Source organism: Convolutriloba macropyga, chromosome 3 (assembly GCF_964194025.1).
Source record: "Convolutriloba macropyga chromosome 3, txConMacr16.3, whole genome shotgun sequence".
NCBI classification, from domain to species: Eukaryota; Metazoa; Xenacoelomorpha; order Acoela; family Convolutidae; genus Convolutriloba; species Convolutriloba macropyga.
In genome coordinates, this window is record NC_134470.1 from 71,924,870 (window position 1) to 71,989,132 (window position 64,263).

At 36.1% G+C, this 64,263-nt stretch overlaps 1 protein-coding gene across 2 annotated transcripts; it reads left to right on the plus strand.

Moving 5' to 3' along the window:
- The first annotated feature begins 17,984 nt into the window (after window positions 1-17,984).
- On the plus strand, window positions 17,985-60,681 carry LOC142336429 (uncharacterized). 2 transcript variants are annotated; one of them, XM_075385260.1, is made up of 17 exons: window positions 17,985-18,268; window positions 33,160-33,681; window positions 34,110-34,181; window positions 35,683-35,754; window positions 41,136-41,488; window positions 44,627-44,922; window positions 45,358-45,499; window positions 45,842-46,029; window positions 46,413-46,643; window positions 46,983-47,208; window positions 47,695-47,871; window positions 48,177-48,362; window positions 51,033-51,071; window positions 52,038-52,338; window positions 52,573-52,773; window positions 57,269-57,765; window positions 58,075-60,681. In XM_075385260.1, the coding sequence occupies exons 2-17, from the start codon at window positions 33,401-33,403 to the stop codon at window positions 60,078-60,080; spliced, it is 5,268 nt and encodes a 1,755-aa protein (XP_075241375.1). In that variant the 5' UTR covers window positions 17,985-18,268; window positions 33,160-33,400; the 3' UTR covers window positions 60,081-60,681. The 2 variants fall into 2 exon arrangements, with proteins under 2 accessions (XP_075241375.1, XP_075241376.1); XM_075385261.1 differs by lacking the exon at window positions 51,033-51,071.
- Window positions 60,682-64,263: the final 3,582 nt, after the last annotated feature.

The window sequence follows — 64,263 nt, forward strand, 5'->3', positions numbered from 1 at the left end:
ACTGAAAACAAAAAAGGAATGCTAATGGGAAACATCTTCTATAATCAAAATTTTTTGTTCGCACATGTATGTTTGGTACTAAACTATTGATCGATTATTAGTTTTTTCCAGAGGACTCAAATTGATTACAAACAATGAGAAAAATGTTATCACAAAAATTTAGGTTTCAAAGTGACCATATTTATGAGCAGTTATAGTACCAAAAATCAAATTTGATCCTTCTCAGTTTTAAATGAATTGACTGTAATCGCCAAGAATTTTAAATTCCCCATTTTCTAAGACGCCAACGCCGGAAGCACTTACTGAGAAAAATCTAGATATAAATCTTTCAAAAAGAAGTTGTTATTTCAACCCCACTTTAATCCTCTAAAATTTGATAATGACTCTACCAATTTTTTAGTTTACATTCATTGAATTATCGAAAAAAAATGCGTTTAAATCGTAAATCAAACTGTTAGTCTCTAGGCGCAGCTTCAAATTGTTGACGTTTTACAAAACTTATAACGTTTAAAACCTTCTCTATAGCAAAAAACGTCACAAATAATATCAGCCTCAATTAAGCAGTTAGTACAATTGCAGTCTGTGAGACAAATAATTGCACTGCGTAATAATCCGAAAATTTGCTGACAGCAAACATGTTATTGCGTATGATTACAACCAATCTTTTCGTTCTATTTTTTTCTGATAGTTGTTTCATAGTGCTTGATGCAGACGTCCCTTTGCCTGCGATGCAGAAGAAACGTATCGTTGTCCACTTTGTCAACCTCCTCATGACTCACTTAATGCTCAGTTATAACAGTTCCAAACCAGGTAATGCGCTCTCCAACGTGTCTCAGTAAAAAAAAATTGCGTCGAAGAAACCAACACGGAATCCCTCAGGGAGCCAAATCCTATCCAGAAATATTTGGAAATTCATATCCAACACTGAAAAACAGATAGAACATATTGATAAAGACATTTGTCGTTGGAGAGCAAACCTTTTTTTGCTGAACAAAAACAAGGCAGTACAAATTTTATAGACTGTTTGGACAAAACCTCTATAACCTCTGCTGAAAAACTTCAGGCTTAATATTAAAAGTTGCTGCAGTTATTCCGTACTTAGTTCTCCCTTGAGTAAAAATGATAGTGATGGGCATATGACAAAAACGTTAACCAGGTGGCTTCAACAGATGTGTTAAGTTCAATTTGGATAGGTCAACTGAAATCAAAATAGGAACAGTTATGAAAAAACTCTACAATAAACGAAACTTAATGTCAAATTTTTCTGTTCCTACTTGTATATTCTCAGGAATTGATCGAAGGTTAGTTTTTTGCAAAGGATTCAGACTGGTGGCCTACAATGATTAAGGAAGTGGCGCAAAAAAGATTTCAGATTGTGAAGTCCCAAAATCAATTTGTTCCTGTTTAGTTTTAAATCAGTCGACTGTAACTGCAAAGAAAATTAACTTCCCAATTTTGTAAGAAGACACCAGAAGTACTTACTGCAAAAAGTCTGGATATGAATATTTAAAAAATAAGTTGTTATTTCCAACCCAATTTAATCCTCTTCAACTTGATCATGACTGTACTATTTTTAAATTTAAATTTATTGAACTACCTTAAAAACAAATACGATTGAAACTTTCATCAACCGTGATGCTCTAAGAGCAGCTCCTAATCGTTTATCTTTTACTACACTTAAAATGTTTTAAACCTTCTATAAAGCAATAAAAACGTAACTGGTTTTATCAGCCTCAGTTAAGCATTTTGTACAACGGCAGAGTGTAGGACAAATAATTGCACTGCGTTTTAGTCTAAAATTTTTTTGACAGAAAATATGTTATTACCTTCGATTACAGCCCTTGTTTTTGTTCCAATTTTTTCTGTCAGTTGCTTCATAGTGCTTGTTGCAGACGTCCGTACGTCTCCGATGCAGGAGAATAACACCGTTATCTACTTTGTAAAACTCCTCATCACTCATTGATACTCAAGCAGAAGAGTTCCATACCCAGCTTATTTGCTGTCCAACGTCTCAGGAAAAAAATGCCTTGTAGAACCGACACGGTCCCTAAGAACGCCAAACTCTATCAAACGATATCTTAAAAATCATTTCTAACGTCGAAGAATAGACTGAGCAAAATTATAAAGAAGTTTGTTGTTGAAGAGCAAATCATATTTGTGCTGAACAAAAACATAACGGGATGAAATTTTTGGAATAATTTGTCAAAATTTTTTAAATTTTCTGCTGAAAAATTTTTGGTTCATCATTAAAAGTTGCTGCACTTATTCCATAAATAACTCTCAACAGTTGTGTTGATTTCCATTCGGATAGAAGAATTGAAACCCAAATTGGAATGGTAGTGAAAAAGCACTTCAAAATAAGCTGATTTTAATATCAAAATTTTCCATTCCCATGGGTATATTTGGTATTAAGTGATTAACCGAAAGTTAGTTTTTTGCAAAGTATTCAGACTGACTACATACAATGAGAAAAATTATGGCACAAAAATGATTTAGATTGTAACGTGACAGTATTGATGAGCAGTTTTAGCACAAAAATCAACTTTGTTCTTTTCGAAATTTAAATAATCAACTGCAATGTCAACGAAACTTAATTTTCCTAAATTTGTAAGACCACGCCAGAAGTACTTAATAAGCAAATCTAGATATAAATCTTACAAAAATGAAAGGTTTTTTACATCCCAATTTAATCAATTTGAATTTGATCAGAATTCTACTAACTTTATAATTTACGTATATAGAATTACCGAAACAAGTTTTTGTGTTTTAAACATACATCAACCTGTTAGACTCTAGAAGCAGCTTCAATGCTTTGAAATTATACTACACTTAAAACGTCTAAAACCATCTCTATAACGAAAAAAATGACACAGTTTATACCAGTGTCAGTTAAATGGTTAGAACGACGACAGATTATGAGACAAATATTTGCCTTGCGCAATAATTCAAAATCTTGATGGAATATAAGTTATTGCGTAACCCTCCTTTTGGTTCCATTTTCTTCCGATAGTTGCTTCATAGTGCTTGTTGCAGATTTCCCTTTGTCTCCGATGCAGCAAAATGATACAGTTTTTCACCTCGTCAACCTGCTCATCATTCAATTAAACTCAAGCAGAACAGTTCCATACCCAGTTTATTTGCTCTCTAATGTCTTATGTAAAAAAAACTCCTTGAAGAAACCGACACGTTTCCTCAGAACGCCAAATCATATCCATAAATAATTGTAGTTTCATACCCAACATCGAAGAACAGATTGAGCAGTTTGAAAAAGAAAAATGGTTGCTCTAGAGCAATTCTAATTGTGCTAATAAAAAAAAAGCAGGACAAAGATTTCTCGACTGCTTTGACAAAATTTTTGGAACTCGGCTGAAAAATATTAGACTCATCATTAAAGGTAGTTGCAATTATTCTGTACTTAATTCTCCCAGTCGTCAGAAAATTTAGCAAAAAATCTATGGAGAAAACGCCAACTAGAGGGTTTCCACAGTGATTTTTAGCCCAATTCGACTAACTATTCCTTGACGCTAAGGCCCTGCAAGGAAAACTTCGTCGAAGAAATTTTAGTTGAAAACATGATGACCTAAAACAATTTAACAAATTCTAAGAGTCAGCAATAATGTAGGCCGCATTTGAAGGCCAAGCTGGAGGGCGCTCATCAGGCATCGTCGCAGCAAAGGATACAATCAATTGCAAATCTGTTCTTGAACTGCCACATGAAAACCACCAAAAACCATCCCAAGGCTCGAACGAAATTTTTTTGACCCCCAAGAGTTCAATAATGCATACCAATTTTTTATCCAGGTAGACATCAAAACAACGGAAAAACGAAAACGGTCATGAAAACCCAGGAAAAGCTGCAAACCGTTTTAGACGCAAAAGAATGGAGACAAAATCTGACTTGCTTTTATAAGAATAAAGTAGAAATAGCAAAAATATTAACCAAAATGTTATCAAGATAGCAACAGAAAAAATTCCTGTTAAGTTTTGGCAGCATACAATTCTTTTAGACACATAAAACACAACAAAAACCTTGATATTGGACCAATTGACGTTGGAGAAGTCTTTTGCTAAAACTGAGAAGTCTTTTTGTAATACTAGGAAGTGTATCAAAAAGTGAACAGAAAATGAATTAGAGATTCTTGAAGGCAATAAAAAGCTCTGCCTAGCTCAATATGAGGGAATAAATGTGCTATCAATTCCATGCAATCTGCTTATGACGTCCCCTAAAAAGAAACAGTACTCTAATGGACGTCAAATGTTCACTTCATTGCCTCAATCGATAATCAGTTCCTGAAAGTATAAAAAGCACATGTTCAGCTCCAATCTGTGTTGTTTAAAACTCAAAACAAGGCCCATCCGCCTGGCATTTTACTGCAGTCACAACCAGGCACCCCCAGGTTGATCATACTGCCAAGGCAATGAGTGATATAGCCAAGCTCTTATTGATTGCCCTCATGTACAACTGGAACATAACTTAAAAATGGTGCGTGGACGATGGCTTTCCGTTTGAAAGTTTGCAGAAGCTGCTGAAGTTCTGCACCATTTCATCCAATCATGGTAAGCATTTTTGACATTTTAAACGATCCAGATTTACAAGGTTTGATTGTCAAGACGAACTCGAACTCCAGTGCTTATGAAACATTCAGAGGAACTGATATCAACCTTTTGGACAGTTGTCGTTTTATAGGACCAGTCCATGGCAAAGAAGATTCATGCAAATCCTTCCTAGCAACTACATGGCAATAAGTTTTTGATCTGATTCACATCACTGGTAAAATTGCGAAAACATCCGCCAAAGGCTTACTTAAGTTTCACGAGAAGTGCTCAGCAAAAACTTTTTTTGCCTTGCTCGAACAGTTCCTAACACTCAAAACGTTTTCGTGGACACAGAGAAAAGCATTCAAAAGATTTTGTTGGCATAATTCTTCGACGCGCCCTTCACCGTCGACGAAAGTCAATGGCTCTCTCTGTCGGTTCGGCAGGGTGCAGTTGACATCAGCAATCCAGCGTATTGCAACACAGATTACCTTGTCTTACTTGCTACTGTCGAGCCTCATGAAATTGGAGATCTTATGAATAATTCTCTCGTGCATAATAGGATTTCTCCAGGCAAGTGCAAGGCTCAACTTAAGAGGATGAAAGATTGCAAACAAGATATTCCCCGCGCTTTACTTGTAGTCAAATGACAGGTTGTCGGCTGGGCATCTGAAGAAGGAATCTTGATCAGCCTCATAAACTTGCGACTTAAACGTTACATTTTACTTTGAAAAAATTGAAATTCAGCAGCCGTTTATGCATTTGGTATATTCTGACTTGCCAAAATTACACCTATTGACTGACCTTGTTGGTAAAATTTCACTCTAACCTTTGTTCTCCATTGTACAAATATTTGGCACATCCACATAGAGCACAAAGAAATGAGAAACACGTTCCTGCAAATAGTGCGTGACGTTTGCTATGACGCCGAGAATAAGCCACTGCTTCAGCTATCAGATAGGAAAGCTTTTACATCAAATCTCCGAGCACTGATGACCACGCTCGACTTAAAATCAAAGCAAGTGGTTTATGGGGAGTCAAGACTCCGCCAAACGTTATTGGACACTAAAGCTCTGATTTCGCCGGTCAAGTCGTGTACAAAGAGAGCTTAAGAGCATACAAGTATTTTGAGACCAAAGGAAACCTTAAAATAAACAGCAATTTTGGAAACCAAAAATAACATAGTGTTGTTGCTTTAAGTGCATGGCAACATCATATAATATTAAGTTCATGGCAACTCAAATCTACAATAGAAGACAACACATGCTCGGACACAATAATATATATTCGAATGAACACAAGCTTCGCACTCCTACGCAACGCAAATATCTGCCTCAGCCTGCCATGTTACTAAAGGTTTAACACAGGCCGATAATACTATTTCTGTTGTAAGCGAGGGCAAGCTAGGCATCTAGTTGGTATATTGGTATTTCAATTTTTTTATGCTGCTCATAGAGTCTACCTCATTGCTCTATGTTTGAAAAACAAAGCGGAAAATTTTGTGTTGCTGTGATATATCATAGTGGTTGTTCACTGTTCCGTCCAATAGAGGGATCATACCCCATTTCCTCTTTTTGCTGTAATAAAAAGATCCCACCAGTTTTCCAGTTTTCTGACAAACCTTGCAAGCTGAAATTTGCCCCGCAAAAATGCTAAATGCGAAGAACCAATCGAGATTTCCTATCTAACAAAATGATTTGCTGTTTGGATCTTATATTTTTAACCACCTCAGTGTTTTTAAGCCCAGAGTTACAGTTTATATGTTGTTTATACGTGCGACTGAATTGCTTGAAACTTTTATGTCCACTAAGCTGGTTAGGGGGCAGAATAGATCAGCGGTTTTTCCACAATTTTAGATGTCAACATTAGACAACTTTTGTTAGCTTTAGTGCATTAGTAATCAGTTGCCCTTGGCAACGGGACGTGCTTTTGCGTTTTTTTCTGGACCTAGCTGAGCTTTCCGACTGTTTCTCAACCTTGATTCTTTAAATTATTGCAGATCCCGGGTTTCCCTTAGAGTCCCCATGAAATTAAAGACCCGCAACATGTTTTGGGGAGTGGGCTACAGGTTTTTTGACCAAAACACCAGGGTGATTTACGAGAATGGAGTCTATATCTATGCGATGAAGTTTATAACTATATTTCTCAAATGCGTCTGTCTTGTAGCTCAATGGGCTCGTTTTCGAAAAAAAACAATATAGGCGCTTGCCATCATTACGATAGGAGGCCAAATTTGGTTTACAGCTCCTCTTTAGGAATTGAAATCAAAGTTATCTTTTCATCGCTTCTGAATTAGATTTTTAGGGGAGTTATCTGGATTTGTTTCATCACTGCGACAAACAAAATTTAGATTGATTGGCATCTGAAAATTGAACACAGGAGTTTCTAAACGGTGAAGCTGGAACTAATAATAATGCAAATTTTTTAACGCAGAACTTTAATCGAAGCGAAAACTCTTATTGTGTTGTCTGACGTCCCTGAAAGTTACGTCATATCATTAAGGCAGTAATCTTGTTATATAAAATATGTTAACCATAAAAATCTTGTTATATAATAATTTTTCACCATAAAATTGCATTAGTTGAAGTATGAAAATTGATACCCTTTATAAAGTGTGAAGGAACTCTAACCTTTAAATAATATAGATCAAAGCAAAGAAACTGTTGCTATTTTTCTAGACCTTGCAAAAGCTTTTAATTATTTTTCGCATAACATTTTCCTTAAAAAAAGTTGAAATGTATGGTTTTTCCCTGGAAGCGAAAGAATTACTGTTTTCATTTCTTAACAACCGCAGACAAAAGTAAAACTTAATGGCATATTCTCTGATTGTGAAATTTTGAATCACGGTGTGCCACAAGGAAATGTTTTAGGACCACTCGTTTTTCTTTTATATGTGAACAATTTCTCATCTAAAATTTATAACTATATTTCTCAAATGCGTCTGTCTTGTAGCTCAATGGGCTCATTTTCGAAAAAAAACATAGGCGCATGCCATCATTACGACAGGAGGCCAAATATGGTTTACAGCTCCTCTTTAGGAAATGAAATCAAAGTTATCTTTTCGTCGACTCTGAATTAGATTTTTAAGGGAGTTATCTGGATTGGTTTCATCACTGCGACAAATAAAATTTAGATTGATTTGCATCTGAAAATTGAATACAGGAGTTTCTAAACGTTGAAGCTGGAACTAATAATAACGCAAATTTTTCCTGCTCCTCAATACCTCTTCATGCTGTGAATGGAGAAATACCATTGGTTGTTGTGTTTTTGCTTGTTGTGGTTCTTTTTGGTTCATGGTTCTTTTTCGTTTTATTAGATGTACAATTGTTGAATTTAAAGATCTTTCTACTTTGATTAATGTCTCACTCCAGCTTGAAGGGCATACACAAGTGTATTAAGTGATTACACCAAGTGGCTCACTTGTTATTATGGCCAGTTTACACTGGAATCTGCTCTCCGCAGTTTAAGGGCCAATTTATCATTTAGCCGATTCCTTGTAGAAGCTCGAACGGGCTCAGTGACTTGCCACTGAAACGGTACGGTTTCAGTTTTGCAAATTTGATATTCAGAAACTGTTTCTGTAGTCGGTTTTTTCTGAACGCAAAAAAAAGACCTATTGACTGATCTTGGTGGTAAAATTTTACTGTAACCATTGCTCTCTACTGTAAAAAGATTTGTTACAACTACATGCAGCACAATAAAATAAGACACGCGTTCCAGCAAGTGCGTGGCGATTGCTATGACGCTGAAATTGAACCACTACTTCAGTTGCCAGAACTTGAAGGCTTTTACAACGAATCTACGAGCACAGATGGCCACCCTCTTTTTTACATCAAAGGAAGTGGTTTATTGGCGATCAAAACTCCGCAGAACTTTAATCGAAGCGAAAACTCTTAGTCCGTTGCACAGAAGCATGCTAAATTTGGCGAGGCAAAAAAATCCTCTATATCTATTTCTGCACATAAGGCACAGGGGTTCTGCAACACGCATTATGGAGTACCAGGCCGCGGAAATCTCCAAACGAAAAGAGAACAAATGCTAGGACGCAATTACACAATCGAATGAGGTTTATTTAGTTCTACGCAACGCAATTATCTATCCCAGCCTGCCGTGTTACTAAACGTGTAACATGCCGATAATACTTTTTGTGTTGTGTGACGTCCCTGAAAATTACGTCATATCATTAACACAATAATCTAATTATTTAACATTTGTTAACCATAAATTTTGTTATATAATAATTGTTCACCATAAATTTGCATTAGTTGAAGTATGAAAATTGTTACCCTTTATATAGTGTGAAGGAATTCTAACCTTTACATAATTTAGATCAAAGCTAAGGAACTGTTGCTAATTTTCTAGACCTTGCAAAAGCGTTTATTTCCGTTTCGCATAACATTTTCCTTAAAAAAGTTGAAATGTATGGTTTTTCCCTGGAAGCGAAAGAATTACTGTTTTCATTTCTTAACAACCGCAGACAAAAGGTAAAACTCAATGGCATATTCTCTGATTGTGAGGAATTGAAATCAAAGTTATCTTTTTATCGACTCTGAATTAGATTTTTAGGGGAGTTATCTGGATTTGTTTCATCACTGCGACAAAGAAAATTTAGATTGATTGGCATCTACAAATTGAACACAGGAGTTTCTAAACGTTGAAGCTGGAACTAATAATAATGCAAATTTTTTAACGCAGAACTTTAATCGAAGCGAAAACTCTTAGTGTGTAACAGGCCGATAATACTTATTGTGTTGTCTGACGTCCCTGAAAGTTACGTCATATCATTAAGGCAGTAATCTTGTTATATAAAATATGTTAACCATAAAAATCTTGTTATATAATAATTGTTCACCATAAATTTGCATTAGTTGAAGTAAGAAAATTGTTACCCTTTATAAAGTGTGAAATTAATTTCGAAGAACCAATCATGATTTCCTAGCTCACAAATTGATTTGCTGTTTGGATCTTCTGTTTTGGACACCCTCAGTGTTTTTATGCCCACAATTACAATTTAAATGTTATTACGTAGAAAATTACACGTGCGACTGAATGGCTTAAACGTTATACGCCCACTAAGCTGGTTGGGGGGGGGGGACAGAATAGATGCACAGTTTTTCCCCAATTTTTAGTTGTCCGAAATCCGACAAATTTTGTTATTTTCGCGCGTTAGTAATTAGTTGCCTTTGGTAACGGAACACGCTTTTGCGTTTCTTTCTTAACTGTCTGACTGCTTTATAACCTTGATTCGTAGCTGTCTGACTGCTTTTTAACCTTGATTCTTTAATTCATTGCAAATCTCGAGTCTTTCACCATGAAATTATAGCCCCTCATATTGTTTTGAGGAGGAGGCTATACGTTCTTTGACCACAACGCTGGGAGGAATGATGAGAATCAATGTTGTTATATTTCTCGGATCTTTTCCGTTTGTGCCCCCCCAGCTTAGTAAGTGCATATTATTTGCGCTCCCCAGACGCAGGTGCCATATTTTTATATACTGATGCACTATGTAGTGGCACGTGCTCTGTAACTGGGGGGAGCATAACGTACTCGGGGGCACAAGCGGAAAAGATCCTATTTTTCATATACGTCTGTCTTGTAGCTCAATTGGCTCGTTTCGAAAATGAAAAACTACAGCGGCAGTTCTCATCATTACGTCAGGCGGCGAAAAGTGGTTTACAGCTGCTCTTTTGGAATTGAATTATAACTTATCTTTTCATCGACTCTGACTTAGATTTTTTAGGGAGTTTGCTGGATTTGTTTCATCACTGCGACAATGCAAATTTAGATTGATTTGCATCTGAAAATTGAACACAGGAGTTTCTAAACGGTGAATCTGGAACTAATAATAATGCAAATGTTTTATATGTGAACGATTTCTCATCTTTTTATAAGCACAACGGAAAATATAAGTCAATTCGCAGATGTCACAAGTATTGTCTGTTGTGGACAGAAAGGTTGTTTACATGGAAAAGTCACGGAAACTTTACAAAAAACAGAAGAATTTGCAGAGATGAACAAACTAACGTTGAATACAAAAAAAAACAAATTAATCTTTTTCTCGCGCGATAATTTTGATTTCGGATCTATTTTCTACAAAAACGAAGTTCTCACAACACAAAAAAAATTACAGATATCTTGGTATTCAAATTGCCAGGAATCTTAGTTTCGAGGAGCAGCTGAATAGATCTGTGAAAAAGATGGCTCATGCTATAAGATCAATTTACCGTATAAGACATCAAGTTCACCTGAACGCGCGCTTTCTTCTTCTAAATTCTCTTTTGCTTACACACTTATCATTTTCGGCAATCTTTTTTCAAAATTTATCTGCAAAAAACCTAAAACGCCGTAGCCGATAGATTAGCTGGGGTATAAAGGTGTGCTTTCTACGCAAAAAGTATGACAAAGCGAGAGATCTGCTAATCCAGACAAAGACTCTACCAGCTCAGCTAAAAATAGCAAAAATGTCGCTAGTCAAATTTCTTTATGATATCGCTACGCCAGAAAATTCTGAAAATTTTTACGGGTATCTGAATATTCATCAAAATACTCGAACCAAACATTTCAAAATTAGACAAAAAGCCAAAACCAGCTTTGGAATGAATTCGATTGTTCGTCAATGTGTACAAAAATGGAATAAGTTACCACATTAACTTCGGTTGACAAAAATTGAAAACGTTTTTAAGAAAACGTTGATTGCTTTCTTGCTCTCACAACATGAAAAAATTCCTTTCAATACTAACGTAGGAGCTTTTAAAAGTTATTTTCATTTTTAGGAAGAAAACAATCGAAAGAAAATTTTATAATGTGATTCTTTAAGAAATTTGTTGATGTTATATATATTATTTTGTTTGAATGATTTGAAATATTTTTTGTTTCAGGTATATTTAACCGTATGGTTATAATTTTAATTTACTTGTTGCAAAAAAAAAATATGAAGGATTTCTACCATATATATTGTGAAGGAATTCTTTTATTGACATTAATTATGTAAACATTGGTTATTCTACCATTCAGAACAATGGAAATCGCTTGTTCCCAAGAGGCTTTGTTAAAGAGAGAAATCATATTGTTATTAAAGTAAATAACTAAAGATTGCAAACTCACTATACCAAGTTTTAGGATCAAGAAGTAGATAGTCATCCCAAGCATCCCTCTGTACGAGGATACTAAAAAACAAGGTTTTGTATACGAACAAGCTAGCAGCTGAAAAGCACCCACAAGTTTTCGAGTGTTCCCGTGATACCGGCTGTCGGTGCAGTTTTTTCAATTAGATTAGAGTACCATAGACCCCCGTACGGCGGTCACGGGCTCTTGTCTATCCTTCCTTCAGCAGCTCCTCGTAATTCCAGTAAAACCATAGATCCCCGCATGGAGATCACGGTTTCCTACTATCATTTGACACGAACGTCGATTTAATAAAGATTGTAACAATCTTATAAAACAATAGAAATATTTTTGAAACTAAAGTAAATCAACAGAAACAACAAAATGAGTCAAGAGCAAAAAGAAAAAACAAAACACAACCGATGCAAAAGTTGCTCAACGAGCATTGAAAATAAATCTGACATTTTTCTATGTGTAGCATGCGGAGAATGCATGCATCTTAACCCTAAGTGTACTGGACTATCAAATGAAATTATTATGTGTATAAGTGGTATTCTAAACAACATTCTCTTAATATGCCAAAGTTGTGTTGACCTAAAACAAAAAGATGCTTTGCTGGACCAAATCATAAATATTCGAAAAAATAATGAAACAGAAAAACTCTTACAAGAAGTTGAGGAATTAAGAGCCGAAAAAAAAGTTAATAACCTAGCAGTCAATACCCAACTAAATTCAATCCAGCAGGAGCTCGGGGAAAAGCCAAAAACATCACCCCCTCCAACAGAACCAAAGCCAAAATCAATAAAACTTCCCCAACAAAAAACCCCGAAAAACCATGAAAACTATGAAGGCATAAGATTCCGAGGCATTCCTGAACTGAAATCAAACAACAGTCGTGAACGATACGAGCATGATCTAAAACAAGTCAAAGCGGTCACTACGCACCTGCAAATTACATGCAATGTCACTGACTTAAAACGAGTTGGAAAATTCAGTGAAGGTAAAAGTCGAACCCTCATAGTCAAAATAGATAGTGATTATGCTAAACGCCTAATACTGCTATCACTCAGCAAATTGAAAAACTACAAAATGCCCATCTTTATAAGTAAAGAACTGAACCCTGAAGAACAGGATGTTGAAAATGACCTTTTGCAAAAAAGAGGACAAATGCTTGAAAGCGGCACAAAATCAAACGAAATACGAATCCGAAATTTAAAGTTACAGCAACAAATTGATAAGAAATGGGTAGACATAAATGTTGATCAAACAGAAAATGAAAACGTAAATAATCCATGACTACAAACACAAATGAAAATACTAACTTTCAATGCCAGAAGCCTACTAGATCTAAAAAGACGCTATTCATTCTCTAACTGCGTAAAAACTGAAAATGACTTGGACATTCTATGCATAACTGAAACATGGTTAACTGATGACGTACCTGATGAAAGCCTCTTCCTAAAAGAATATGCAATTCACAGGAAAGATAGACTCACAGACAATCATAAATCGAAGCATGGAGGGGTTCTCATAGCTGTCAAGAACTTACCGCATGAAAGGTGATCCTGGCTAATAATAATCTTGACGAGTACGTTGCTATCAAAGTTACCCCAAAAGATGTCCCAATGATAATTTGCTGCATTTACAACCCCCCTAAGCAAAGTAATTACAGATGGCCTGTCGAAAAAATGATAAACCTCATAAAAGACCTGAAAATGTTTGCTGAAGAAGAAAATTGTGAATCAATAATCGTAACAGGAGACATAAATTTCGAACACACTTGTTGGAAAACCTTAAGCTCCCAAAATGAATATGAAATCCAAATTCTTGAAAAACTATCACATCTCAATTTCCAGGAAGTCCTAAATCAGAAAACACAAAACCAGCTAGATGTGTTACTAACCAATAACCCAAACATTGTCATTGCGAAGACCAGGAACAATGAATTCAATAAGAGTTTTAAATCTGACCACGACGCTTTTATAACTACCCTACAAATTGAGAAAACGACAACGATTGACACGAAACAAAAAAATACGCATTTAACAAAGTTGACTGGAAAGACCTGAACTCATACATAGAGAAGAACCCATTTAATCCCTACTGCTACAGCAGCGTAGATCAATTAGTAATTCAATGGTACAAATGGCTAGACAAAGTTCTTAGCGAAAATGTCCCAAAAACAACAACCCACAGATCAAACTTAGCTCCTTGGGTAAGCAAAGATTCGTCCCACCTTATTAAAATAATATCAACCTTAAAACGAAAAACATCAAAGAAATCCACCTTGGCGAGATTAATAAAACTGAAGAAAAAGGAAAAACGATTAAGAAATTCCTTGAATGAGGACCAAGCAGAATTTGAAAGTAAAGTCTTTCAAGGTAGACGTTTTTCGGATCTTCAAAAATATCTCAAGTCAAGTCATAAAAGTAGTAGATACCCGGAAACAATGAAATACAAGGATGCACAAACTAACGAAGATAAGAAAAAGTGTGTGTTTTTCAGTGAATTCTTTTCTAAAGTTTTCCTTAAAATCAATCAAATCAAGAAAAACTCCTTCGATAAACATTAGCACAATAAAATTGAAATAGACGAGAACAAGATCAAAGAAATCCTGTCAAAATTTCAAACAAACAAAGCCTGCGGCCCAGACAGGATAGGAAACACGGTACTAAAAAGTCTGCCAGCCTTGTCTAAATCCCTTTTTCTGATTTTCAAAACTGCCTTGAACAAAGGCTTTTTTCCATCCTACTGGAAAATCAGTGAAGTTGTACCAATATTTAAGGATGAGAATCGGGCAATGATTGAACAATACCGCCCTATTAGTCTCTTATGTAGCTTCTCAAAAGTATTAGAAAAACTAATTTTCGACGAACTATATGAAATTGTCAAGACAAAGCTAGAAGAATCACAACACGGAATTAGAAGGCATAGATCAGTAGTAACCCAGATGTTGCTTTTCCTAGACCTGTTGTATAATGAATTCGACGAAAAAGACAACGAAATTTTTGTACTTTACCTTGACTTCTAAAAAGCGTTCGATACAGTTCCTCACGATCTTCTGCTTAACAAAGTGGAGAACCTGGGTGTAGGGGGAAATTTCTTAAAGATTGTAGGCATTTACCTATCAAATAGAAGACAATACGTGAAAGTAAATGACTCGGAATCTGAAACTGTACAAGTAACCAGTGGTGTCCCCCAAGGATCTCTCCTAGGTCCCCTACTTTTCATAATAAATATAAACGATCTTCCACAACAAACATCAAAATGCTCTGCGTTTGGATACGCAGATGATTTCAAGCTTGTATCAACAAATCCGGCAAATCTACAAAGTGACCTGGAAAAAAATCGAAAAATAGTGCCATAACAACAAAATGCAACTCAATGAAAGCAAATGTCACATCCTGCCGATTAAAGTAAACGAAAAAAACTGGAACTCCTTTATACTTAACTCTAAAACTCTCTCAAATAAAAGCGAGCAAAAAGATCTAGGTATAATTATGGCTACTAAGTTATCATGGAAAGCGAATATAAAGAAACGTTGTAGCAAAGCCTGGAAAGCGTTTTATTTCCTAAAACGAAACATATCAAACCTTGCATCGCAAACAACAAAACTCAATGCATATGTCGGCTACGTTATACGAGTCATAAGTTATGCCTCACAAGCATGGTTCGCGAATAAGACCGAAAGCAAAGACATCGAGCGCATACAAAGAAAAGCAACGTCGTGGATAATCAGTAACTGGGAAATTAGTTACAAGCAAAGACTGACCACACTGAAGTTGCTGCCTTTGTCATATTACTTTGAATTGCATGATCTATTAATGCTCATCTCACTGCTTAAAGGATCTTACAATATAAAAATACCCATTAAAACAAACAATAATGAAGGGTTGTTAAGCACACGTCAAAACGAGCTAATAACAAGAATTAATAAAACAAGAAATATATTAAAACATTAATATAATTAATAAAACAAGAACAAGGAAGGCTGATGAAAACTTCTGGAAAAGAACCAGTTATTTACTAAATATAATACGAAAAGTAGGGAACGTCGATCTCGATCAAATTGATAAGAAATATTTAACAAAAATATACTGGAACTACTTCTTCAAAAGTTATTCGGAAGTCAACTTATGTTCCTGGGCTTTCAACTGCAGCTGTGGACATAGTAACCCGGTGCAGAAGCTCAGCTCAGTCGTTATATGAAGGGTGCAAACCCATGTGGAAAGACCCACAGAAGCCTAAACTCTCTCTCTCATACTGCAGAGAAAATCCTTTGACAATAAACAACCCAGCTTCAAAATACACCACACCAATGGTTTATTACCTGGCGACAGGAGTATATTACATGTTGTGATCGTGGGTCGGGCAGGCTAGACATCTAGTTGGTATATTGATATTTCATTTTTTGATGCGGCTCATAAAGTAGCATATCACTGCAAGTTTAAAACACAACGAGGAAAAATTTAATGAGCTGCTCTGATGTATCATAGTGATGGTTCACTGTTCCGTCCAATGAAGGGATCATAACCCCTTTTTTCCCCTTGTTGTAAAAATAAATAAAAAGATCGGACCGATTTTCTGTCAAAACTTGCTGAAATTAATTTCGAAGAACCAATCATGATTTCCTAGCTCACAAATTGATTTGCTGTTTGGATCTTCTGTTTTGGACACCCTCAGTGTTTTTATGCCCACAATTACAATTTAAATGTTATTACGTAGAAAATTACACGTGCGACTGAATGGCTTAAACGTTATACGCCCACTAAGCTGGTTGGGGGGGGGGACAGAATAGATGCACAGTTTTTCCCCAATTTTTAGTTGTCCGAAATCGGACAAATATTGTTATTTTTGCGCGTTAGTAATTAGTTGCCTTTGGTAACGGAACACGCTTTTGCGTTTCTTTCTTAACTGTCTGACTGCTTTATAACCTTGATTCTTAGCTGTCTGACTGCTTTTTAACCTTGATTCTTTAATTCATTGCAAATCTCGAGTCTTTCACCATGAAATTATAGCCCCTCATATTGTTTTGGGGAGGAGGCTATACGTTCTTTGACCACAACGCTGGGAGGAGTGATGAGAATCAATGTTGTTATATTTCTCGGATCTTTTCCGTTTGTGCCCCCCCCCCCCAGCTTAGTAAGTGCATATTATTTGCGCTCCCCAGACGCAGGTGCCATATTTTTACATACTGATGCACTATGTAGTGGCACGTGCTCTGTAACTGGGGGGAGCATAACGTACTCGGGGGCACAAACGGAAAAGATCCTATTTTTCATATACGTCTGTCTTGTAGCTCAATTGGCTCGTTTCGAAAATGAAAAACTACAGCGGCAGTTCTCATCATTACGTCAGGCGGCGAAAATTGGTTTACAGCTGCTCTTTTGGAATTGAATTATAACTTATCTTTTCATCGAGTCTGACTTAGGGTTAATTTTGGAGTAATCTGGATTTGTTTTATCGCCGCGACTAAGAAAGTCTTGAGTGACACGCATTTGAAAATTGAAAAGAGGAGTTTGTCAACAGTGAAGCTGGAACTAATAATAGTGCAAAGCTTTTTTCTGCTCTTCATTACCTCCATGCGTTGAATGGAGAAGTAGTATTGGCTGTTGTGTTTTGGCATGTTGTGAATCGTGGAGTAGAACAAACAAAAGAGACCTAGTGTCTGTCTCTTGCTCTCTCTCGTTTTATAAGCTGTAGACTTGTCCACTACAATAAGCAGTCTACTTTGATTGACGTCTCACAACAGGTTGAATGGCATACACAAATGTACTAAGTGATTACACCAAGTGGCTCACTTGTTACTGTTGCCAGTTTTACACTCGAATCTGCTCTATACAATGCATGGGCCATTTTATCATTTAGCCGACTCCATTGAAAAGCAGAACGGAAGCAATTAAAAATTTAAACCCAATGTGCTTGTTTTATAGCAGGTGATCAATTTTCTCGCACGAATTAGAGTAGAGATGGGGTGTGAAGCTAATTAGCCCCTGTTTAAATTCTTAAATCGTAATGAGATCCATTTAAATAGCTCCCATCGCGGAGATCATTAGTTATATAGTCAGGGCTGTTGTAAATAAAGATACTGAAAGCTGCATAGTACCATATGTGGAGTCGTAGAACATACAAACGTTGGTGAGAGTGAGCTTTCGACTGAGTGAGTTTTCGTCGAAAATGGTTTCTGCTATCTTGTCGTGAGAGAGCAGATTTGGTATGTAGATTTGGATTGTATAATTTGTGTTCTCTAGTTGCCCCATGCCGTTCATCACAATCGCAAGGCCTGGCTTGTTATGCTGACTGGTGGTTAGTTGAACTGGCAAGACGTGCCACCACCACCACCGTCACTTTCATTACCTGTCATTCTAGATCAACCGCAGTTTGCGTTCTCTCGCTTCGCTGCAGTAAGTCTCTCCGACTCTCTCGCCTCGCACGTCGCCTCTCTTCAGGCCTGAACACTTTCTTAACGAGACTCTTCTTAGCTTGTTTATTAAGCCACCGTCCAGACATTGCTTCCTACAGCTCTACCGCTACACCTCCACCGCCCACTCAAATTTATTCCAGCTTGACCCTAGGAATACGAGATTTTCTCAAGGTACTTAAGCTCAAACAACTCTCATTTGCTGAGGTAAGTGATTTATCTTGTTTTAGTTTGCAAAACTTTTTATTTTTGCGTCAAAATTTAAATGAAATTAAAATAAATGAAAGTTTTAACCGATTTGATGACCTCGTCGTCAATTTCTAGATAATTTAGAATTTTTTGCTTCCTAGTGCTTTTTCAAAATTTTTTACTCAGGTTTTGAATTGGAGAGTGTTTGTTTTGCATTATCGAGATTACGCAACTGAGCCGAAATTTTTCACTAAGTTTATTTCAATTGTGACAAGATAACAAATAATAAATGCTGACTATCTGTCATGATTTATGGCCTAAAATTAGCACAGAGGTAGAATTTACTCGAGATTGGAAGGAACATTTACGTGGTGATAATTATGAATAAGTCAAGGGGAGAGAGAGTTAGTAAATGTTGAATAAATTTTCATCTGTCATGCCTGCATAGTGGGATGCTTGTCGGGTAGTGATGAACAAATAATTCTATTTGGAGTTTCCATCGCGTCTCCTCTAATTGAATTAGTTTGTCACTTCTCTCATTCATTCACTTGCCCAATTTCCTCCTCTTTTTTCCATTTTTGTTAGAAACATTATCCTAGTGCGTGGTGTCTGCCCATTACATTTTCCAACTTGATTTGTATGACTATCTTTTCCTCTCTTTTGCTCCTGTCTTGCTTATCTGTTCCTGCTTTCCCCCAACTGCCAAAATAGCACGGACAGATGTCTCGGCATTGAGCCTGGCCTCTTTTGTTTCCTTATTTTGTTCCCCTTTCTTCTCTTTCTACGAGTGAAAGGAGCTCTTTGGTTGTAATTGAAAGCCAATTTAGATCTGACTCAGTCAATCTTCATTTGCGCCATCTTGCTTCCTCCTTGTTTTATCCTTCTTTCATAAATTCCCTGTTTGACTGACTTTCTTGACAAACTCAAGGCCAGTTTTTCCCCATATTATTTTGGTCGAGATTTCTCTTCCTTCCATGTTTACATTTTCATATTTTGTCATTCTGCAACAGAGAAAATGAAAATTAAGAATTTTGTGTATTTTTGTAAAATCAATTCAGCGCTTTGTGAGCTTAAATTTTACTCGCTAACGTTTGTCGCTTTTCTAGGTTCTTATGGAAGTGTTTTTGGATTTGACTTAACTGTCAATCATTTCTTGAGAATGATATATTCATGATTACTGCGGGTTTCATAAATTCAATTTGTTATCGTTATACAGGAGTGTTCGATTATATCATTGACTTTGTGTTATGCACACATTTTGAAACTTTTGCTTCGAGTTGCGAGAAAAAACTTTGTTTTTATAAATTTTTATACCAGATCAGGGACAATAAAGCTCGAAATTTTAAGTACAACGTTAATAGGTTTGCTAACCTTTTTTTACTGAAAATTTTTGATGAATTTGGAGTGTTTCGGGTCTGAAGATGCAACATTTTTTGTTCGGTTTTGATCACAGCGGAGCTATTTGTGTTAAATCATATCATTCCTTATTAAGATAGTTCTCAGGAAGGTCATAATGGTTTCTAAGCTTTTTGAAATAATTGGAATAAATTTAAGCGGTAATTATTGCCTATTTTCAATCAAGAAGACCTTATTTTGTGTTACTTTTAAGTAGAGATGAAAGATATCCGATTGTGGGCTATTGTACACTTTCTGATAATGGTTTGCAATTGCTGTTGAAATATTTTGGTGATTTGGTGGGCTGTTTTGAAACATAATTTTTTACTACTCCGAAACCTAAAAACGGTGGGTCTCTTTCAATTCTCAACTGGATTTACGAAAGAATAATCTTGCTAAAGTTTTCTTGCCTTCCATTATCACTTTATCTTATTGCTCGTGAGCAAAAAATGATAAAAAAATAAGATAGTTGAAAATGGAAGGCAAAAAAACTACAGCAAGTTGATTCTTTCGTAAATCGAGAAACATGATTCTTTCAAAGCGCTTTTATGGGTGCCGTGTCAAAGCAGATTTCCCACAGTATAGACTATTAAAAAATAGATCCTATTTGCCGAGAGTTTAGCCGGTCATTTAGCTGACAGACACTGTTATAATTTTCTGAATCACTATGTTATAATAGATTGACTTTGGCCATTCATCGTGAACCACCGCAACGCGTCAGCGTGCCTTTGACTTTATATGAATATATCGAATCCGAGCACGCTTACCAACTATCGGGTTGGCGTGATTGCCACACATATTCGATAAAACTTGCAATTTGCATCTTAGAAAAAATGAAAATTTTATGAGCAGGCAATTCAGAAGTTAGCCAATCAAAAATATCTAATGATTGATTGCCTTATCTGAAAAGTCTCCAATTATGGTACGCCGTTTTCACTAGCGCCATTGAAGTGCAGTGGTTTGCTTTCCTGTTTTGTCGATATATATATTTTGTTATTTTCTCAAGTTTTGACGGATATGTTATAATTTTAACTACGACCAATATTTAACGTGAATAGTTTTTATAATGAGGCCGGGCATGCCAGTTCTTACACGCTAAAATTTACCGCCGTTTCAACGCCTTTATTTTCGAGAAATATGTTTATGAGCTTTTCAACCAATTGAATTTAGTATATCTGCAAAGGGGTGATGGGATATTAGGCGAAGCCAAGTTTTGTAGCCATTAGTCAACAATTTTTAACCAAAGTTTTGTGGAAATTCAATTACACAACAAAATTCAATTTTCAACGAAAGTCAATTACACAACAACTTAAAGGCCGTATCTCAGAATCCACTTGACGCTATAGAGCACTCTTTTATTCCCAAAACAGTGTGTACATGATAATAGTTTACAAAAACAGAATTAAAGGTTTTATTAATTGCTCTTGAACGAAGTTCATAACACTTATTGTAAACGTTTTGGTTTTTTATGCAAATTTTTTGCTCGACAATTTTGTGTTTTTGTTCTAGAACATTCTTTGACTTCTGAAGTGACTTTTCACGCTTTCGTTCTTCATTTTTGAGTGATCTGTGTTGCTCTCACTCTTGTTGCTAATATAAAGTTGATTGCAGTGGAGCAATAGTAAGGGCCAAATAGCACAGACGGTAGTGCTTATGGTTAAAAAGTGGGAGGTCAATGGTTCGAATCCCGGTGGGGTATTATGATTTGGCACCCGCCTGTCGTCCGAGAGCAATTCTTCCGACATTTGTCGGTGTATGTTTAATATTGAGCATTTGCAGCATTGTGGTTTAATTACATCCCCCAATTAAGCCAACATCTTTTCTTGAGATTTTTTCCCCAATCGTTAAGTTATTCTGAATAATTTTTTTCATGTTATCCACTCTTTCCTTTGTTACATTTGCTAAGTATGTAGGATTTTTCTGAGGGTTGTAGAAATTATGCAATGGTTTGTATAAATGGTACATTTTATAAGCTCTTTAATTACTCGGTTTTATGTATAGACAATTAGCAGGTACAGTTGGGTACCTTATAGCGTCGATTAGACCCTGAAGTAAATTCTATAATTGGCTTAATTGCTTTTCGCCTATTTTCCACAAAATAGTAGTTGAAAATTTTTGACTAAAAAATTGGCTTCGTTTAGTCGAGCTTTTGCCTGATATCATACGCTTTCTGCTAAGCTATAAGCTGAGCGACGATGTTTGGTGTTTTTGGTTTTGTGCGCCCCTAAGCAGCAAGTTGTTTGTCGTATCATTCCTCTTTCATTTTTTGCTTACTTCACTCTCGAGGTGACTTTTATACTAATATTAATATAAGGTCATTAACGTTTTCTCTAAAACTTTTACAAGGTCAGTAAAGGACTTCTAGTACTGAAGACTAGTAACAGCAGGTTTTGCAAGTGAAAAAGTGAAGAAAACAACGGGAGACTGTGAATAATTTTTAATAAAGAAAAACTTTGGAATAGTATATGGAATGCAACGGCCACTCCAAATAAGCGTTTCATCTGTTCCTATCCTGTTTTTTGTGGTAACCATGTCTCATGTCTGTTTCGCTGCTATTTCAGTAAGCTGGGGCTATGTTTATACATTGTTTGCGTAACGTGACTATTTTGTCAACTTGCAGAACTGCGTTAATTTATCTTTATTTTTTATAATACATTATGGTACCAAGATTTGCGCTAAGGCGTGAAAAAGGTGTAAAATTTCAGAAGTTTTAAGAAATATCGTTATAATTTTCTCCGCTTAAACATAAAGAGGGTTAAACCGTTTTGTTCTTTCACTGTTTGCCAAGTTGTTACGCTACGCGATGTCGGATTCTCAAGTACGAAAATACAAAAACAACTGAACTTGAAATCAAGATCGAGTGCACAGTATGCATACAAACGGTACCTGGAAATCACCAGTTCCGAGGACAAAAAATTGAGAGGAATACCCACAAAATTGTCAAAAAAAGTCAGAAAAAAGTTGATTAAGGAGGTTGGAAAACTTCACCGGAGCTTATAAGAGTGCATCATAACGCTTTCTCTTGCTACGATGCAATTCGAGAATTGCTGCAAAAAGTCAGTTGGCAAGCAAAAAGTGTCTTCTTTCAAAATGGTGTATTAATATGCTCAAGAAGCCTTTTTCGTTCTGATGTTTTTTTAATGATGAAACTAGAGTGCGCATCTTTAGTGACACAGTTGTTCAAGTTTTAGCAAAGAAATTTTACGAGATTTTTTGGGAAAAAAATATAAAATTTGTTTCGGACAAGCGATCACTTGTGTTGGGGTGCAATACAATCAGATTGACGGAAAATGACTAGTTATGTGTCCAAACGAGCTAGATGTTGGATGTTTAGAAGTTTTGGATAATTACAAAGAAAAAATGCATTTTCAGGACATTATTATTCAACATAATGCACCTTTGCATAAATCAAAGATTATCGGAAATTTTCTCAATGCGTTTTAAAAGTCTCCAGGTGTAGGTAGCTTTTTGGTACCATAGTGTAGTTAGATAGTATTTAAGTTTCATTTAAATTGCTCTTTATGGGCCTGGTAGGTCTTCTGCAAACATTTTTGTTTTATAATTTAGTCTTCCTTTTCAATGATTGTTTTCATGAGCTGGACATTCAGAATTTAAAACAGCTGCTTTTATGCCATTATTTGGAACTTTGAAGTTATAACCACTAGCCTTCAGTCATTACTAGCTACAGCTGGTACCTTTAGAGCGCTTGGAATCAATCCTCATAATGCTGGTAATAAAAATCTACGACGGCAATTAAGAACCCAAGTATTGAGGTCTGAAACCATCTGCGTTCAAAATTGAGCGAGTATTTAATATCACAAACTTAATACCTGACGTATTGCTATAACGATAAGGTTAAATAAATTTGACCCCACCACTAAGCTCGAGCGTTTTTTTTACAGTGTAAATTAAAACAGGACTATGTAAAGAAAATTTGGGTTTTTAAGGTTTTATCCCAAACAAATTATCCTTTTGGCTATTTTTTTAGTGCCTCAATATTAAAAAGGACCTGAGGTGTATTTTGAAACATTAAATTTAGCGCATTTTTGAGTAAAATATTAATTGTGTAATTCGAGCTGCTTAACAAGGTGCGCCGAATTCGTCTTCGCCTGTATAAATAATTGTTCTTTAATAAATTGCAAAGTACTTCAAATACATGCTGTAGAGATATGGTAATGCATTTTCATCGATCAATTCTCCTTGACGTGCGTACCTCGTTCTAGTCTGCCTCAGACTGTTTCTCTTAGAGTCCCCTAATCGAGCTAAGCTTTATCTGCTGTCAGTTGATTTCTACGTACACGTGCGCATGCTGTGCCCAATTTGAGACCTGCTTAGATTGGAGATCAAGCTAACTATGTTTAGGTTGTGTATAATTTGCGGCGGAGCTCTTTGGTGATTTGCTGTAACATTCAATCAGTTTAGACATTCATTGGAATTTCTCAGAGCACTAATGCTAGTCTTATTTGTAAACAGCTCATGACTTGTCTCAAATTTAGCTAATAAATTGCTGCGCTTTGTTCCAGCTCCACTTTTAGATAACTGCTTGTCTGTGTTGCGGTCTTATTAATGCCATCAAAACATAACTTGTTATATTTTTTATTATAACTTATTTTAGTGTGAGTGCTTAGAATGGCAGGTTTGTGGCCCGCTTTGAATTTGCGATCAGTGGTTGAGAAGTTTTGCAAAATTAATATTTGTCCGATTTATGTTTTGAAACATTCGAATGCTTTTTATGGTGTTATATTCCTTCAAAACGCGAGAAATTTTATTATGGACATTCAGTTCAATACTTTGGGGGATTGCTCCTTTCCTTTCTCTGCATATGAACAAGGTCCTTGTTCATGCGCGTTGTGTTGTGTATGTTTATGTACGTTATAGCAGTTGTTTCAGACCTTGGTCTTTATGAAGAAATACGTGTTCATAAGTATCGTAGTTGTTGAGTATTGGCAACATGTTGTTTGGAAAGTTGTGGGGAAAAGAAAACAGCCCAGCCCAATGTGTGATTAGGCTTTGAGGATCTGTTCCGGCCGGCCTCGTTCCCAATAACCGGGAAAAGGTAGCTGGAAAAGAGAAACAGGATCTATAGAACCTTTCCTTCCTTGCTTCCTTCTGTTGTCTAATTGTGAATCTAGCAGTTGTCTCTGAAGACCGCCCGAAGTAATGGCTATTGCTTACCCTCTGTTTGAAGCGCTCGTTAGTTAGGTGATATTGTTCCCGCTAGTATAAATCCACTATTTTATAACGAACGCTTAACATTAGATTGATATGTTCAATAAAACGAAGATTCAATGGCACTACAAAATCAGTTCGAAATCTTTGATTTGAACAGAATTCGTTGATCGTTATTTTGAAAGCAATTAGAAATTTTCAGTCTTTGTGTAATTTTGCAAGCCGTTCCTCGAGGTACATGTCAATGTTTTGCATGTCAATACTGCAAATAGCTTTATTTCACGGAGAAATCGTTAGTTAATTGTTATCAACCGCCATTGTTAATCGCTAATGACAAAATTGTCGGTTGTTTTCCTTAAAATTACATCTTTTCATTAAAAGCATAATTTGTTTTACATGTAATACCAATTTCTAAGTATACATCTTGATATTGCGGGATTTCTGCTATTTTTAGTTGAAGATACTGAATAGTAATGTACAGATTGAGATTAACTCTCCCTCATTTCAGGTCAAGCTTGTAATTCTCTTCGCATAGTATTAGCTCCGCTTTTTAAAAATTCTAAGTGTGTCTTTATGCGTATATTGGAAAACTAAATTGACGTGACCGAAAGTGCTTTAAGTGCTACATATTTTATCTGTATCATTTAGACTGCTGCATGTACTCTTTGAAGTTTGACAACGATCGAAACGCCAAAGCAGAAATAGTCGGTTTTTGTTGAAAAAGTATTTGCTTTTCCAAGTCTGTTCTGTTAGTATACACAATTCACACTTGGGTAACTGTTTGCGGACAGGTTGTCTAAATTTCCTCAAATAGGTCACTGCATTAAAGGAAAGGAATCGTTCCAATAGTCTACCCGAGGATTTACAGTCGAAATTATAGCTTTCAAGGAGGAAACGTCTCAAATGCTGAAATATTCATCCTGATTTTGATTTTGAATTTGTTGGTTTTGCATAGGCCATGTGAGTGATAAGTTTGATCAATTCGGGTGTCTTCTGGTTAATTTACCCGGATATAGTAGTTGCTCGGCTTGGTAGGGTATCGGGTTAACTGTGTAATAACCCCCTGGCTTTAAGTTGCCTTGCGTTTATTCCCCCTTGATTCGACCAGCCATTCTACTTTCCTCACTTAAAACCCCTTGCTCCTATTGTGTGCCTGCTAACTGGTTATAGGTTGTTGTTAGAGTGTTAACAACTGCTTACCTATCGGCCCAAATGTTAACTTACTAACTAGATAAGTTGCTTCTTACTTTCTTCCGGAAGCCTAAAAAAATAGACGCTAGAAAATGTACTATGTTGAAATTTGATGCCATCTTGAAAGGGGGACGTTAGAAATAAACCCGCTCGTATTTTATTCTCTTTTCAACCATCCGTACCATCTATGCAGTGCTACTGTTACCAGCTAGCTAGGTAATTTGTTTTCTTTCATCACGCCTGCTGCTGTTTCTTCATTTGAGCCACATAGAATGTCTAACTAGCCACAAACACACACCAATTGAAGGCAACTGTTGATGTTGAAAATTTTATTACCAAAATTTCAACTTATTTTTAATCTTCTCTTCTCCCGCCCCTACTGTTTAATCCATTTTCCGCTCCTGTTGCCGGCAGGGTTCTGCTCTCGCGCCCTCATTTGTTCACGGGGGACTTTCATGTGTGTGAGTGAATGTATGTTTGTACGAAATAGCCTGTGTGTACTACGTATGGTATGCTGTGTATTATTAGTACTAGTGGTAGTCTAAGGGTAGATGATGGTTAGTATTTCTGTACTTTTTTCCACATATTTCATCAGGAATTAGCAGGAAGTTAACCACCACTGAGCTGCTGCTGAGAAACTAAGAGAAGGTACTGTCTTCATTACATTACACGTTTCCTCTTTCCTTAAATACCCCCCCCCCTCCTCCCCCGCCACAACCCCAATGACGTGCTTATAACGTATTATACTCTGTGTGTGCTCCTTTCACTGCTATTCAAAACTACTATTTTGTCCATTAATTTTCCTTAATTACCTCGAAGCTAACAAATTTGGATGCGGGAGAAATTTCATCAGCCTCCTTTTCATTTCCCGTCTTGTTATTTCACTTTTTCCATATTTTATCTTGACTGATACACGACTGGTTTAGCAACAAGCTAAATTTTCCGCTCTTACTTATCATTAATTGATGCTGTTTTGACGTCTGACGGTGAACTATGTTTAACTTGAATTATCTCCGTCGACGTCTATCACGGAAGAAGCTCAATTTAATCAGCATATTCTGCGACTATTTCTTCAATTCTATTTGAATTAAATTAAGAAGCAGTCTTACCAAATTAAAGCATTCCTTTTGTTGCCTCGAGAAATAGCAGATTGCCAATTTTGCCTTTCTTATAGCCTGATGAATAGCAAATTTCTTAGAATTTTTTTTCGTTGATCTGATGCAGTATTCCTATAGCTATCTATTATTAAGCTGCCTCAGTGTCGTTATTGCCTCTCTTTCTACCTTCAGTATTAATTTGATTCCCAATTGAAGTAGGAACACATTTGAATTCCAATTAAAATGAGCCCAATTTTCCCATTTTTGCTTAAGCAGAGACCTTAGACTATTGTGTGCATAAATGTTCGTGCAGTTATTGTGTCTGCGTGTGTGTGTGTGTTATGTCTCAATTGAAACGCCTTGACATTCCATTAAAATTGGATTCCAAATCTCAGTTCTGCTCTGTTCTTCCCGACTGCTTACCCATTCGCATCTTAAGTAACTATATTTGCACATAAAATAGTATTAACTAGTCAGCCGTACGCACAAGTAAGTAAGCAACTAAGTGAGGTACTTTTTATTTTCCACTCGTTCACCCATTTCCATCACTTTCTCAAATGAAAGTGCAACCCGCAAAACGTACGTACGCACGTACATTCATTTTATTCCCATTTATGCATATAAGCTCGGGCGGGCTTTGGCAGCACAGCCTTTTTATGTTATTAACCTGTGCCCACTTAAGCGTGAGTGAGCTTAGTGTATACCCGTGTGAGTGCGTGTGTGTGTTTGCTTTGCATACTTGTCTGATTTTGTCTAAGCGTGTCTAGATTTGCACGTATTACTCTAGCTACTATTTTTGTGGAAAAGCATTAAAAGTATTCCCATTGTATCTTCCCATCTATCTTGTGCAGTGGCAGTATTAGTCTTAATGTTAACTTGACGACAGACGGGCGGAGATTATTTGTAGAGGATGTGTATGATTGGGCTTAATGTTACTTTACATGCATTTTCTATTTTGAGATTTTCTGCACTTTTCTGTCTTCCCACGTGCCTGTTTGAATGCGCCTGAAGCAGGGAATTTTTTTATTAGTTCGCTTCTGCTGCTCCAACCCACTACAAGATGAAGACGCTCACATGTAATTTTATTTTACAGGGCCATACATCGCTCTGCGGTTTGAATTGTAGTAATGGTAATTTATGGGCGTGCAAAAATAGCTCCTGGGGTTTTTTGGAAGTCGAATTTCAATTTTATTGTGGGTTTTTACTGAGCTGTTTTATGCAAGAATTATGTGATATTGGTGCTCTATTAAATGGAAATATGGTCAGGAAAATGCTCAGCGGGAGGATCGAGACGTACTTCAAATTTTTAGATTCTTCAACTGCAAACAAATCACTTTTTTGATCGGTTAGCTGAAGAGCAGTTGCACTTTGTAAGAGCTGAGAAGCCTTGTTCAGACAAATCCTTCATTCCATTAAATTTCTGGTTATATCGATCCCTTCAAAAATTGAAAAATTTTGCTCTTAAAACGCAAAAATTTTCTTTAGAGACGAAGGTGAGTATCAATTACAATTCTCTTGAAGCATTTAAAGCTGAAAAGTAAACGCTTTGTACCATTCTGTTCATCTGTTAAGTGATTGACACAACAGTATGCTTACTTTTTGCAGAAAAATGATTTTTTCTAAATATTTTGAATAAAAAATAACTGAACGAAAGGTTTTTGGACTAATTTTTGATTTCATTCATAAATTGAATCTTGTTCGATATAAACGCTTGAAATTTTGGTCGAAAGCTACTTTCAATAGTCTCAATTATAGACTTTGCTGGTGGGAGATTAAAAGAGCTAACTTTCATACGATTTATATTCTGTAATCTAAAGAGTTTGAAAATGACCTAGAAAGGAACATTTAAGGTTTCTGGGGCGTTATTTCTGCTTAATTTCGCTTTTATTGGTACTTTGTGAGCGAAAATCAATTTTATTCGACATAGAATCCAATTAATTATCAAAAATTTTTTCCAGTGTTCATCGGAAAGAGAGCTTGTGACTTTTTTTTTGAAATATGATCATTTTTATACTCACTCGTCGTTACTTTTCATCTATTCTTTTTGCATTAATTTTGTCAGGCAAGCATGCTATTTCTCACTTAAGATTGATGACAATTTTTTTGTGATTATTTTTATTGTTTGTGGGAACTTTTTTGGCACAGTTTTTGTTAGGGTTTTTTTCTCTAGGAAGGCTGTTGCAAATAATAATTGCCGAAGGAATTTCAACTCTGTTCTCTAAGTTTTATTGCTTGAAGCAGTCGAAGACAAAGTGTTGTGACAAAAAGACACACAACACACCTATATTCTTCTGGCCCCTCCCCCACATCAGCCATCACCCCCCACCCCCCCATCACTATCCCTGCCCATCGTTCAGGTTGTAAAGACGTGGCCCATTTCAACCAAAGATTTCCCACACCTTTGTCCCCATCGATTCCCCCTCCACGCACACCTGGTGCACCCCCTCCCCCCGTTGTGCTCATCTCACGCCCCTTCAATTAAGGTAAAGCTAGCCTCACTAAAACGTAGCTAGCTACTGACGAAGCCAACCGCTTGCCGGTCGTTTGAGAGCACTTCGCCCGACGTTAGTCGGTTATGTTTTTAGTATCCGCTTTTCAACGTTTTTTGTAAAAAGATTTGCACATGACGTAAAGTGTGGAATTTTGAATTCAAGTTGCTTCAAAACAGCTTTATGTTAGTTTGACTGGAGATGCTGATATCAGCTATTGGTTGCATTCTAATTTAAAGTATGAAGAGTGCTAGTGCTGTTGATTATCTGAATAGAGGAGATAAGGAGGCTCGGTATCGTGCTTTTGCACATAATCTTTGACCCCGCTCATCATTTTTTTGGATCAATTTATCCCAAAGGACGCAGAGATTGGAATTTTTAGTTTTATAGGTTTAGGTAAAATAATCAAATTTTATGTTTTAAAGCAAATTTCTCAATCATTGATGACAATTTTTCTTTGTTTTTTTTGTTTACGTGAACCTTTTTTGCGAAATTTCTGTTGAGGTTTTTTTCTAGGAAGGCTGTTGCAAATAATAATTGCCAAAGGAATTTCAACACTTTTCTCTAAATTTTCTTGCTTGAAGCAGTCGAAGACAAAATGTTGTGACACAAAACACTTACCTATTTTCTTCTTACCCCTCCACCACATCAGCCGCCCCCATCACTACCCCTACCCATCGTTGAAGTTGTAAAGACGTGGCCCATTTCAACCGAAAACATCCCACACCGTTGCCACCATTAAGTCTCCCTCCACGCACCCCTGGTGCACCTCACCCCCCCCCGCCCGTTGCGCTGATCTCACGCCCCTCCAATTGAGCTAAAGCTAGCCTCACTTAAACGTAGCTAGCTACTGACGAAGCCAACTGCTTGCCGGTCGTTTGAGAGCACTTCGCCCGACGTTAGTCGGCTATGTTTTTAGTATCCGATGGACTTTTTAAGAGCAGTCAGTTCATACGACCAAGTCTCGTACAACACCAAAGGTGTTGGTAATCCTTGAAAATGTGAAACAAAAGATTTCACCGTTTTTTGAAAAAAGGTTGGCACTTGACGTCAAATGTGGAATTTTGAATTTAAGTTGCTTCAAAACAGCTTTGTTAGTTTGACTGGAGATGCTGATATCAACTATTGGTTGCATTCTAATTTAAAGTAAGAAGAGTGCTAGTGCTGTTAATTATCTGCATAGAGGAGATAAGGAGGCTCGGTAATGTGTTTTTGCAAATAATCTTTGACGCCGCTCATCAAGTTTTTGGATCAATTTGTCCCAAAGGACGCAGAGAATGGAATTTCTAATTTTATAAGCTTTTAAAAATTAGGTAAAATAATAAAATTTTATGTTTTAAAGCAAATTTCTCAAAAAGCCATTTTTTTTCAAAGATACATCTGATTGTACAATTAAGAAGGTTCTACATTCAGCTGCTTGGCGGTATAAATCACAAAAAAATAAGTTGAATAAGTTGCTTTTTGAAATAAAACTATTACCTCGTGAGTTTGATTATCGGAAAAAACTGAAAGTTTTTTAAATTTAATCTTTGATAAAGAAAGCACTTTCGAGTTTGTAAATGGTGCGTAAATCTACAATAATAATAAAGTCCATCTCTAATTTCTTGGCGCGCTATCAGGATTAAAAAACATCAGGAGATTCCAACATAATAGTGGCACGTGCTCTGTAATTGGGGGTGCATAACGTAGTGTTGGGCACAAACGAAAAAGATCTGGATATACCAAAACACAAAGATCAAACAAAACAAGAACAAGATCAAAACAAGAAAGTGTTCTTAAACCGTGAAAAAATTTGAGAAAATTAGTGATGCCTGTGTCTTTAAATTTTCTAAAAGCGTTCAGACTACTGCTTTTTGGAGCCCAAATTGATTTATTGTAGCCTGATTGAAAAGCGGATTAGACATGTCTTAACTGAGATTTACAAAAGAACAACATGGGCGGATCTCGAAGAGCGGTTATCCGTTTTGAAAACAAATAAGTTTCGTAAATTGCAAAAAAAATTAAATGAAACTAATAAAGAATTTCATTTATATTACAATATAGGACGTTGCGAAAATATAGGACGTCATAGAAAATATTATGAAAAATTTGAACGCCCCTTCGAAAACAATCCTGAAAGATTCAAAATACCTCCGCTGACCATCAGCTCAATTAAAAGCCAGGCCGACAGAAAATCTATTTATTCAATTTAGAGAAATATATTTTAAAAAATTAATCTTGGTTTAATCTTGAAATAGCAGCGGAAGTAAAAATAGCCCCAATTTGAGCTTATGAAGTCGGTGCCAGCAGTTTTGTGCACTTCGACAATTGTGAACAAATTGGGCAAAAAAATATTTGGAAACATTTTTCACGAAAATATGCATAATTTTGGAATACTTAGCCGAAGTTTAATCGGAAAAAGTCATCATTCAGTTCAGCAACTTTCTTTTTTCTTTAAAGGTAATGCCAATAAAGCTGTTGTTAAAAATTTTAACATAAAGCAAAACCGATTTTAATTTGAGCAAACGTTTGGAAAATGTGAACAGAAAAACGAAAATTGGCAACAGAAAAACCGAAATTGGCTGAATGTTTTGAGCGAAATTATGGACCTGGATGACTCCTGAAAAAGAGGAAATTGAATAAAAATCTTATTAATTAACATTTCTACGCTTGATGGGACTAATGATGATTCCTGCCATACCTTTTTTATGTCAAACACCGATGGACCTGAATTGACTGAACGAAATAAAATCAGTTGGCATATAGTTCCTCCCCCTGGTAAGTGCGGTTGGAACAAAAACGTTAATTAATGAGTTGGTATTCATAAGACGTGAGTAAGGTAATTCGATTAGTAAGCAGATCCTGTTTTTGCTTTACGATCTTATACCTTTCAAATCCGAGAGAATTTCAAATCAGATTTCATTTTGCCAATTTTTAGCATTTGTTGCCATATAAGAAAGTTGGAATAAAAAACGGTATTATGTAAGGGAAAACAAATCTGATCACTAAGGGATTAAGCCAATTATGAGGTCATTAGTGAGAATTTTTGAGAAATAACTAATTAAAACTTTACGTTTTTTAATGGAGTTTGTCTGATGTCTCATAAAATGAAAGTCTGGTCTATATCAAACAAAATATGTCACATCCTAAATTTTTTTTAACCCTTGAGCAGTTTTGACTTGTTCTGAGGTGAAGAAGCATGCAAAATTGCTGTGCTATGCGTCGAGTAAATTGGGTCATTGTTCGTTAGTAAAAGAATGCTGGATCTTTTCCGTTTGTGCCCCCCCCCCCCCCCCCCCAGTTACAGAGCACGTGCCATTACATAGTAAATCATTATGTAAAAATATGGCACGTGCATCTGGGGGGTGCAAATAATATGCGCCCACTAAGCTGGGGGAACAAACGGAAAAGATCCAGAATACTTTTGGTATCCGCTCGACTATGAGCCATTTCCATGTTTGAGAATTTTTAGAAACAGTTTGGCTTTTAGGACACTTAAATAATTTGCATTCACAATCAGTGCAATTTTCAGTCTGAAGGTTATATCTGAAGCATAATTCTAAGCTTTTAATCTTCTCTTTGTTTTCAGGGGAGTTATGACAATGAGGCTGAAATAATGAACAACAAAGCAGCCGCCAATTGGTCCCCGAAAATGGTTTATTCGTTCACGTTGCTGTATAAAGTACGTCACCTCACAATTTTACGATGTGACATGTCGAAACTTTGACATTGAATTGGGATCTCAAAGGAAAACTATCACCCACGTAGCACCTTGTATAATACAGTCATCATTCACTTTCTTGGAAGTTGAGAAGAATCATCGATCCAATATGTGGGTTAAAAATCTCCGGTCTTTATCTCAACTGATTCTGATTTGTAATTTGGTCTCAATTCCAAAGCATCTAACAACTGCATGTCCGTATTACTGTACTTGTTCGCAATCAATGAACAGATGCAGTGACTTCGAGGGCAATTTGCCCAGTGCAGATCTGATGCAGGCGAGTGGCGGGGGTGGGTCGGAAGGAGGGATCCGGTGGGATTTCTCGACGGGCAACAATATATCCGTGATTAATGTTGATTCCTTCGAGGGATTGTCAGATGTTACGTATCTGTAAGTTGACATTTAACACTTCAGTTGCAATTCGATTAGATTTTGAACCCTAGTTTTCATTTTGAAATGGTTTCAGAATATATTTTATGATCAAGACTTATTTGCAAGGGCTTTGCTTTAGCTGAATGACAAAAATTCTAACTAATAAGTTTTTACTGACAATTTTAACGGAAAGCGCTTGGCTCTTTGACTCTGATTGAGATTTTGGGCTATTGCGCATATTTTTTAATATTGCCGAACATATGCGCTATTAAGTTAGACGTGCTCTCTAAAATATCGTCGGTTTATTAGAGCGTGATCTTAGGCTGTTACAGAAGTGAGAACCTTTGTTAGTCCCGTTTTATGACTTTGTTCTGTGACGTATTAACTGAATCACCCATCTGTACTATTCCTTTTGAAACGGAGCTTAATTACGGATTGGTGTTTAGAAACCTGAGCCACAACAATATCGAACAAATACCAGACGGTGCATTCAAACCCCTCAAAAATCTCCAAATTCTGTAAGTACCTTTCCTGTTTATTATACATGATCTCAATCCTCCATGACAACAATAAATAGTTCACTTTTCCTTTTCTTACGCACACTTTAACCTGTACTTGTTATATGTTGATACGTAACGTTTGGGTGTTTATGGTGAGCGTTTATTGCGTATTAAGTTGTATTAGGGGTATGATATAATGCAGTTCAATTTGCGGTTCTGTCTATATTGGGTGAAATTATCCGGAAGCGGTCAAATCTTAACCGGAATTGAGAAGGAATACTTGGGCTCAATTGAAGTGTTCCTTCAGTCGCCTAAATTACACACTGCTACATGCTGGTTAAGGCCCCACTGTGCAATTTAGACGACGCGGGTATTTAGCCGACCATTTTTGTTTTAATTTATCACCTAGCTTCCTAATTTATGACTCAGGGGAAATTATTAATTAAACCTATAACTTCTGAGAAAACAAAGATCTTTTTTTTCACACAAATATCAAAAAAAAATGGTGATAATTTCCTTTATGCATTATTCGAAAAATTAATTTCTCTGATCAACTTTAAAGTTGATAGCTTAGCATACAACTTCAGCTAAGGATTTCGTAGCTAAGTTTTATATTCCATGGAAAATTTTCCCGAATTCAATTTTCAAGTTAGGTGTTTTCTACAAGCAATTTAAGATGATTAGAATTGTGTCCCATGCTGTTTCTGAAATTAGGAACTATCGGGTGATTTTTGAAAAATTTTGAGTACTGTATAGATTGGTGTGATACCCATAATCTGCCATTCTGCTCCTCGGCCGTTACTGGGAACTAGGACTGAAGTTTAACTTCTAGGCTACCCTTAATTGAATATCTTTCAAAGGATAGTTTAAACCGCAGCTGTTTTAAAACAAAAACACGAAACCTCGGCCAATCCTAATGTCCACATAATATGACTTTCATGTACAGCCCAAATAGTAGATAAATGTTTATAATCGCCCAAATGTAGTCACTATTTTCTCTTTCTTGGTAACAATGTAATTGTGTTTGTGTTATGAGAGAGAACCTGTTTGTTCTAAGTTGTCGACTGCTGTCAATTTGCAGATCAACTGCTGATAATTTATAAGACACTCCTTCAAATAATTACTTGTTTACAAGTTACAATTTGCGAACTTGAAATAAGCTAGGTGTTCGAGTAAGTTGCTACGGTCAATTGGTTTGCTAATGAGATTACATTTAAGTACTTTTCTGTTTGGTTAAGATTAGGTCTGAGCAGAATTTGTCATTGCTTGGCGAAAAGTGTGCCGATGTTTTCGCTGTCAAATTTCTCAAAAATGCACGAAAACAGCATGAACTGTTGTGCTTTATTGCAGAAAGTCCGGAAAATGCGCTTTTAGAGCCTTATCAATGTAAAAAAATTTCAAAAAGTTAGATGGAAATAGTTTCGTGACCTGTATGATCATGAAATTATGCTCAAATTAACTAAACAAAACTAACGAGTACTAATACCTGTTCTGAGTTTTTAAGGCATGTGTGTTATAGGGATCTGTCATACAACAAGCTCAAGTCTGTCCGCTGGAGGACTTTCGAAGGTCTCCGCAATCTCAAAGTGCTGTAAGTAAACTATTATATCCGATATTATCAGATTTAATGGTTGTATCCGAATGGTTGTCTAGTGGTTCTCTATCAACCTATTTTTTAATTCCAACTGTGAAGATGCTTTAATTTTTCGTATCAAGCTTGAATATTGTAAAATTTGAGAAAATTAATTTGAACAGTGAAAATCTTTTAAAGATTTTTTGGCAGATTTTTGCCTCTTAAATGAGCGTCAAAATTAGCAGGTAAGTTTTGCTGTCCAAATAAGTTTTTTAAGCTTTTCACAAATAGTCATTAACTTCTAAAAATGCAACCAAAAACAATTTATATAAACTGTTCATCTGACGATGCTTGAAAGTTTTCATACATAATGTTGCGACACCGCTCATTCCCATTTTAACTTAAGTATCTACCAAGTTTACTTCCATTGAATCCATCAAATCACACACTGTTCGAAAAAATTGGCTTGTGTCTAAAAATATTGTTAAAAATTCAAACAACTTAATGAATTAAATATTGCCGCGTTAGAAAGCCGATGGACCTGCCATTAATGTGACTACGAGACAAGGCAGACATAATCTGTTTTTTTAGTACACTTAGTAACAAAGTCGAATGAACAGCAGATAAAACCTGAATTAAACAAATCACTAGAAAGCAGAGACGGTCTGTCCTTAGTGAGATTAGGTTACAAGTCGACAGAAAGAAGAACATAAAAGTCATAGTTCAAATATCGCTTTTTTAAACCAAATAAATCCAGAAGTCATAGCCATAAATCTTCAACTACAATTAATAACGAGATTCAAATGTCACTCTTTAGGAAGTCGTTGAGAAGACAAATACATGCAAAGCATCTCACAAAATCTCTGTGTTGAAGCCATTGAAACCATAATCCATTAGATGAAAAGTTTATATGCTGATATGAGCCTCTTTTGAACAACAATGAAGCCTTTTTTTATAGGGATTATGAGAAGTGGCAGCAAAATTAACTACAAATTTTCACCAATATCAAAAACTCACCAATATTTAAGTTTTTTAAGTGTAAATAAAAGTCATAAAACCATCCATCAATCCAATAGAGATTAATAGTTACTTCACCAAGAAGTAGTTTGGACTTGACGCTGCTGAGAATATGTTACAAGTTGAGAAAGCGAAGAGCAAAACGACTTCGGAAATACATTGATAATAATGAAAGCCAATGAACCATTTGATATCAATTGAAAGTATTGAGAGTCACTTCTACCTCAATAGGAATTCATTGCGAACTATAATTACTCAGAATTTGTTATACGACTACAAAGAACAACAAAATCCGAGAAAAATTAGAAACAATATTTAAAACGAAATACAATAATGAAAAACAAAAATAAAAAATCATTTAAAGATTGCAATAAAATGTCCAAGCCAATAAAAACCAAAAACATGTGCTATTTTATACATTATGCATATACCTTATTCTTTGACGTGTCATCCAGGCGACATTGTCCATGCGTCATCCATAAAAATAAATGGGAAGATTTTAAAAAACGACAGTGCCTGAATAAAATCGTCTTTTTTATTCAAAAGTTAACGATTAGATCATAACCAGCCTCGCTCGCCTCTTCTAAAAACACTTAATCATGCAAAATCTTAGCGTAATATCTATAGTTTGAAGAAGAACTCTGACTATATCAAAAATAAAGGATGCTTTTCGTGTTAATATCAATCTACTTTAATAGAGAGCCGGCAAAATTTTAATTCCAGAACAATCTTATAGGAAGCAGAGTACAAACAGCCCTGATCAGAGTTTACAAAAATTTTACCAGCTGTATCTAAGTCTGTACCTCAGGCAAATTTGGAGAAAGTGGGCTAAAGAAGCAGATTTTGTGCTATTTATAATGCCGGAAGTTCAAAAATGTAGCCAAAATCATAGCCAAAATTGATTGGTCATACAGTCCGCCAATTTGTTCTCAACAATAACAAAACAATTTTTACTTGCAAAAATAATCAATAGGAGCAAAAGTTACGGAAAATTTTAAACCTCTAGAGCTCCTAAAGAACAAAATTAAAAAATTCTTTTTGATTTGATATTCTACGCTCAACCAGCTTTCTCATGATGCCACGCACAACTCTGCACTATGAATATAATTTTAGGCCAAAGTTTACTGAACAGAAACTAACCCCATTGGGCATAGTTCCTCCCCCAATATGGCGTTATTGAAACAATTATCGTTAAAATCTAAGTAATAATAGGCATTATCGAAGTTTTTGTTATTATGTGTTCAACATATACTGAATAAGTCAAAAATCTATAAGATGGATCATCAGTTCTTGGTAAAAGTTTGCCTAATTGGACAATGCTAAGCGTTAAGAAACTTGTCAATGAGAAGAAGAAGAGAAACTAACATTGATTTTTCTCAAAACGCTATAATTGCAAATCAATAAATTGCGTTGAGTCTCTCCGAAATGCGTTCAGATTTTTAACGCTTAATATTTTTAAAAGATTAACGCTATAATTTTTAAAGGTTAATATATAAAATGAAAAAGAAATGAATAAGAAAAGATTTGTAGTTCGCGAAGGGTATTTATAATTTCTGTTGAATTTTACGGATAATTGATTACCACTTTTTGATGGTTTTCCTGTCGTTCTTTCTAGTTTCTTTTCACCAATATAATTTTCCTTTTGTTGGAAGACTTTTGTTGATAAGAGATTTTACCTCAAATAAAGTACGATTAGAACACATAATTACAAAACGGATGATTTTCAACTCTTCAAATTTATTTAGAGGTTACCACAGGAGTTACTTTTTTTTTCAGTCAGGTTTGGCTGACATCGCTTTTCTGGAAAGAAAGAAAAGTGTATCATTGGTGCCTTATTTTAGCAATCGTCGTTCGTAAACGCAGAAAATTGTCGGTATTTTTGGTTTCAATTCAGCAAAAGCCCTCACGTTTCTTCTTTTGTATGTTCGGTTTTTAAACGTACGGAACCGTTGGTATGTTCGGTTTTAAATGCAGGATATCGCCAGTGTGTTCGATTTTTTAGATTCTGTATGTTAGGCTTTAAATGTAAGATAATCGTCAGTATTTCCGGTCTCTTAGATTTGGTATGTTTGGTTTCTTAGATTCGGTATGTTTTGTTTCAAACGTAGGAAACCGTCGGTGTGGTCGGTTTTAATTTCCAGGATTTCATGAGTCATTGACTTATATACTTGACTTCTCATGATCATATCAAGAGTCAGTGAGTGCGATTTGATGAATTGTTAATTTTTTAATTGAAACAAACCAAAAAATTCATATTTATTCAACTAGTTTTGATCAGCTCAAGAAAAAGTAATTAGTTTTCACTTTTTTCGAAATTGCCTTCAAGATGTACGTTTGAAACTACTGCATTTAGAAAGTTATCACATTCATCAGTTGACTACATGATGAATAGAAAAACTAAAATTGTGTACGGAAAATACGGTGAATCCTCACGTTTCAAACCAAACAACGAATCTATTGAACCGAACATAACAAATCTAAAAGACAACAGACCGGCGATTTCTTCCGTTTGAAACGGAACATTTTGAATATAAGAAACCATACATACCCACTCTTAGAGACCACAATTACCGACGATTTCTTACGTTTGAAACCGAGCATAGCGACAATTTCTTACGTGGAAACCCGAACATAACGAGCATTTATTGCGTCTTTTTGCGTTCTTCTGGACTAGGGGTAGCTCTTGAAAAAGTGACTGGTCTTTGAAACGCTTGCTTCACTTTAAAACACGCTTAGGTACTTGAGAATGCAATAGATGAAACAAAAACGCAACGATTATTCGAAACTAAACTGTTCTTCATTAGGATGAAACAAGCTGTTTCAAAACTTAATACGCTGGCAACCAGAGCGTAGCAACAAAAATTTAGCAAAAATCATTGAACTATCAATTTTAAAAAAGTCTAACCCAATATCACAGTTTTTATGTAATGAGCTGGCATTGAAAGGACGTTTAACAGCTGAATCTTTTTGTGTGCGTTACAGAAGCCATCAAACTCAAAAAACTTAAGTGATAGCGGCAATTTGGCTTCAATGGCTGCTGGCATCGCACAAAATTGAAATAATTAATCGCGCAAATTTTCGAGGTCATTATTAACGTAATGGTACTCTTTCGTTCAAAGACCTCATTGTAAACTCCCCCAGTTTATTTGCAGTTTATTTGCACGATTGGTAATTTTGAAAATATAACTAAAACTTCTATAACCTAACAGATTACCAAATTAATGGTGTTGATTCAAAATGTGTAATTTTGTAGAATAGCGAAGTATCAACCATTACGTGACCAATGTCCGAAAAAAATTATAAATAAATTCTGCGTTTTGTGAAAATGCATGACCCGAAACGTGTCCCCAATCTTCGCAATTCAGATGCCACTACTTTGGACGATGGGATTTACTTGAATTTGCTGGAAATAATTTACTTGTATCGTTGAAAGGGCTCTTACATTTTGTCATAAGTATTCACGGATAATGATTGCCCGAGTTTTTGTAATTACTTGAGGCCCAATTCAAACATGCAATTGTTCTTAAGAACAATGATATGTGGAATCACAAAACTGCTATTTGTCCTCTTAATCTGCAACTGGTATATAGAGGGAAATTTTGAAATTAATCACCAATTTCGCTTTCTTTCATTTCGGTCTAATTGACGTTATCATAGTTATTTGAAAAGAGTAACTTAGTGTTGAAACTACTGACTTTAGCATGGTAATGAGTCATAAAAGATTGTTCAAATTTTTCACGCTGGCCCGAAAAACACGCTCTGCGAAAAATGAGAGCACATATATCCAATTTTGAAGCAAAGTTGAACTAGCTTAGTGTTACCCGTTTTCACACACGCTTACAACTCTTATCTGAAAACATAGTTCGCGAAAAAGCCCAACACTATCGATTTTGTATGCCGGATGTTTCGGACATTGGCCACGTAATGGCGTGTTTTAATCAAAGCTATTGATCTTTGTTGTAAACAAAACCTGAAAGAGTTAGCTTTAATCAATCACAGAGAATTTTAATTCCAAAAAAGGAAAACCTAAAAACTCGTATTTTATTATTTACTATGAGTTTTGGAATTTTCACTGCTCTGGATGATAACAAGTTCATAAAATTACTATTTGTTCATAGTGAATTTGAATTAGCTTTTTATCTATAAACTAACAAAAAAATTAGAAAAAGCGTCAACACGAATGGAAAATTAGAAAAAGCGTCAACACGGATGGAAAATTAGAAAAAGCGTCAACACAGATGGAAAATTTTCATATTTATTTTGCATTGAGTTTGGTATGGTCTAACAATTCGGCAATTTTTTGGGAAGCGAAGGTATTACGCTAATGGTACTGTGATGCGAAATAATTTCTTAGTACAATTTTTGACCTTCCACTTTTTCAGAAATATATCACATAACCTCATCTGGTCATATCCGGACCCCCATCTGTTCGACAATCTGACTGGCCTCCAAGTGCTAAGCGTGGCTAACCCCTTTCTCTTTTGCCAATGTTCATTCCTCGAGGGCATCACACAACTCAAAAACAGGTCTCTGGACTCCAAAAAGAAGCAGTCACAACTCAATCAAAAAGAACCAGAATCCGAAATTTTAATATCCAAGGACTCAATTTGCAATGACAATTTAGAACCAGGGATGCCTTTAGTTGATCAATTAGCAATTTATAGTGAGGCACGAGGAGAGAACGCTCTTCTATTGAACAATCGGTTCTCGGATTCAGTGGATGTTTGCGAATCAGGTTTGTTTTGAGACTGAATAATTTGAGCAAAAGCAACAGTTTAAATTTCCCTTTTTGATTAAGCGTAATACAGGCACCGACGGCCTGATTATGAAAACCTGATTAATTGCTCTCAAACGAAGTTTGTAGCAATTATATTAGTCCTGTCGGTCTTTTTTTTATGCGATTTTTCGCTTGACCAATTTTTCGTCTGACGCTTTTGACTTTTCGTCCTCAAAAACGGGATAAACAGGTAGCGCCCAGCGGGCATTAAGTGCTCTTAGAGCCTTTCAGCTCTGTTTCAGCTCAAACTGTTTTGGAGACTTATACTTATACTTATAGTGTGAAGGGCGGATCTTAGAGGTTGAGACACCTCCCCCCCCCCCCCCCCCCCCCCCCCCCTGTTGTCCCCCCACCCCACTATTGCCCCCCCCCCCAACCCGCTGTTGCCCCCCAACCCAGTGTTGCCCCCCATAAGCCCCCCGGTGCACCCCCGTGGCTAGCTACTGACGAAGCCAACCGCTCGCTGGTCGTTTGAGAGCAATTCGCCCGACGTTAGTCGGTTATGTTTTTTTTTCAAATATATCTGGCATCTGAGAAAGACTATCACGTGCTTTAAGCGTGTCATGAAGGATACCGATTGTCAAGTGAATGATATTATTAATAGCTGCCGTCAGCCCCTCAACGGCTATTATTTAGGGGCTCTGCTTTTTTTACAATTCAAAATTTGAATTGTATTGGGGGCGCTGTCTGTTTTTTTACGACTCGGAGAGGAGTATTGGTGAAGCGTCTTTTTTATCGATAATTTTTTTGGAGTATTTAAAACATGATGTAAAAGTCAATGCCGCACATGAAAACTAAGTGTTTAGGTCAAACGGCTGAACGAATTGAAGAAAAGAGAGTGATTTTTTTCATAAAGCGCTTTTGAGAGAGCGACAAAATTAGGTGTGAAAAAATTTTCGCTAAGCGAGTAAAATATTTTGATAACGTGCAGCTTTTTGAAGCAGTTATTTAATTGCAACTTTATTAATAGCCGCCCTCATCTTCTCAGCCGGCTATTATAGCGCGCCTATTTTTTTTTACTCCGTCGAACTTTTTTTCACTTTACCATTTTGCCGCTTTTTCAGCATTTTGCGTGAAAACTTTTTAACTTCTCTAGGCTAGTTTCTCTTCTCTCATTCTGCTAAAAGTGAATTTGAACATCAGTTGCTCAGCAAAGCAATTCAAAATGAACAGAGTCAAAAAAATTCAAAATGAACAGTCTAAAAAACTAAAGTCAGCAATAGAAACGGGATAATCCCATAAAGCCCAATTTTAGATGCCCGCTATTTGAACGTCGTTCCTATAAGTTTTATTTACCATCTCTTATGCTTATTGGTATTGATAGTAACCCCTGTAGCCTTTCTCTAAGAAACAGAAGTATGTTCAACTACGAAATGCCATCAAAATAAATCTGACTTAAAACATGTTTTTGTACAAAATTTTTTTTTCGATATCTTCTATTCTTTCAATCCCAATCATGCTTATTGGAATCAACGGCGGCTATTTTCCGGCAATCTGCCGCGTTTATTTTTTTAAGTTAAATGACTTTTCTAAACCAAAGTAACAAATAATTTTACGTTTAAGAGAATTTTTGACTATCTCAATCATAGTTTGATTTTGAGTGTTTTATATACAAGCTTCAGATATTTTTGATTTCCCTGTTTTAGAGGCTTTTTTAATGGTTTTTGTCCTCTTCTTCGTGTTTCCAGTATCTGAGGTTACAATTTTGGCTGCCAATAATAATTCCATGTTTAACTGTTTAGTTAGAGTTGTTCACGGGGTTTTGGTTACAAAGCGGAAGCAATTAAAGGTTTGACAGAACATATTTTCATGAAACTAAATTGCTCATTTCTGCAGTTTTTGTAATTTTTTGTTCTTGCTCGCGTTTTATGTGTTTTACAATGCGTTTGAGTGTTGCTTAGCTGCTCAATAGATCATCAGGAACCGTTTCTGAACTGTTTGTTGATAACAGTTATCGAGACTTACCATTTTTCAGTGAATGTTATTAAAAGCTTTAAGATTTTTTTTTAATTTTGTTTTTCTAACTATTTCGTTTTGCTCAGTTTTTTAGAGATGTATCCTCTGTTTTATTTAACCCATCGATTGTCAATTTTTGATCTAAATTAAAATATAGATGACAATTTATCCGATGGTCCTGGAGTTGCAACATTTACAAAATTTTTCAAGAAAATATTTGCAAAAATAGCCTTTTCCCTGATAATTTGTTTACTCCAGTTGTTGTTTCAAATTGAAGAGTATAATGAAGTTACTAGTTTTGCCAGTTAGTGGTTGGTTGGCTGGTGAAAGTTGTCCTGTACTGCGAGTCGATTCCACAGTCTTCCGGCTATGTTTTTTAAGACCTGTTCACACATTTTCATGTTTGAAGTCAAATTCGGGTAGTGATTTTGGTCACGCCGAAACTGGAAGTGGAGCGGAAAAGCGAGTGGTTTTGCGGCGTGAATTTTCGTACTCGAATTTTAAAGTAGAGTGAGAAAACAGCGTTTGAACAAAAATTCGCTTTCTCGGTTTTTATTTTTTGTTCACACGCGGCAATTTGATTCTGATTTTTGCTGTTTGTTCATTGCTTTTTCTAAATGTTTTTCCGAGTCTATTCGTTGTCCATTCTAGTTTTTGTTTAGTCAATGAAAATTACTTGTCCTGCTATGTTTTTAATTCGCTTTACCTTTTGATCACGTTTTTCGTTTCATATAATCCACGATTTTCACGCTTGACTTCTGAATTACTCAGTTTCAACTGAATGAATTTTAAGTCGTTTCACTCATTGAATTACGCAATGTAGTGAAAGCAGTCATAGTCAAAGGAGCAAAATCAAAAGAAACGATGGAGCGCGTTCATTAAGTCATAGTGCATTATAGGCTATCAAAGTTCATGAGAGCGATTGTTAGCTGACATTAGCAGTAGGCTTAATAGCTTTCAGCTTAGAAGCTGAATTAATTATAGTTTAAGAATCTAACAAACTACACCACAATTTAGAACACTTTTTGACAAAAGTTCTATTTTCTTTTTTACTGTTCCAATCCCAATGCACATAAAGCGCGTCAACGTCGGCAATTTTCCGACAATTTGCCTGTTAAGTAAGTGTCTTTCTGTCTTTAGATGGTCAAGTGGAACTAAAGCTACCCATCTATGAACTGGTACCTCCTTCGGGAACTACTCAACTTGTCTTCGAGGGAGACTCTGTTACCTTAAACTGTTCTGTGTCCTTGCCATCTGCTGACCTGGAGGTTATATGGCGTCATGGGGACGACGAGATTGCGAGGAGGAAGAACAAAAGGGAGGAGAGGGAGATGGGGGTGGAAGCGGAGACGTGGGAGCACAAAGCTGTCACTTACTTCTCAATAGCAATTACTAAATTGGATATCGAGTCACATTCGGGACAATGGTTGTGTATGGTAAGTTGGATTAACTTTTAACATCGATCAGAGTTCGATGTATGTGAAGTAATGGAGCAATGAAAGGTAATGATGTTTTACCTGGCAACTTAACAGTTTTTGACTATGTCGCCGCTTTTTCTGACATAATTTTCTGAGAATTGCCATGTTTGCTGCGGTTTTTCAGACAAAGTTTCAGTTTAGTTGACTTAATATCCTGAGATTTGGCAAATTGGCTGCGAGTGTTGACAAGTTTGCTGGTTTGCAGATATTCTTTGAATAAATTGAAGCAGGAACAGAGGTCCAATTTTACATCTTTTGGACCTTCTGGTATTTGAAAAAGTGATCAGATATGTTTTAAGAAAAGCAACCGTAGGAAATTAAGCAATCCTGTACTGGATTTGTACTGAAAATTTGTTAACCATCAAGATTAATTGTTCGGTGTGGTGGTTTCAGATTAAGTCCACTTTGACGGGAGAGATGTTGCTGCCCTCGAAGTCTGTGCATCTGATAGTAATGGAGCACGGTGCGCTATTCTGCCCCAGGCAGACGATGAAAACTACTCGCGGTCACTTGGAGTGGCCAAAGACAATCGCAGGTTTGTTCAATTACAAACATAGTTGAATCATTTCATCATTGTAGAGCATGCAATTATTTGCCAGTAAATTTTCACGTGAGAATGAGTCCGTGAACAACACGAAGACACAACAAATTCAGAGCAGTGTCCTAATTGTAAATTTTGGAAATCTACGTCGAAGGTCTGATTTAGTGTATATCTGATCTGTCATGCATAAATAAACTATTAGGGTTTTCGTATGAACTAATACTGCCTGATGCATTTTTTCAGTTTAACATTATCTATAAAATTTTGAGATACATGATGTTGGCAGTTTATATTGACACAAATTCTGGTCTGTGAAGATAACTATTTGTTTTTCAGGTTATCAACAAGCCCTGCCTTGTCCTTTGGGTCGCTCTTCCCTATCTGCGAAGGAACCAGTAGCAACAAGAACCTGTTCCGAAGAGGGTCAATGGGGACCAGTGGTGTTGGATGTGTGTGAATTCATGAGTCACTACTCGAGTCAGATCACACAATTGTACATGAAGTCACAGCAAGTCATGGCTAAGGTCCGTTCCTTTAGGATTCTATATAGCCGCGGTGTACATTTTGTTGTATTAGTTTTCGGGGGTCTTTCCCATTATAGCCCCTTAGCTCCTCCCCCAGCTTAGTGGTCAGATAACCTATAGCCCCCCTCCCCTCCCCAAAAAAACAACATGGTAATTATACCATAATGGGGGGCTATAATGGAAAAGACCCAGTTTTTGCGTAGTTGTGTACGAGAAGTAATGATTCTTTTACCAATCATTAGGGCAACTATCTTCCTAAGTTTTTCCGGAGGGCTATGGTTCCTAATATAGTTGCATGGGTTTAAGGCAAAAAGGATTAGCTTTGCTTAGACTCTACCAACTTATAATTAAATGTGATAGATTGGAACGGTATTAATTTTCAGCTGCCTCAGTTTGGTCTGCCTTCTTCAACTGATCCAGACGCCCTTGATATTGAATTTGAAGACCAACAGACATCTGGATTAAGTGCTGCTATGTTGTCTATCGCACTGCAGCTGTCGAATGTGACCTCGTGGAGTGCAGTGATGGAGAATGGAGAGGACGTACAGTACACAGCTCTCACTGTTCACAACCTCTTCCATTTCATGAACTTGACTCGCAACTTTGATTTGACAGTAAGTGTAACATGATGTACGAACTGTGCAGTTTCAAAGTCATTTTAGGGATCTAATGAATACGAGAATTATATGCTAGGGAAAAGTTGGACACCTGATGTACAGCAGAGGTTGTTTCTGAGGTTTATGAAACCAAAATGTATTTCCGGCTATATTACATCAGACTGTGAAAATCCTAGAAATTGTGAATCATTTTAGAACAAGAAGCATCTAGCCTTTGTTTACCGTATTTTATGGCAGTTAAATTCTAAACATGATAAAAACATGAGTTTGCCAGAAAGTTTGAACAAGTTGGATTTATCAATGGGCAAAAATCCTGTCATGCGTATGTTGTTTCAGATAATAGAGTGTTTAATAGACACAGTGTCCAATGCAATGTCATTCAGTCCTCACCTGCTACTCCAGTCTGAAGAGAGTTTCCACTCCTGTTCTATGATGACTCACTACCTGCACGAGGCCATTTTTGCAACTGTCAATCAGGATACCTACACTGCAGTCTACAGACGCAATGCTCACAACATCGCCATCAGGGCCTTTAAGATACACGATGTCGGATCATTCACAGGTATCCAAATTGCCGTTTGCTTTACTTGGTTGGAAAAAGGGTCTACTTCATGGTAACACGTCACGACTCCATGGGTAGCTCAAATGAAACAAAATTGTTCCAATAAGTTTGTGAATTAGATAAATTATGGAATGGAAATATGCAATTGTTGTGCTAAAGAGCTAAGCAACCTTACGATTTAGTTTGCATTGACGGCAAGAAGCAAAGCTACTAAAATGCGAGATAAATTTCGTGTCCTAATTAGATTGTTTTATGTTGTGCTTTAAGCAACATCTCAGATAAAATATTGATAGATTAGGACGACTGTGCGTTCATGACATGTTAAATTTGTGGAGGAGTTCTTCAAAATTCAGTCAAGGTTCATCAATTGCGCTCTTCTCAGACTGGTTGCAATTTCATATTTGAACATGCCTTGTCTGCTTTCTTTTTTGATAGATTCTTGCCCAAAATTTTAATGTTTTTTGTGTACAGAGAGTTCTGTTTCAGGCTATACATGTGCTTTATTGGTGTCGTCTTCATCCAGTGGCAGCAGCAGTAGCAAGTTGACCTCTTTTATGGGAGCCTCGTTCAAGACGAACGCTGCTCTTGAATGTCAAGATGGAGTGCAACAGAATGTGTCAACATTGAGAATGGGCCATTCACACATCAACAAGCTCTATGCAGGTATGCTACTTTAGTTTCTGCGCCCTGTGTGATATTGGGATTTTAGATGGAAATGGGCAACTTCTACTTTGATTGTGGTGCCTGGTGTATTAATTCACCTCCGTCATTTTTTTAAAAATCAAGGTTATAAATTTCAGTCAAAATCGGTTGAAAACAAAGTCTGAGAAACATAATTTTTCCTGCAATCGAATGAATTTCTTGGATGACCTTGACCTAATAAAAAATCCGAAAGAAAAATTTATCAATTTGTTTTAAAGTCTGTGTAATTTGTCTGTAGGAAAAATTAACCCGAAAATGTTTTTTAGCTGTGAAAGTTGCCTCTCCCTACAAAAGAGCTCAAACTGACGAAGGGGAATCGAGGGGATCTTCAACATCCCCTAAGAACCGGAATGACAAATTTTTCAAACTGCAGATTGTGGTGTTTAGAAATGCTAGCTTGTTTCCCAGTGCAGACACGGCGATCGTGAGTCCTGTGGCATCTGCAAAAATTGGTCAGTATTCAATTACTTGTTGCAACGTTTTTCATATTGCTTCATAGATCAAAGCGATTGATTTAGATTAAGCAGCTGAACTCAATTGGCGGTAGCTCACTACTAAAATTCAAATGAAAAATGCGCCAAAATTGTTAACTTTTTTCACTTTAAATTTTATTAATAGCCGCCCTCATCTATTCAGCCGGCTATTATAGCGCTCCTATTTTTTACAATTCAAAGAATTTGAATTGTATTGGGGCGCTGTCTTTTTTTTAAGATCTGTTCACACATTTTCATGATTTTTGAAGTCAAATTGGAGTAGTGATTTTGGTCACGCCGAAACAGGAAATGGAGCGAAAAAGCGAGGGGTTTTTCGGCGTGAAATTTTTTTGCTCTAAATTTAAAGTAGAGTGAGAATACGGTGTTTGAACAAAAATTCGCTTTCTCGCTAGTGGTTTTTTGTTCACATGCGGCAATTTCACTTTGTTTTTTACTGTTTTTTCGATTTTTTGGATCGGATTTTTTTCTAAATGGTTTTTCCAATCCATTCATAGTCCGTTTTAGGTCTAGTTTTTTTAGTCAATGAAAATTCTTTGAATTGTACGTCAGGACTTGTCCTGCTATGTTTTTTTTACAATCCAAGAATTGGATTGTATTGGTGCTCTGTCTTTTTTTTTATTTTTGTAAGATGTTTTCACACCTTTTTTCATGACTTTGAGCTTTCAAAACGGGATAAACAGGAAAAGCTCAGCGGGCATCAAGTTTCTGTAGAGGCCCTTAGCCGCGTTTAGTAGTTCTACAAGTACTTCGAGTGGTGAAGCTACTGGGAAGGCCGTAATTCAAGGTTAACAGGTCATTTTCAGAAGTTTTTGAGCCCAAAATGTGGCAATTTTTTTGTCTTTTTCTCGGATTTTTGCAAGACGTAATTACTTTTTATGGCAATTTTAAGAGCTATATGTATTGCTATCCAAACATAAACACGGTAATTTATTTAATTTCTAAAATTTTTCAAGTTTTTTGAATATTTTTGTTGTTTCAGCTCTTGGTGTCACAATAACAGGTTATTTTATAGTTTCTAGTGGTAATGGAATGGTTTTCAACTTCACGAATTGTACCAATTTTTTTGATAAAACTTGCAGTTTTTTCCAATTTTGCGGCATTAATTGTCATTAATCAAGTTTTCCAGCTACATTGGGCAAGAAATCTTGTCTGGGATTTGCTAATAGTTTAATTCAAAATCTTTATTGGCCATGGCATAAGACAATTTTTTCAAGTTTTTGAAAATTGCTGTCAATTTTTTGGTTTCTCTAACCTGAACAGCCAAAACATTTCCTTTAGGTTTTGATAATAGGTTACTGCATAGTTTCGAGTGGTATGGGGAATGTGTTTCAAGATTTTAATATTACAAAAATTAGCGATTTTCAAATTGTAATTTTTTCTTTGACTTCCTGGAATTTTAGTCTTTTTCCTCAGCGGCCAGGGGTTTGCTGCTATTGAGTTTGCTAGTATGTTATTGCAGAGTTTCTAGAGGCAACAAAATAGTTTTCTAGTTTTTTAGATTGCAAAAATAAGTAATTTTTTAAATTATATTTGATTGTTTTCAAATTTTTTGAATTTTTTTGTCATTTTCTTAGTTTAACTATCTTTATTGGCCAACAAAACTTTTTAATATTGCAGATGAGTTACAAGACAGAACTCTACAGTAGAAAAATGAATTTGAACATTTTTTCCTGACTCATTTTTGAAAAATATCTTAAATTTTTCCTTTTCATTTGAAGCATTTTTCACATTTCTTTTTGAAGCATTTGTCATTTTTTTTTCGAGATTATCTACCTTTAGTGTCAAATTAATCTCTTTCAAGTCTTTTGCGTGAGTTAATGACTATATTGCATTGTGTCATAAATGGCCTTCAGGTTAAAAGCTTCAAGAGTTTTAGGAGTAATTGTTTTTTTTGTTTAGTGTGATTCTTTTTGTTTCTCAACTTTCGAGATTTCGACTTTTTGGCTGGGATTGTTCAATTGATCTGCTGGTCAGGTACATTAGGCCTGTATTTCATTCAATTCCTTGGATTGTATTTCAGGACTTGTTCTGCTATGTTTTTTTACTTCGTCGAATAAAAAAATGTTTCGCTTTACCTCATTTTGCCGCCTTTTCAACATTTTGCGTGAAATCTTTTTGACTTCTCTAGGCTAGTTTCTCTCTTCTCTCATTCTGCTAAAAGTGATTTTGAACATCAGTTGCGCAGCAAAGCAATTCAAAATGAACAGGGTCAGTATAAAAAATTGAAGTCAGAAGTAGAAACGGGATAAACCCATAAAGCCCAATTTTAGATGCCCGCTATTTGAACGTCGTTCCTATAAGTCTTATTTACCATCTCTAATGCTTATTGTTATTGATAGGAGCCCCTGTAGCCTCTCTATAAGAAACAGAAGTATGTTCAACTACGAAATGCCTTCAAAATAAATCGGACTTAAAAAAATATTTTTGTACAAAAATCTTTCTTTTTCAATATCTTCTGTTATTTCAATCCCAATCATGCTTATTGGAATCAACGGCGGCTATTTTCCGGAAATCTGCCGGGTATGTTTAGTGGTTAGTGGTATGTAATAACCTCTTGTTTTTAAATGCCGGTCAAATCATTTCTCGGTCTCTGTTTCAAATGTTGAAGTATTCAATATTGGTTTGCAGTATTTGGGAAGCGTGAAGCTTCAAACAGCAGCAGTAGCAGTAAGTGCTTTGCTTTCTTCCAGTTGATGGGATGCGTCATCCTTACTCATTACTTGTTTGTAACAAATTTATACCTCACTAATTTCTAGCTGTTTTGCACTGTGGAAGTACATCAATTAACACTAGCTACTATCTCATTCTCATCGGGTGCAATGTATCATTTCAATAAACACTTCTACATTTTTGAGTGATCTACAGTAATTCTGATCTGCTCTGGTACTGAAATCTAACTCGCAGTCTTAAGCTTAATCTGTGTCACCGGACCGTGACTTCTAGAAGTTATCTGGCTGAAAATTGGTGGGATAAACAGCGCAGTCCGAACAAAATAACACATAGAGAGGTCGAATGGAAGTCAGTTTTTCCCCAAGAAGAGATATTTATAAACAGCATCAGAGATATTTGATGATGATATCGTCATCATAGATATATAGATAGATGATATAGATAGAATGATATCGTCGATCATACAAATGCCAAATTATCTCTCGGTAAATTCAAATTGCTAATAGCACGCACTTATAATTCAATATTCTAGAACTGTTTAACCTTTCATTACAACCTGTGCCAGGGTTCTGTGTGGTGATTTGGCTTATTGAGAAACTGAAAGGGGTCCAAAATTGTCAACAATATGGCGGAAAGTTTTTAATAATTATAATATGATGTTTTACGCGCTCTCCTGCTGAAGATCTCTATTGGTACATTGGTCAAAAATATTCTGAACATTTGTTCTGAATTTTTTCTTAATACAAATGTTTGGGTTTCTAAGGATGTGTTTTCTTAAAGAATCAATAAAAAAGGCCTTTTGGAGTAAGATTTGGTACGCTTGTGCCATCGCTATAACATTATTGTTGTTGTGGATTACATCAACAGTGTTTGACAATATAAAATGTAATGTTAAAAGATTTTAAACCCGCCTTGATTTAATATTTGACTTCTTTGCTACTTTTGAACAATGGTTTTGTTTAGATGCTGTTGGCTCGGATCTCTTGTCTGATAATCTCAAGACTGAGCTGGAATCAACGAGTTCAACAGCAGCTAGTATTGAAAACAGAGTTCTGGAGAAAGCTCTAAGTGTAGATCTAGCTTTGTTCTATGGCACAGATGGAAGTGAGTTTGAATTATCATCAGGTGGCGGGTTCAAACTGGGGACGATGACTGCATGTACCTGGATGCCAGTAACCAAGTCTGATAATCGGAAGCTGAAAGGACCAGGTCTGGGAGGAGTGGGAGTTTTTGGACGTCACGGAGCGTGGGTGCCCACAGGCAAGTTTCGTTTCGGATATGAGAACAATTTTAGAGCGGAATTGCAGCAAACCCAGTGCTAATAAATCTTTTTAGTGCTTTCAAAAGTTTGACCAATGAATAATCGTATTACAGGCTATTTTTCTTTAAAAATAGGAAATTAGCTGATAATTCAGGGTAATTCCGACAAGTTTGGTTGATTTTATTAATCTTTCATCAAAGGTATTGAATTAATCAGGATTAACTGGGTTTCAGGAAGCCCATCGTGTCGTATAGTGGCGACCCGCCACAGCAATGTGAGCGAGGTTCAATGTGACTCTCTTGCTACAGTTGCCGTGTCAACAGTTTTGACTCCTTTGGATCACTCAGTGCAAACTGTGGATGCTGCTGTGCAAATGGGATGTGGCACTTGTATCGTGTTTGCACTCCTCGTCTGTCTAACTTACATCGTCTTCAAGAGGTACCTCTTTTGGGAGAATTTTAAATCGTAACAAGGAGGCTCGGTAATGTGCGTTTGCACATAATGTTCCGACCCCGCTCGTCTACTTTTTTCACTTAAATTGTCTACCAAATGAGGAAGAGATAAAAAATTAACATATCGTTCAACAAACCACTAAATGAATAACAAAAACTACCTTAGAGGGCTGTTGAGAAAGGTCATTAATGTGACTACCAGAAAAGACGGCGAGAAAAATCAAATAATTACAAATATTAATTACGACCAAAACTTGTCCATTTTTTATAATACTTAATAACCAAATCAAAATGGCATCAGATAAAACGTTTACAATAAAATGAACCTGTATTTCATTAGCAAAAAATATGGGGCTTTTACTCATTGCGACTTGGTAACTAGTCGACAAGAAAAGAGCAAAAGTGCAAAGTTTATAAAAATGTTGCTTTTTTAAAAGAATTTGCCGAGCTGAATAAAAACATTGTATCAACTGAGCTCATTGAGAGACTAATTTGCACCTTCATAGAAAATTATGCAGACCTTTCATTATCCAGGATATGTCATACGACTACAAAGAGAACGACAAAAGAGGCAAAACAAAATTCAAAAGTTGCACGAAAACGGTATCCCAGCCAATTAATCCTTAAGGTGTTCACTGAGAACATTTATGAAAATTCAATGGCGAATTTTTTAACGGGCTCGGTCCATTATTGTAATACTGTGATAAGAAAATAAAAACCTTTAAAAAATGTGCAAAGATGCAAAAGTCACGAATATTTTTTTAAAAAACTTGTACCAAGAACAAAGACTATTTCAGGAAAACAAAAAAATAATTTAAAGGTACAAATTGTGGTTCACTAGATAAGGGTTGTGACTTGTCTATGGAGATACTAAGCTACAAGATTGTTTAAGCTCAAAAATTCATCGTCTTTTAAAAAAACAAATATTTTCAAAGTTCATAAACAATTCCTTTCGCCTGTTATTAGGAAGACTGAGTTATAGGACTGTAAAATAACAATAAGTACAAGCAAAACTTGAAAGATGTTACAAGCAATCCGAAATCACAAGGTTGAAGCCATTGAAATTGTAAAGATTTTAAATTTTCACTCGCGTTTCTTTTGAACATCGTCAAGTTTTTTCTGTAAAAGGACTAACTCAAAATGACACCAGAAAGAACCACAAACATTGAAAAGTTTCTAAGACTCACAAAACTCTTAGGGAAAAATTGAGGAATACTTTTAATCTTATTGAAAAAAAAAATATTTGAAAGTCAATAGAACCATTAGCTATATACCGACATCAGTTAATAATTTCATTTATACACCTATAGTTGGCCTTTGAGAACTTTTTTTACCCAATATATGGCATGCAACAAAACAATAGCAACAAATACAGGACAATAAAAAAGTTGCCAAATTCTGCAAGAAAACGTCGCAGCCCTTAAAACCATAGGTTTTAAAAACAATTAATATGTTCAATTGTGTTAACACTTATTCAGTTGGTTTTTTCGGTAATGTGACAGATTACCAAAGAAATGAAAAATAGAACAGCAAAAATGGTTAGCCATTCACAAAAGTGACAACTTTTTAAAACTCGTAGTACCAAAACCAAAAGCCGTTGTTTAAAATAACATCACAAATATTAGTTTGTATCTTACAATGAAAGAATGTTTGACCTGTATTTAATAAGAGTTTGTTAAAAGTTGACAGAAATAAGATAAAATAAGTTCAAAAAAATCACTGAAATTTTCCTAATACAAATATATTCAATGTCATAAGAGACCTTGAATAACAAAAGAATGCATTTCATAGTTTCACTTACAACTCCTGAAGAAAGAGTTTGCATCTTTGATTAGTTACACTTAATAGTTAGGCTGCAAAAAGAACAACAATTAAAGGAAAAACACAAGATTTCAGTTGGAATAATACAACTCTTCGTCAAAACCATGAAAACCGTTAGATTTTCTCTGTAAACAAACTGTGTCTGCATTCAGCCTCATTTTAAGGTAAATGGGAGCTGTCATTAATTAAGACTTGAATTGAAAATCTTGTCTGTAATTAAAATTAAAAAAACAGTAAAAGCGAAATATTTTGAAAAAAAGGCAGCGCCCAAATAATGATTTAAAAGTTTCTGTTTGTAAGAATTCATAAATGAAGATCAGAACTATCCCTGATTTTGCCGCGCGCTTCAAAAATGACCCAATTGTTCCAAATCATGGCGATTGATTGAGATCAATTGTTAAGTGAACTATTTGAGAAATCAAAAACAATGATGCATTTCGTATGATCAGTGAGTTAATTTTGCAAAACTAGGTCTCTACTTCCGGGAAACTTTAACAAAATGGACCAAGGAAGCTTATTTAGTGCCATTTTTGATGAAAAAAAAAACAATCTTGAAATTTTCGTCAGAAATTTTAGCCTAAAAAACCTCCAATCGAACAATTCAGCACCGCTGTTATATCTCTAACGGTAACAATAACACCCTAACGTTATAAATTTTAACATATTTTGAATTTTTATAGCAAAACAGCCAAATTTAGCAAAAAGTTACCGAAAAGTGAATAAATTTCTCAAATATTTACAAAACTTTAAACCTCGATAACTCCCTGTAAAAAACAATTTCGAAAGTCTTTTTAATTCCATTTTCTAGGTTGCACGTGCTTTCTAATGATACCTCTCACAACTCTCTACGATGAATATATCGATTGGCCAAAATTGACAACAAAAAGACCTGTTGGGTATACAGTTCCTCCCTCCCCACGAAAGTGGGGGTCGGAACAATTATTCCTGAACTTCAGGAGCTAGAGTTTTAATTGTTTTTCTAAGAACCGTTTGCACATTGAAGATATTCAAAGTATTCGTTGAATTTGAACTGTGAAAATTGTATAAAGAATCAAATAATGAAACTGGGATAAGGCTTTTGTATTATCTATATCCGCAAAGCGATAGCGTTGGCTATTATTGACCTTCTCTTGGTTCTTTACATTCCAAATGATTTCAGTTTTTCTGTTCGCCGTCTTTTTTATGACCCGAAAAGGAGTAATGGTGATTATTTTTTAATTTGCAACTTCTAGTTTTCGAGGATGTGTTTTAGAGAAAAACAAATGTGCGCGCGTAAAAATAATTGTTTTGTGCAGTCAATTCGCAGAACATAAAAATCAGAGAATTGAGAGTGGTTTTTGATCGAGCATCATTCAGAAAGAGACAGATTTAGTGGTCTTTCGATTTGATTGATATTACTTTTTGGGGTATGTTTGTTAAAGAAATTGCGTTAATTTTATTCCAATTTGGCTCATTTTATCGGTTTTTTTGTTTTTTGTGCCTTAAGCTTTCTTGCAATTGTTTTTCTTGATCACCATTTGATGCAGAGCTATTTTTTAAGGTAATTTGACTTTTCAAAGTTTTTCAGGACCCTTTTCACTGAAATAAATATTACACATCTGCAATTTTTCTTGTTTTTAGTGGTTCTTTTTAAATTATTGTTTACTATAGCTCTGTTAGGAGTTGCGTGGAACACTGATTGAGCAGAAGAATCTTTATGGGTTTTACCAGAACAGTTGTGAATTACCGCGATAGCTTTTCCTAGGGCTTTTTTAAAATTTTTTTTTAATTAGCCTTTCATCTTTTGTCTCACAATATACCGTTTTTATTAATTCGTAGTCGCTTGAAAGCAAACCAACCATTTTTATTGAACGACGTCTTTTGCCAATATCTGTTCCGAAGTCGCAACTTTTGAAGAAAGTTTATCAGATAGTTTTTTCAGTTTTTATCAAATTTGGCATCAAAGATAAACACTACTTATGTGTATTACAAGCCTATGCAAAGTAGACATTCCAATTGACGGTTTTGGCCTTTACTTTATCACTCCGCAGATAAAGATTACAAAATTTATCAAAATTAATTTCACGAGATTTGTATTTTCAAGCTGGGAAGAACTAGCAAATGACGCTCTACTTTATTTCAATTTTTAAAATCATTTAAATGGCGCGGGAATATGATTTCGGTAACATGCCGACTTCAAAATGTTGTGAATCAGGGTTATTTCAATCTGTTTCTACTGTTGCATAGATTAATCTCATAGAAGGATAAGATTTCTCGGCAGTTTTTAATCAAAAAAAATTAGTTAATTAAAATTTTCGTTTGGCCGTTTTGATCCTTTAGTTACGCATTTTCTATTAAGTTATAGTTTTGCTCTTTGTTTTTGGTTTTTATCAGAATTGTAAAATTTTAAAAGGCAAATTTTGGTTTTAAAATTCATGTTCATTGTTGATAGCTAACTCTGTACTTCTCAGCAAAACGATCCAGTACTTGAGATAGTTGCCTTTGCAACCGCACAATCGGGTCTTCACTGTGACCTAACGAACCAACCTATTCGGGTTTTCAATTTACCTGTGGCAATTTGATTCTGCTGGAGATTTAGAAGTGTATCAGTCAGCTATATTTTAACTTTGCTCAATTGAAGCTGAATTGATGGGCTAAAATGATATTGATATTTGTTTCAGCTGTATATTTGCAACCGTCAAATCCATTCACGTGCTGATCAACTTCTGTGTCGCAATTTTCTTCTTGTGTCTTCTATTTGCGTTCGGTAACCTTTTTTCCCAAACATCGGACTCTTACATGCCAGAAAGCAGTGCGCCGGTTTACCTCCAGAGCGCTTACCTGTTCCAGAAGCAACAATCTCGTGCAGTTCCATATCTAGCATGTTCTCTGGTATTCGTGGCTCTGGACTACTTTCTATTATCAGCAGCTCTCTGGCTCATTCTGTTCAACCGGAATCTGTGCAGACAATTTGAAAAAATTGAAGAGAAACATGGTCATCAGCAATTGCAGCACAATCAGATGGGGGCGGCTGTGACCAATAGCTCGGGTAATGCGGGAGGGACTGGTGGTGGGGGTGGTGGCAGCGGAGGAGGTGCGGCAAAAAGGCAATCTGCGCTGAGCTCTAATAAAAAGCAATTCACTCATCCAGTCTATCGGTTCTACCTTCTATGTTGGGGTGAGTCAGCGTTTTTAAATTCTGTCTCGCTCTTCTGCAAAATTCTGGAGATTTAGAAGTTTTTTGCGCTTTAACTGTGTGACTACGTTAAAAAATATATGGACATTCTTATGATGTAATTTATGTTCTCTAAAAGCGCGCTTCTTAATTACTCTGCTCGCTGGGTGCAATTGATCAAGAAACGTGATTAAAATGATTAAGTTAATTGTGAAGTTGTATTGTGAGTTAATTTAAGTTGTTAAGTTAATTGTGTTTTGTAACAGTATGAGTCATTTTTTCCTCTCATGGTAGTAATGTTGTCCTTTGCAGGTCTTCCGTTCATAGTATGTCTGTCAAGCTCGCTCGTCAGCCTCAAGTTCTACGCTCGACAGACTGAAGGGAGGCAGACATCCTCAGGACTATTTTCAATGTCATCTAACAATAGTATGTGCTGGATGTCGCCAACCATTGCTGCGATCACTTCTTTCGTCCCAGTGGGACTATGCTGCATTATGTGCATTGTATACATGGTCAAAACTCTACTAATCATTCCTAAACTACCTCGAAAACTTGAAGTGAGACAGCAATGTTTCAACCCCACTGAACACACGCACCCTAACATGTGCTCTAACGGGCCCCTATACCTGGATGGAGAATTGGAGTTGAGTGCATTGACAGATAACGAATCGATGCACTCTTCTGTAATTTCGCCGTCTATCGCAGCTAACACTGAAACTAACAACAACCGATTCTCCAGACAAACAAATACTTCAGCTAATGGTGTGCAGCATAATTATGTGACGGCAACATTCAGTGTCAAAGCAGACAGTGCTTGCTGCCGACAGTTACGATCAGCTCTCATCTTGTTCATCCTTTTCTTCGCATCCTGGCTCACGGCAGCTCTGCTCGTATTCTCAGATTTTCACCCTGATCATAGAGTGAACGCTTTCAAAGCTCAAATTAGTCTGCTATTTGCCGTTTCGTGCACATTGCTAGGAATGTTTTTGTTCCTCAAATTTTGCTTGTTCCGGTCAGACGTTAAGCAGTGCTACATTGCCTTTATAACATGCAAGCAGACCGCATCTTACCCAAAACCTTCTCAAGTGACCCATTCACTGTACTTAAAGCATCATAACTCGTATTTGAGCTTGGAGTCTGGAATGAACGGAGGGGGAAGCTCGCATCCTAGTAGTTACCATCCTGCCATGTCTATGAAGCAATCTCTACAGAATCAAACGACATCATTTACTTTCTCGGAATCGATATCAAGTGATTGCGTAAGAAACAATGCTGGTGCATTTTACAACGCCATTGATCCGTTCAAAAACTCGAACAACGCGAGATCACACGATAAGTGTCGCACTGTATTCCCTGCTAACATGAGAAACACAACTGCTAGTTCGATGTCGGGAAGCAGTGTGCGAGGAGGAATTGATGACGAACTTGTTGGAATCACGGGTGACAAGGCGATGCATCCGAGTACTTCTCAGCAATTGCAATCGTTGCATCATAGATCTCAAAACAGTCTGCCGGAAAACGGAGTAAATGGAATCCAACCTTGGCAGCAGCAACTACAGCAGACAAGTTTGAACAGTTCAAGCGAGCATGATTCGACCAGAATGGGCGTGAGTTCGCCCTTGACAATGGTACAGCAGGTACCCTACAACACTGGTGTGCTAGCTGGACGAAATACACCTGTATCTATACCCCCAACTCCTCTTGGGCAGCCAAATAAAGGTCCCATCCATGGAAAAGCCAATTACAACCCACTCCTAAGTAACGTTGCCGCTTCACCTCAGTTTTCACCTGGTGGCTCTAACCTAGCCAATAAGCAAGGTCCAGTTGATCAATTTATGAACAATCGTTGCCATACGCCATCATCTAGTCTATCACAGCCTCCGCCAGACTTACTACAGTCCTATTATGCCACAAGAAATGCCAAATTAAAATCAGCTGCTAGAAGTAACACATCTGGTGGGTCTAGTGCCAGCCAATCACGCAATCAGTCACAGACGAGGCACAAGGAAGGATCCAGGACTCCTTTCGACCCAGTTGGTGCGTCAAATGTCCGCGATGACAGCTTTTCCTCGGATGACTCCGAAGACGATGATGAAGATGACGAAAGTTCACTCGGAAGAGAAATTGACGAGTCGTTGCGAAGTCGTTTCCATCCTGCGGCTTCCAGACATATAAGCAACCCTGGTGCTACATCTGGCTCTGTTAATGCCGCTCCCTCCCGACCACCCAAACAGGGTTTCACACCGCAGACATCTGCGCCGCCCAATTCAAATCCTCCGCCTCCTCCGAGGGGTGACCAAGGAGAAACCTCAGTTTAGCCCAAAGCAGTATAATTGTTGTGTTTGAATGAATCTAAAAAAGTAGAGTAGTTCATAATAGTTTAGATTTCATTGTTGTTGATGTTGTTATTGATATTGATGGACTAAAAATTATATAAATCAGGCTTAGCTTCTTAGTTTGCTAACTGTGGACCTTACTGCATCTTTCTATATTACCGGAAGCTATTTTATTCAGGCGCTCAAAACAGGGTTGCTACTAGTCTATTTGTTTCTAGATTATGAATTCGGATGTCCTTCTTGCGAGAAGGCATCTATAGATGTCAAATTTATTTTTCCATTCTCTGTAAATTCTCGCAATTTTCTCCTCAATGCAATAATTACTTTTTATCTTTGTCGTTATTTTTTATAAAACTGGTAATAAATAAATTAGTAGTGAACAAAGATCTGCCATGGATCTAGAACTCAGAAAAGCAATACTATAAACAAGGTCACTTATATTTCTATTTTGTTGATGTTATTGTTATTCCTTTAGATTGATATTAATGAGAATAAGCGTACTATCTATCCTCTGTGTTGTCAACGGATCTCATGCAAATCAATGCACAATCAATTTTTATGAATTTATTTTTTGCACTGCTTACTTACTTTGCTTCAGATGAAATATAAGTTTGAGGAGTTTATGCATGTATCATTTCCTCCTGTTTGATACGAAATGTTAAGTGCGTTAATTGCAGAGGGGAGGGAAGGGGGAATTCATACTTTGCACTTCTACCGGTGGCCTCTAATGCAAACGATTACATGTATGCGTAACATTAAGCTTTCCCGAAGAGCCGGCTACTCCCGAAGAGCTAGCTAATGCTTGATTCAATTGAAACTTTTCAAAAGTTGATAGGGTATTTAATGTTTTTCCATTTGTCTGTTTCCTGCCCTTAAGTTGTACGAGTTGAATTTTTTAAAGACATACGATAGGAATATCCTGTACAAAATAACAAGACGGCTCGTGCGGGTCTGTGCGTAGCACAGTATGTTCCTGATAACTCTCAAGGTTGCAAAGACAACCATTAATATCTGTCAGAGAAACCGTTGGGAGTATCCGAGAGCAACTTAAATGCATTGGAGAAAAATGAAAACTCCTTAGCACATTTTAGAAAGATAAGTGTAGTGCAATTTGAAAGACACACAGACAGACAAACCAAACCTCTCAAATACGCACGCACACACACAAATGCAAACCCCAACACTAAAAAACCATTTAACAAATTTTTTAATTGATCTCTAACGAAGTTTGAAGTAATTAGTGTAACCGTGTTTGTTTTTTTGCTTGACCATTTTTCCTTTTTTGTTTTAAAACATTCTGTGACTTCGCCAGTGACTTTTAAAAGCTTCACTTCTTCATTTTGAGTGATTTCAATTGCTCTCATTCTGAAATGATGTTTGTTGCTAGTATAAAAGTCATTGTCAGCGGTTGAGTAATTGAGTAATAACGCGGTTGTAGCTTAGTGGTTAAGACGTCTGACTGCTATCTTAAAAGTTGTGGGTTTGAACCCTTACTAGGTCCCAGTTTTTGATCCCAAAACAATTCTAAGCTACACCCCTAAATTATATTGCCCCGCCTGTCTTTCGAGAGCAATTCATCCGACGATAGATTGTTTTTTTTGGCAAGTGATCTTTACTCAAGGTTCGTCCTAGTTCAGTTAGTTCATCTTCCTTTTCTTCTAAATAAGTTGGTGTTGATTATTTGAGTCAATTGTATCGGTAATTGTAATTTTGGTGCTAAACTTTGAAATGAAACTTTTTGAAGTTTTTGGAAAAATGTTTGTCATTTTTGTTATCTCATGAGCATAATGAAACTAATCTTTTTTAAAATCTCTCCGATGTGTTACCAGAGGGAGTTAATAAGTATAATTTTGGTTGTGGATAAATTTAACGCCGTAATTTGTAGCAAATAATATTTAATTTTTTGATGTTTCATGAGCAATATTTAAAATTTTGATGTTTCATGAGCGTAATAGACCAATTCATCTTTCAAAATCTCGCAGATATGTTACCAGCTAGATTTAGTAAATAGAATTTCGTTTTTCAAAATATCTAAAACCTAAATTTGTAGAGAATATGAAATAATTTTTTTAATTTTTCAGATTTCTGACAGTTTTTGCACTATGCCCTTACTTGTGAGTCATAATTTTTATACTACTATAATTTTTATGTAAACTAAAAATTGGAAATTTTTTTATCTTTCAAAAACACTTCCATTTTTATCCGAGGACTATCGAGTTTTTCAATATTCATAATTGTCCACAGTCTGCGAAAGATTAATTCTAAGATCAATTTCAATAAACAGAAACTGAAAAATAATTGTTTTTTTTTTCAAAAAATTAAAAACAGTTTTTAACTTTCAAAAGTGGCAATCAATAAACTCTATAAATCTCAACTTCTTCTCAATTGCATTATTCTAGATGAAGTTAGTTCGAAAGTTCGAACTATTTGCTCTGACAGCATAAGGATTACAAAAAGATTTTTCATCTTTACTTTTCAATAATGAGTACGGTTGATTTGATGTTCATTCCGTGAAACCACTTTTTAGGTTTCCGCGCTTTTGAAAATAGTGAATTGGTTGGCTGTGATGAAATAAGAGCCTTTTTTGCAAAAACACACCAAAAGAATTTAGAAACGAATTCACATTTTTCTGCTTTTAATTTCACATTTTCTAAGTTGATTTTGCTATTTTGAGGGCTCTAAATTGTCTCAAGTCTTCTTTTTTCCATCTGTTTAATGCAGAGAAATATTGGTGCTTACAAGATTTTTTATGCAGCAGAAAACAAAGACTATGAATTTCTAAGCAAAAAATAATTGAGTTTTTGAAATTTTTGGTTCGATAATTAAAATCGTTAATTTTTAAGCTTGAAACTGTACGGAATTAGCCTCGAATGTATAGTTCCCCATTTTGAAAAAGATTGGAACAATAATCGACATCGAATTATTGTGTAGCTGCAATCATAGAGTGGTTTTTATCGGCAGAAATATTTGTCTTGGATTTCTCGTCGCCCTCCTGAGAGGTAAAAGCTCCGTTTTTCTCATCATTTGCAACTGTAAAATTTGTTCATGTCGCTTGTTTTTGAATTAATTGGAGCAAATTGTTACGTGTGATAAGGCTTTGGCTGCGAATCACATAACTCACTCCCAACGTACTTCATGCTTTTATTTCAGTACGAAAGGCAAAGTGATGTCATTAAACTGGCTGAAAGAGCAAGTTTTTTCTACCTAACAATTATTTGCCTTTTCATTTTCCTATTTAGTCATGCTTTTTACATGACTCTCAAACGATGTTCGTTTCTATAATGCGGACACCCTATTGGTCATGCGATGTTTTTGCTGTGGCCGATATTACTTCTGAAAAACGCTGTAAGTGAAGAAGGAAACGGGATAATCTTAGTGCATTGTGTTCCTCTGCAGTTCTCAAAAAAACTTTAATAGATTCTGATTGTACTTTTCATGGAAATTGCTGGGGAAGCACTATTTTATGATGCCTAGCGCTATTTCTGTCGCTGCCTTCCATTTTTACCCCTATGTTGTCGGCATCAAAAAAAAATTGTCTGGATAAAATAATTGCTTTCACTAACGGTGCTAATTGCGCCATTTCTATACAATTAAGTTCTGATCTGGCCTGTCCATTGCACAATGCTCATAAAAACTTTTATCATCCTCATTGTTCTTAGCCTGATTTTTTTAAATGACCCCCAGTAAACGTTTTGAGATTTTTGTGACCTCCAAGTTCACGTATGGTAATAGTTCTGCAAGAAGTATCATGAACTGAAAGATTTGTGGCATCGTGTTATTATACTATGACTATATGTCAATTTTGTTCATTTTGAAAGCATTCATTTTGAAAGCATTTGGGCGGGGGAAAAACTTGTCGCGGCTGTTTTGGGAAACCATTGTTTTGGCTACAATACCTCTCTAATTGCTTGAAAACTAAGACCTGATATTCTTTTTTAATAAACGCGAAGCAAACGCGAGACTATAATTTTCGGTTTTTATATTGACGTTTAACTTTTCCATGTATCCAGAGAAATAATTGCGCAACGTGTAATTTTCCTACTCAAAGCGAGGTTTTGAATTTGGAAGGACCTCATATTCAAATTAAGGAGCAAGTACAACTGCTTTAAGTTTTTTGAAAGAGTGATATCAATACTATAATACGTTTTCATTGTATGTGAAGATA

Excerpts from the sequence above, each read along its gene's own strand:
- LOC142336429 (XM_075385260.1), top strand. The coding sequence starts at position 33,401 with ATGTGGGTTAAAAATCTCCGGTCTTTATCTCAACTGATTCTGATTTGT. Across the intron at positions 34,182-35,682 it reads CTCAAAAATCTCCAAATTCT|GGATCTGTCATACAACAAGC; the intron begins GTAAGTACCTTT and ends TGTGTGTTATAG. Across the intron at positions 46,030-46,412 it reads CACAGCAAGTCATGGCTAAG|CTGCCTCAGTTTGGTCTGCC; the intron begins GTCCGTTCCTTT and ends ATTAATTTTCAG.